The sequence below is a fragment of the Panthera uncia genome (genome assembly GCF_023721935.1).
Source record: "Panthera uncia isolate 11264 chromosome E2 unlocalized genomic scaffold, Puncia_PCG_1.0 HiC_scaffold_19, whole genome shotgun sequence".
NCBI classification, from domain to species: domain Eukaryota; kingdom Metazoa; phylum Chordata; class Mammalia; order Carnivora; family Felidae; genus Panthera; species Panthera uncia.
Window position 1 is genome coordinate 3,823,394 of NW_026057588.1, and position 72,089 is coordinate 3,895,482.

At 42.0% G+C, this 72,089-nt stretch overlaps 2 protein-coding genes across 2 annotated transcripts in view; one reads left to right on the forward strand and one right to left on the reverse strand.

Annotated features, from left to right (window-relative positions):
* The window catches only part of NLRP13 (NLR family pyrin domain containing 13), a 24,320-nt gene extending 2,600 nt beyond the window's left edge, over nt 1-21,720 (forward strand). Inside the window, exons 2-11 of the mRNA XM_049621933.1 lie at nt 2,961-3,125; nt 8,337-9,924; nt 11,333-11,497; nt 12,942-13,109; nt 13,796-13,966; nt 14,547-14,717; nt 17,307-17,477; nt 18,080-18,250; nt 20,179-20,349; nt 21,359-21,720. Of these exons, the coding sequence (XP_049477890.1) occupies nt 2,961-3,125; nt 8,337-9,924; nt 11,333-11,497; nt 12,942-13,109; nt 13,796-13,966; nt 14,547-14,717; nt 17,307-17,477; nt 18,080-18,250; nt 20,179-20,349; nt 21,359-21,482 (3,065 nt within the window). The 3' untranslated portion in view covers nt 21,483-21,720. The remainder of the gene's footprint in view (nt 1-2,960; nt 3,126-8,336; nt 9,925-11,332; nt 11,498-12,941; nt 13,110-13,795; nt 13,967-14,546; nt 14,718-17,306; nt 17,478-18,079; nt 18,251-20,178; nt 20,350-21,358) is intronic.
* A 5,078-nt stretch (nt 21,721-26,798) lies between these two features.
* Nucleotides 26,799-56,763, reverse strand: NLRP4 (NLR family pyrin domain containing 4). The gene is made up of 9 exons (XM_049621833.1): nt 56,484-56,763; nt 47,736-49,308; nt 46,526-46,687; nt 44,760-44,927; nt 39,583-39,750; nt 36,642-36,812; nt 30,773-30,943; nt 29,715-29,885; nt 26,799-26,906 (listed from the first exon to the last, which is right to left on the reverse strand). The coding sequence occupies exons 1-9, from the start codon at nt 56,761-56,763 to the stop codon at nt 26,813-26,815; spliced, it is 2,958 nt and encodes a 985-aa protein (XP_049477790.1). The 3' UTR covers nt 26,799-26,812.
* Between the last annotated feature and the right edge of the window lie 15,326 nt (nt 56,764-72,089).

Below are 72,089 nucleotides of genomic sequence, written 5' to 3' on the forward strand. Positions count from 1 at the left end.
CCTGTGGGCCAGGATAGCTTCTACTGCCCCTTGGCTCCCTCTTCTAGGAACTACAGCATAACAAGTTCTCTGTGCTTGAACGATGCTGTGGACTAGGAGTATGTGAATGCCTCTGTGTTGACGGGCACACACATGTGTCCTGTCTTTTGGGGGCTCTGGGTTTAGGAGCTCAGGTTCTAGAGTCAGATTGCCTGGGTTCAAAGACTGGTCCACGTAAGCAACTATAACCCTGGGCAAATTAGTTACCACTGGGCCCCTGTTCTCTCTTCTTGAAAACCAGACCCCACATAAGAGTGAAAACATATGGCATCTGTCTTTCTCTGTATGACTTATTTCACTTAGCATAACACTCTCCAGTTCCATCACGTTGCTACAAAGGACCATATTTCATTCTTATTGCCATGTAGTACTCCACTGTGTATATAAACCACAATTTCTTTATCCATTCATCAGTTGATGGACATTTAGGCTCTTTCCATAACTTGGCTATTGTTGAAAGTGATGCTATAAACATTGGAGTACAAGTGCCCCTATGCATCAGCACTCCTGTATCCCTTGGGTAAATTACTAGCAGTGCTATTGCTGGGTCATAGGGTAGATCTATGTGGATCCTTAACGGAAGAGCATGGGGGAGGGGAAGGGAAAAAAAAAGAGAGGGAGACAGCCAAACCATAAGAGACTGTTAAAAACTGAGAATAAACTGAGGGTTGATGGGGAGTGGGAGGGAGGGTGATGGGCATGGAGGAGGGCACCTGTTGGGAGGAGCACTGGGTGTTGTATGGAAACCAATTTGACAATAAATTTTATATTTAAAAATAAACATATATAAAGAGAAAACCAGGCCAACTGTACCCACCTCTGAGTTTCTAGGATGAAATTCTTAGAAGGCACTGGGCTCAGAGAAAGTTCTCCCACATCTATTTATCTTTGGGGTAGTTTTTTCTAGATTCCAGGTCCTAGTTTTTTTTTTTTTTTAATTTTTTTTAACGTTTATTTATTTTTGAGACAGAGACCGAGCATGAACGGGGGAGGGTCAGAGAGAGGGAGACACAGAATCCGAAACAGGCTCCAGGCTCTGAGCTGTCAGCACAGAGCCGGATGCGGGGCTCGAACTCATGGACCGTGAAATCATGACCTGAGCCCAAGTCGGCCGCTTAACAGACTGAGCCACCCAGGTGCCCCTAGGTCCTAGTTTTGAGGACGATGCTGGATGGGCAGTATCAGAACCAGGAATATCTTTGCCCTCTCCCTGAACATCCCTTCTGTCCTACCCAAGACTATCTCAACAGATTTTGGGTAGGTGAATCTGTAGTACAACAGGCTTTCCTAGAGAGACAAAAGGAAGTCAAATGGGTGTGTGTGTGTGTGTTCTTTTATACAAAGGAATTGGACTCAAATTCTAGGCTGTTTTCTTGGAACAGCCTGCCTCTTTTGACAGGTGGCCCCAGCAAGATCTAGAGCCTTGAATTTAATGTGTCAAAATATAGATTGTGGCAGCAAAGCTATAACCTACAAGGATTCCATCACTGGGTTTATGTGCAAGAGAAGAAGGGCAATAGGTCATGTAGTTGGTGTACAAATAAATGGAACCAGTGGTGAGGGATGATCTCAGACTACTGAGCTATGCTCCTTGAGACTCAAATTCAGGTTCCCGTTGCTAGGAGAGCTGGTCTAACCCTGGGCAGACCCTACAGGCAGGCTCTATGGGGCTCCACAGAACTGGGACTTTTTTGGCCAAGACCTCCTTGGTGGAGAGTGATGGGTCGTAGTTCTTCAAAGCAACATGGGAGCATGAGGAGGAAGCCAGGACACAGCTGGCTACCCAGACCAAGTCCTACAAACCTTGACAACCAATGGAATTATAAATATTAGATCCATGTTCTCTGTAGAGCCACATCCTTTTCAGGGCATTGGCTCATAACTAAGCACCGGGCAATGGAATCTGAATTACTACTGTGTGACTTAGACACAGAAGGGCCCTTTAGCTCATGAGGAATGGGGCATTCAGAGTGGTTTTGTGAAACCCATGGAGGGAGGTTTAGGTTAAAGCCCAATTCTTTGTGTCTTTTTTTCTTAACAATATTTAATCAACAGAAAGCTTTTAAGAATTTGGTATAGTTAATGATCGTACATAGAAGCAGTCAGGATACCAGTTTATATTACATTTTTTAATGTTTATTTCTGAGAGTGTGAGCAGGGGAGGGGCAGAGAGAACAGGAGACACAGAATCTGAAGCAGGATCCAGGCTCTGAGCTGTCAGCACAGAGCCCTATGTGGGGTTTGAACTCATGAACTGCAAGATCATGACCTGAGCCAAACTCAGATGTTTAACTGACTGAGCCACCAGGTGCCCCTACATTTTTAATATTTGAAAATACTAGAATTCTTTTCTTTTAAAGTAGGTTCCATGCCCAATGTGGGGCTTGAACTCACGCTACAATGTGGGGCTGAGATTAAGAGTCACATACTCTACTGACTGAGCCAGCCAGGCACCCCTTGGTACTTTTATTTCTGTAGTACTCTGGTATCCAGAAATATTGGAGTGGCTTTTCTGTGCTGGGTCTTGTTCTACATACTTGGGATAAATCGGTGAACAGAGGGTAGCCACCCATGTCCCTCCAGTGGGGGAGGTGGGGAGAGAGATTCTGAATATGAGAAATGTATACACCACATGGCATGTTAGGAGTTGACAAAGGAAATATACCACATGGCATGTTAGGAGTTGACGAAATTGGAAGAGAGAAAGGTGAATGAGGAGAGCCTCGGGTGTGGGCTGTAGAGATCAGTTGCAGTACTATTCAGGACTGTCCAGCACTGTTGAGCTAAAATTTGAGCAAAAACTCAGGTGAGGTAGTGATCCATGTGGGTGTGGGGAGGACAGCATTCCTGACAGGGGATGGCTGCGTCCAAAGTACTTGAGTGGATGGAGCTGGAGGATGAGATTCCTTTGGTCTCTTCAGTCCCAGGCTTACCAGTTGGCCCTGTGGAGAGAGCATCTGTCACTGGTCATTTACAGCCTGGGTATCTCAATATCCCACCATCGCTGTTTATTGCAGAGCTAGCACAGACACAAGGATCCCAAGATCCAAGCCAAGAAGAACCAGAGGTGCCAGAAGAAGAAAAAGGTTTGTATGCTACTTGGTGGTGATGATGGACAAATTGCTTGATGGGGCATCCATTTTACTGGGTCTATAATTGCCACCTTCTCTCAATTGTTCATCACTTTACAACATGCGAGAAATTCACCCCTCCCAACCTAGTCTTCCACTACTGCTTTTTTTCCCCCTCACGTTTGTTTACCTATTTTGAGAGAAAGAGAGTGTGCATGAGCAGGGGAGGGGCAGAGAGGGAGAGAGGAGGGAGAATCCCACGCAGGTTCTACACTGTCAGCACGGAGTCTGATGTCATGAACCATAAGATCATGACCTGAGCTGAGATCAAGGGTTGGATGCTCAACCAACTGAACCACCCAGGCGCCCCCACTGCTGTTGATTGAATGATAAGTTAGCATAAACTGGATAACTTCTCTGACTCCGCTCTCCAGTTCTTAGATACCAGTGTCTGTTTCTGGACTTTTCATTAATAGGTAACTGTGTTTCGTTTCGTTTTGTACCCATTGATTGTGGGAGACTTTGATGTTGAAAAAGTAATATACGCAGTTAAGGAACAGGCGAGGTTTTACCAAATAGATGTACCAGTATATGATCCAGAAAGAATCATGGAAACTTAAAACTTGTAATGAGAAACATCAACCTTTTGCACATTGCTTGAGTTCTATTCTGTAGAAGCCACCCTCTGCCACTCTGGGTTGCCACTTTCATTATTTCTCTGCTCAAACAGGATTAACATACACTGCAACCTCTTAGTTTTTCAATCAATTATCATGGTAGGTAAATATCTCCCTTCTCCAATTACTTATTTTTGTGGAGGAAAAGATTTTCAGTGTTGGGGATATAAACCAATGCTGAGCCACATAACCCATCAGGATCATGTGCTGTATTTGTCTTTCAGAGCTGCCGTAATAAATTTTCACAAACTGGGTGGCTTAAGTAACGGAAGTTAACTCCCTCACGGTTCTGGATTAGTCCAAAATCAAGGTGTCACCAGGGCACCTTGAGGGGACCATCCATCTTTGTTTATCCAGCTTCTGGTGGCATTCCTGGGCTTGGGGCTGCATCCCACCAATCTCTGCCTCTGTGGGCACATGGCCACCTCCTCTTTTGTGTCACAAATCTCTCTGTCTCTTGTGAGAATACATTTGATTGCATTTAGGGCCATCCAGGATAAATTCCTCCCCTCAAAGTTGTTCTTCTTTTTTTTAATATTTATTTATTTTTGAGACAGAGACAGAGCATGAACGGGGGAGGGTCAGAGAGAGAGGGAGACACAGAATGCGAAGCAGGCTCCAGGCTCCAAGCTGTCAGCACAGAGCTCGATGCGGGGCTTGAACTCATGGACCATGAGATCATGACCTGAGCCAAAGTCGGACGCTTAACAGACTGAGCCACCCAGGCGCCCCTCAAGGTTCTTAATCACATTTGCCACATAGGTTCTAGGGATTAGGATGTAGACATAGCTGTGTGTGTGTGTGTGTGTGTGTGTGTGTGTGAGAGAGAGAGAGAGAGAGAGAGAGACACGGTTCATCCCATTACACATAGCTTTTGGAGAGAACCGTTTCCTGTTTTTGTTTGAGCTAATAATTCCTTTTTAAACTTTCCATGCTGGGGCGCCTGGGTGGCGCAGTCGGTTAAGCGTCCGACTTCAGCCAGGTCACGATCTCGCGGTCCGTGAGTTCGAGCCCCGCGTCAGGCTCTGGGCTGATGGCTCAGAGCCTGGAGCCTGTTTCCGATTCTGTGTCTCCCTCTCTCTCTCTGCCCCTCCCCCGTTCATGCTCTGTCTCTCTCTGTCCCAAAAAAATAAATAAAAATCGTTGAAAAAAAAAAAACTTTCCATGCAATTATTATAATCATCCCCAAATTCTTTGGGGAGTATAATGCAATCGGATGTAACAAGGAGCCCATCAGCTCCGTCATCACCATTTCTAGACAATTCCTGAAGCCGTCCATCTTTCCCTAGTCTGTATCCACTAGCACCTACCTCCCATCCTGGGACTTCATTTAATCTCCGTTTCCATTTTCTATTCTCAAAAGGTGCCATCCCCTTTTCCCTGGGTTCCACATCTGTCTTTCTCATGGCTATTCCAGGGAACCCATTTTATAATAACTTAGAAAAGTCCGTATGAGGTAATATCTTTGAGAGTTTGCCTGATTGGAAATTTTCTCTAGTACACTACTTGATGAATTGCTTGGGTGTAATTGTCCAGTTCAAGAGCCTTTCTCTCTGTGTTTCTGGTGTTCCAATGTCCTCTAGTGTCCACTGTTGATAAATCTTGTTTGTTTTTTTTTTACATTGTTTATATATGATGTATCTCTTACACTATGAAAGCTTAGGGCGTCCTCCATCCCTGTGTTCTGAAATGTCATGGGGTAACTAGGTTTTGGGTTCTTTTTTTTTTAATATTTATTTATTTTTGAGACAGAGAGCATGAGCAGAGGAGGGTCAGAGAGAGAGGGAGACACAGAATCCGAAACAGGTTCCAGGCTCTGAGCTGTCAGCCCAGAGCCTGATGCGGGGCTCGAACTCACGGACTGCGAGATCATGACCCGAGCCGAAGTCGGACGCCCAACCGACTGAGCCATCCCTAGGTTTTGGGTTCTTATCCCCTCAATTGGATTGGATACAAAGCAGGACATGTAAATGTAAAAAAACCTGTGCTCTTCTCTCAAATATTCTTGAGTTAGCTCTTTGGCATTAGTTGTTCCTTCTCTGTTCTTTTTCTGAAACTCTAATTAGGTGTTGTGTTTCCTGGGAGTAACCTTTAGATGGTAACTTTTTAAAACAAAACTCATTTTACTGTTTTTTTACTTAAGTGTAGTTGACGCACAATGTTACATGAGTTTCAGATGTACAACATAGTGATTCGACAAGTTTATACATTATGCTGTGTTCACAAGAGCAGCTACCATCTGTCCGAATACATTGCTATTACCATTGACATTATTCCCTGTGCTCTGCCTGTTATATCCCCGACTCCTTTACCTATTTTGCCCATCCTCCAAATGTAACGTTTTAATCTCAAGCAACTATCTTTGTTCTGGTTAAACTCATCTGAAAGATTACTTCAACTTTCTATCATACCTTCCATGAAATCGATTTCATCAATAATATTTTTTTAATGTTTTATTTATTTTTGAGCACAAGCAGGGGAGGGGAAGAGAGAGGAGGACAGAGGATCTGAAGCAGGCTCTGCACTGTCAGCACAGAGCCTAATGTGGGGCTCGAGCTTATGAACCTGGAGATCATGACCTGAGCTGAAGTCAGATGCTCAACTGACTGAGCCGCCGAGGTGCTCCATCAATAATATTTTTAATGTCAAAACTCTTAACTCTATTTCCCCTTATTGGCATCTTTTTAAAATAGATGTAGTATGGGATGCTTGGGTGGCTTAGTTTGTTAAGCATCCGGCTCTTGATTTTGGCTCAGGTTGTGATCTCATGTTTTGTGAGTTCGAGCCCCACATCTGGCTCCATGCTGGTGGTGTGGAGCCTGCTTGGGATTCTCTCTCTCTCTCTCTCTCTCTCTCTCTCTCTCTCTCTCTCTCTCTCCCCTCTCTCTCAAAACAAATAAACTTAAAAAAATAAAATAGATGTAATATCTTTTAAAATATATTTTTTACAACTTTTGGGGAAGTTTTTGGTTCCTAGGTTTGTTTTCTGGTTTGAGTAAAGTGGTTATACAAACAAATATAAATGGTACAGAGTGCTTAATATTCTAAATTTTTCCCTATATAACCAATTCTACAAAGGTAACCAACTTAGAAACTATGTGTTTATGGGGCACCTGGGTGCCTCAGTCGGGTAAGCATCAGTCTCAATCTCAGCTCAGGTCATGATCTCACAGTTCATGAGTTCCAGCCCTGCATTGGGCTCTGCACTGACAGTGTGGAGCCTGCTTGGGATTCTCTCTCTCTGCCCCACCTCTGGAAGATGACCTTTCCCTTCTGATGGGTGAAAGAAAAATGTTTTTCCATTCTTTACTGCTTATTTTGAACTCCTACCAAGGGAACCGAGGTTCAAAGAAGTGGAGTGTCCACAGAGCATCGCAGTCCTAAGTATTCTAAATCTTGAAGAAAATGCGAAGGTGGGTCTTTGGTATTCCTACTCTGTGTTCTTTCCACCAGGAACATGTGTGTGCATATAGTAAATGGAATCTTCCTCCACTGAGCTAATTAAGCCACAAACATAGAATGCAGGTACAACTATTTTCCTTAGCAGTCCCCACCCCCACGTGAGAAATCCATTGGTAATGCTGTTGGCTCTACTCTCCAGATATACCCCGGATCCATTCATTTTATTTTATTAAAAAAAATTTTTTTTAATGTTTATTTTAGAGAGAGAGACATGGAGTGTGGGCAGGGGAGGGGCAGAGAGAGAGAGGGAGACACAGAATCCAAAGCAGGCTCCAGGCTCTGAGCTGTCAGCGCAGAGCCTGACACGGGACTCGAACTCACAAACTGTGAGATCATGACTTGACCTGAAGTGTGGTGCTCAACCAACTGAGCCACCCAGGTGCCCCCCACCCTGCCCCATTCATTTTATATACATATGCTTTAGTTCTTCACAGGCTGTGCCAAGTGCTTCCACAGGGAACCAGAGACCTGTTGTTGCTGTTAGGTTATCAATGGCTATGTTTGACCAAACCTGCCGACTTTCACTTAGACGATCGAAGTAGCTTCATGAGTGGGTTTCTTGCACCATAATCCCCTCTCCAAACAACAGTGACCTTTGAAAAATGTAGACAATCTCTGGGCCTTTAGAATGAAGATACTCATGACCAGCCCCTCCCAAGAGTTGAGCTCATCTATTGGGCCTCTTGCTGTGTTCTAGAATGTTCTTCCTGTCTGAAGGTGTTTGCGGTAGCTTTTCACTCTGCCTGGCAACCTCTCCTTCTACATCTTGGACTGGTGGCTTCTCACGATTATGGCACTAACTCTCATCCAGAAGCCTCTGCAGATCCCTTCCCCACCTCAGAGGGCATTCTCAGTCTCTCTTGTGTCCTCTTGTGTTTTTTTTTTTTTATTTGTGTATATCCTTAAACTATTTACTTCTACCTTGGCTCCTCTCAATCACCACATGGCCCTCCTCCAAAAGTTAGACTCTCAAAGGCAGAACTTGTTTGTCTTGTCCAAGGCTTTATATAAGGACTTAGTATTCCTGAGTCTGAACCTCCTTCTGACCATTATTGTGTTGTGTTTTGCCTCACTTCTCTGTTTTTAGACCACAGAAGAAGATACAGAGAGAGAATGAAGGCTAAAATTCTGATGATGTGGGACAACATCCCTTGGCCTGAAGACCATATATACCTGCGCAATGTGACTGAAAAGGAACATGAAGGACTGAAGAGCCTCCTGTATCCTAACAGGACTGGAGCCCAGCCACAGACGATCGTCTTAGAGGGTCTAGCCGGGGTCGGGAAGACCACCCTGGCAATGAAGGTTGTGCTGCATTGGGCAGAGGGCTTTCTCTTTCATCAGAGATTCTCCTATGTTTTCTTTATCAGCTGCCATAAAGTTAGAGACATGAAGGATACCACATTCGCTGGCCTGCTTTCCTGGGACTGGCCTGACTCCCAGGCCCCCATTGAAGCTCTCATGAGTCGCCCCGAGAGCCTCCTGTTTGTCATCGATGGCTTTGAAGAAATGGACGTGCCCTCCACTTTGGACGAGAGTCCACCATGTAAAGACTGGTACCAGCAACTCCCAGTCAACAGAATCCTGTTCTACTTGTTGAAGAAAGAGTTGGTTCCCCTGGCTACCTTACTGATCACGACCAAGGAGTATAGAACCACCGATCTTAAAAAGTTGTTACTGAATCCATGGTTTGTACAAATCGTAGGGTTCACAGAAGGAGACCGGGAGGAGTATTTCATCAGGTACTTTGGTGACCAAAACAAAGCTAAGAAAATCTTGAATTGGGTAAGAAAGAATGAATCTCTCTTTCACTTCTGCTCTGCCCCCATGGTGTGCTGGACCGTGTGTTCCTGCCTGAAGCGGCAAATGGCGAGAAATCCTCACTTCCAGCTAAGCACCCAGACCACCACCAGCCTGTACGTCTACTTTTTCTCCAGCTTGCTCGCCACAGCAGAGGTGAGTTTGTCAGACCAGAGCTGGCCAGATCAATGGAGAGCCCTGTGCTCTCTGGCTGCAGAGGGGATGTGGTTTTGGAAGTTCACATTTGGAAAGAAGGACCTCAAACACAGGCACCTGGAAGCACCTGTCATTGGTTCTCTCCTCAGGTTGAATATTCTTCGAAAGGTCAGTGAATGTGAAGATTGTGTTACTTTCACTCACCAGAGTTTCCAGGTGTTTTTGGGAGCCATGTTCTATGTGCTCAGGGGGGTGAGAGGATCCATTGGTGGTCCTCCAAAGCACCAGGAGATGAAGGTGCTTCTGAACGATGCTTTGGCTGACACAAACTTCTACTGGAACCAGATGGCTCTGTTTTTCTTTGGCCTTTTAAAAAGAAACCTCGCAGAAGAACTGGAAGATACTTTGCGTTGTAAAATGAGTCATAGGACAACGGATGAATTACTAGAATGGGCAGATGAATTAGAAAGCTATGACCTCGTCTCCAGCTGTTTTGAATTCCTACACTTCTTTGAGTGCTTATATGAGACTCGGGAGGAAAACTTTGTAAGGCAGATTTTGAGTCATCTCCTTGAAGCTGACATCGATATCTTTGGGAGTCTACAACTCCAAGTGTCTTCGTTTTGCCTAAAACACTGTCAAAGGCTAAGTAAGCTAAGGCTTTCTGTCAGCAGTGCTATCCCTCAGACGGAACTGACTTTCAACTTGGAAACTCTGGAGTGAGTAATGCAAGACTGTTTCCCCTCCCAGATTTCTTCTTTCCAGGCTCTGTCCAAGTTCTTCCATGAAAAACTGGGGATGTGTTGTTGGGTTGTCAGTGGTTATGGTTGACCAAACATATCTTCTGGTGTCAAGGTTAGTCCGTGCTTCCCTACAGCACAGCTTCTTTTTGTCTTTCCTCAGTGGTTTTTAATTGTAGATCAGAATTAACTGGGATGTTAAACACAAATACATGGGCACATGTACACATACAAATACAAATACACTAAGATTGGAACAACTACTCTAACCAACACTGTAATAATTCTGGGCTCCGCGTGTAGAACTTTATATCCTTCAGGTGCTATAATGTGTTCTTTGTTTTTACTTTCTTCATCTAAGATAAAAAGTTTAATTCATGACTTGAATGCTCTTTTACTCTTATAAACATTGAGAGCCTACTGCAGTAAGAAAATACTAAAGAGTTAGAATTCCAATTATCCTAAGTTCTAAATATCACATGAGCCTTTTTTTTTAGATTTGTTTTTAAGTTTATTTTTGAGAGAGCGGGAGAGACCATCCATCCCAAGCAGGCTCTGCACTGTCAGTGCAAAGCCCCACATGGGGCTCCAACTCACAAACTGGGAGATCATGGCCTGAGCCAAAATTAAGAGTCCTATGCTACGTGGGTGGAACTGGAGGCTATTTGCTACGCAAAATTAGAGAAAGACAAATATCATATGCCTTCAATCATAGGAATTTAAGACACAGAACAGATGAACACAAGGGAAGGGAAGTAAAAATAATATAAAAACGGGGACAAAACATAAGAGACTTAAATACAGAGAACAAACAGAGGGTTACTGGAGGGGTTGGAGGAGGAGGGATGGGCTAAATAAGAAAGGGGCATTAAGGAATCTACTCCTGAAATCATTGTTGCACTATGTGCTAACTAACTTGGATATAAATTTTAAAAAATAAATTAAAAAAGAGATTCTTAACCAACCGAGCCACCCAGGCACCACCCCCCCTTTTTTTAAATCACAAAATTCTATTAGGGTAAGTTTTATTATCTACATTGAGGGAGAGAAAATTGGAGCACAGAGATTAAATCATATCATAGGTGACACAGCTCTGAATTTATCTTAGGTCCTTTTGACTTAAAGTCTGAACTCGTAAGGAGTATCCAATGGCCACCTCACCTCACTTACATGGTTGCCTTCCTCCGAAAAGAGTGGTTGAGGATTGTTGGAATAAACCATCTGGGACTTTGAGAGCTATGCTTCCGGGGGTCACGATTTTCCTGCCCTGAACTCCAGTAAATTCCTGCACTTTGACTGGGTCTGTTTGCATCTCCAGTAGACCACACTCTGGGTGTTGGTTAAAGATCACTTACTCTAGTAACCCTTCTTTGCCTCCCTCGTAAAGGACAAGGCCACATTCCAAGATACGTCAGTGGCAGGATGTTTGCTCCGTGTTTTCCAATGGGAATCTGACTGAGCTGGACTTCAGTAACAGCAAGCTTAACGCTTTTTCAATGAAGAAACTCTGTTACGAACTGAGAAATCCAAGGTGCAAACTCCAAAAACTGACGTAAGTGTGAGACCCTCACAGTGTGAAAAATTCCATCGGAAGATAATCCAATGTCTTCCTTGGGATTATTGCATTGAGTGTCTGTTTTCCAGAAAGTAAGTTCAGGTGCTCGGGAGAATAAAACAAGTGCCCTTTATGAGCAAAACTGCTCCTTGGGCAAAGACCCAACACCCTGCCGTGTGTGGTCTTGCACAAGAGAAACGCGTAGGCCAACTAGTTTTTCCATAAGACCTCTGCATGACGCTGCTGTCTTGAGCTGGATATGAAGGAGTAGAAGACTTGTAGGATGTGGTGGAGACCAAGCGCTTGAGGAGAGCCAGAGTTCATGTAGAGTCTAGCTGAAGTGTTGTGTCTTAAGGAAAGGTGGATAGTTTACAGTGAAGCATTTGTTCATTCAGTGAATACCTAGCATCTCTTCTCTGTTCTGAGGTTATAGCAGTGAACAGAACAGATAATTCCTGCCTTCCTGGAGCTCACAGTGTTGGAGAAACAGACGTAAATGATAAGAGTAGTGTAGGAGACCGTGACCTCTCCCAAAGCGGGGGGGAAATACATTCAGGGACTCAGGAGAGGTCCTTCTTCTATCTAAAAATGCAAAGCCTCCTCTTTCACACCCTATCTAAAAGGTATTTGAGTAAAAAAAATAAAATAAAAGATACTTGAGTAAAGACCGAGTTGTGAGCTGAAGCATCATTCTGGACTGAAGCCTCTCTCACATGATGTAAGTAGAGATCACAGGGCCTTAAATCTGGCTTGAAGGTGGTGAAGAATGGAGGTGGCTCTTGAAGGGGGAGCCAGGGAAGAGCTACCTGACCAAGGACAGAGTGAGTGGCTCTTGTTGGAGAAGGCGTTGGGTTGGATGCTCTCGAGTTCAGGCCAACTGATTCTGTCCTGCTGTCCCTCTGCAATTCGGTGCTTACCTCAAGGTCTGAGGATCAGAAGCATGTGTTGACTCAGTGAGTTAAGAGGCAAGGATTTGGCAGTAATGACTCCCCTCAAACCTGAGGGCGCTGGCTCCAACACCTGGGAGGCAGCCTTAAACATCCTGCTTGATGATCTGCTTTTTCATCCTTCCCCCTTTCCCTCGCTCTTGGTCTTCTCACTTAGTACTAAAGATGAGGAGAAATAAATTTAAGAGAAAACAAGAGGAGAGACGTGTTCTCACTAGGCAGTACTGGGTAGGTGTGGGGGACACCCACCCCAAGGAAGAGTGGGGGGTTGATTTCTGATTTAATACGTCCAACTGTGCTTTGGATGTATCCAAATTTGGATGAATCCAAATCAGGTTTTGGATTCCTCTTGTATATGCATGTCCTTGAGGGAGGGTGTGCATATGCACATGTGTGTGTGTGCAAGCATGCATATGCATGGGTGTGGTAGAAAAGCGAGATGAGGAAGCACTCCCCTCCATGAGGCTACCCTCCTCCCCGCCTCTCTTCCCCAGGTGCAAATCAATAACTCCTGTGAGGATTCTGAAGGAACTTGTCCTTGTCCTGTATGGTAACCACAGGCTGACACACCTGAACTTGAGCTCGAACAACCTGGGAATTCCCGTGTCCACGATGATCTTTAAAACCTTGAGGCACTCAGCCTGCAACATCCAGTATCTGTGGTAAGTCTCTGGTTTTCTGGCTTGGTCCCCAAGGTCACCCCACAGTTCAGGGCTGCATTGGGAGGATGGGACTCAGCACGGCAGCGAAAGGCTGTAGAGAAAGATGAGCAAAGGGAACGCGCATGGGTACAGAGCAGTGCTTTGCAAAATTCTTGCCTGCCAGAGCCACCTGAGGGGGTGCGTTAAAAGGCAGGGGCCTGGAACCCACCCCCTGAGCTCCAGCAGGGCTTCTGGGTGGGTGGTGGGGGTTGGCAGCATTTCTTTTTTTTTTTTTTTTTCAACGTTTTTTATTTATTTTTGGGACAGAGAGAGACAGAGCATGAATGGGGGAGGGGCAGAGAGAGAGGGAGACACAGAATCGGAAACAGGCTCCAGGCTCCGAGCCATCAGCCCAGAGCCTGACGCGGGGCTCGAACTCACGGACCGCGAGATCGTGACCTGGCTGAAGTCGGATGCTTAACCGACGACGCCACCCAGGCGCCCCAGTTGGCAGCATTTCTAACAGGCTCCAAAGTGGCGCTGGACCTTGGACCACACTCTGAGTAGCACTGACTTGGAGACCATCCTGCCAGGAGAAAGGGTGAAGAACAAGGAGAAATTGGCTTTTGGTTGTGAAGCAAGGGGGACTCCAAATGAAGATCCCTCTTCGCCGGGAGTAACTCCCTGTGTTGGGGCCTCTCTGGTAGGTTGGAATCCTGTGGCCTCACCCCTCTAGCCTGTCGTCATCTCTTTCTGGAGCTCAGCAAGAACTCGAGTGTGCGCTTCCTCAGCCTGGGGGACAATGATCTCTCTGGTGTTGAGGTGAAAAGTCTGCAGGGGCCCTCGGAGATGCCCGAGTCTTCCCTGAAGGAGTTGTCGTAAGCCTTCCTGCCTTGTCTAAGTAGCATCTTTGGGGAGTCTTGGGGAACATCCCATTGTAGTTACCCGTCCCACGGACACATTCCCCGTCTTCACTCTTTCCACCTTCCTCCTTAGGGCTCTGTCTTGGCCAGTTTTGCCCTCACCTTGACTGTGGTGTCTCTTCTGTCAGTCTCCCCTAAACCCAGTAGTTTTAAACTGGTGGTGATCTTGTCCTCCAGGGGACAGTGTCTGGACATTGACTTGGTCCTCACAATTTGGAGGGGAAGTTGCTACTGGCATGTAGTGGGTGAAGACTAGGTGTGATCAGTATCCTTCAATGCACTCGAGAATCCCCCCACACAAGCCCCCACCTCCACACCAGCACCACAAAGAATGTTCTTGACCAAAGGTCAGTAGGGTTGAGAATGAAAAACCTTACCCTGACCCACTTTTTTCTCCTGGAAGCTTTTGTTCTTTATACAGTTTAATCTTTCACGATGTCTGGGTCCCAGATGTGTGGCCTAAGGGACTGAGAGTTTGAGAAAGAAAACATGGGCATGTCCGAGGCTCGCCCTGTACCTGTGCCTTCCTCTGCAGCCTGGAGAAATGCAACCTGTCAGCAGCCAGCTATCAGGATCTAGCTTTGTACCTCACCAGTACCCAGAGAACAAGTCGACTGTGCCTGGGATTTAATCCGCTCAGAGACGAGGGCGTGAGGCTCTTGTGTGCTTCCCTGACTCACCGCGAGTGTGCCTTAGAGAGATTGGTGTGAGTGTCTCCTGGCTCTGTTTCTAGAAATGACTCTGCTTGGGGGTGGGCATGGAGGAAAACAATGGGCCCTTCATTTGGGACCCGTTTCTTTTTTCTTTTTTTAATTTTTAAAAATGTTTTATTTATTTTTGAAGGAGAGACAGAGCATGAGCAGGGGAGGAGCAGAGAGAGAGGGAGACACCGAATCCGAAGCAGGCTCCAGGCTCTAAGCTGTCAGTGCAGAGCCTGATGCGGGGCTCGAACTCACAAACTGTGAGATCATGACCTGAGCCGAAGTTGGATACTTAACCAACTGAGCCACCCAGGCGCCCCCATTTGGGACCCATTTCTATCACTGAACACTAACACACGTCGAGCAAGTACTCCATGTGCCTGGCACCATTCTAAACACAGATTCTGAGTAGCACCCTCAATTTGTTGAATCAATCTCTGGGGGTTGTGCCAAGGAATTCAGTTTTAACAAGGATACCAGGAAATTACCATTTAGTCAACCCATATCTGAGCTCCTATATCCCAACACAGCTGGGCACCAAGGTTGGGGTGGTGGATAAGACAGACAAGCTTCCTGCCTGTGAGGAGGGTGTAGATTGATGAGTGAGATACCAAAAAAACAAAACTAGTAGTTCAGCGAGGAAGACAAAGTGGAATGAGTAGACAAGGCATGGTGTGTTGGTTTCCTGGTAAGGTCTCCCACCGACCTGAGGAGGTGACACTGAAGCAGAGACTGAAGGAACCAGACACAGAGAAGGAAGAGGAAGGAAAGGTCCCAAGACTGGAGTGTTGTAGGAACATCCAGAGGACTCGTAAGGCTAGAGTAATGTGAGCGAGGGGGATAATGGGAATATGCCCTGGCCATGTACGAATCTGTTTTGTTGGGAGCAAGGTGGAAAGTCCTCTGAGGACTGGAGGTTGTACAGGGACAGACTCTGAACGATCGCCTGGACTGCTGTTGAAGGGTAGACTATAATGGAAGCAAAAATAGGAGGCAGCAAGTGCCTGTTGATCAAGCAAAAGGATGAATATGAATCAGCCAGGTGAGGTGGTGGGACTTCAGGGCATACGTGAAGGTACAGCCAGTAGGGCTTGCTGATGGGTCAGTGGTGGTTGAAGAGGGAAAGGAACCAGGAATGCCCCACAGGTGGTGGGTTTGCCAGCTGGGTGAAAGGCGCTGCCATTTTCTGACTGGAGAAGATGGGAGGATGAGGTTTGGATGTTAAGATTGGGACATGGGAACGTGAGATGCCTATTAGCCAACCACGTAAAGCTGTTGTATGTATGTAGGACTGTAGGTCTCAAGGAGGTCGTCGGGTGGGGATGAGTCCACTGGCAATGGTAGGTGCCAAGTGTCATTTCGATGGGTTTTCCAAAAACTGGATATTGTTCAGGTGAGCATAAAAGGATAAAAAGGCCAAGGGTCTTGAGGCACATCCAAGGGGGTGTATGGTGAAAGACGACAGAATCTGAGCTAGGGACTAAGAGGTTAGCACTCTCAGCACAGAGCTTCAAAAAACCAGAATATTAGTAAGTAATTCATTCATAGGTAATATGAACTAATATAACATATGACAGTTATAGGTTACATTATATTTATCCCATTTATAATTACACCTATATAAGATACTTTAATATATACATATTAATAATACATAATATATGAAATATATAAAAATCTTATAACTGCACATTATATGTGATATATGTTACATGATAACGTGTACACCATGTATGTATCTGTTATATACCTAGATATCTAATATATGCCATATATTTCAAACATGTATACTATATATATCTAATGCATAAATAATCTGTTACATATCTCCTATATAACTATATATCATATGTAACATATATAATTCACATGACATATGCTACACAGTAGCATTATCATATGTACACCATGTATAAATGTCTGTTATACCTATATGTCTAATATATACAAATGTCTAACATGTATCTGTATTCTAGATCTCCTACAACTTGTATTGCATACTGCACTTTTTTTGACATGTGAAAAGTCGTACATATTTAATATATACAAATCGGTGGGTTAGGGGAGAAGGACACACCCATGAGACCATCATGGCCATATGGTGGCCATATGACCACCGTTAAGGACATAAACATATCCATCTCCTTCCAAAGTTTCCTTCTGTACCCTTTTTTATTAACTGTTTTTTGTGGCTAAGATTTAACATAGAAAATATAAGCACGTAAAAAATCTGAATCTTAGAGAACTTTACACAATACAGTATTGTTAGCTATAACCACAACACTCTATGGTACCTCTTCAGAACTTACTCCTTTTGCGTTACGCAAACTTGGCATGCTTTGAGCATCCCTTTGTTGTTATTATTTTTTTTAAACCAAACACTAAGGACCGGCATGTTCATGGTGTGCTCATTGCAGAAGTCTGGGGAAGGATAAGTAAGCACAGATACTCAGCATTTCCTGGGTGGGGGTTCAGGGGGACACCATGGCTGAACTCAACACCATAGTTGAGGTGGGGCTTGAGGCTTGTGTCCCCAGTGGTCTTGGTTTGGGCTGCTTTCTGGAGCATCTGTCTCCATGGCTCTTGCCCCACAGGCTCTGGTTCTGCCAGCTCGGTACATCCAGTTGCAAGTACTTGTCAGATGCTCTCCTCAAGAACAAGAGTTTGACCCATCTGAACCTGAGGAAGAATAACCTGAGAGATGAGGGAGTGAAGTTTCTGTGTAAGGCCCTGAGTCATCCGGACTGCAGCCTCCAGAACCTGGAGTAAGTTCCATTGCCTCCCTGCCCTTCGGACGATGAGAAGAGACCATGTGAATTGACCTGCAGATGCCTGCGTTCCAAATGGGGCTGAAGTCCTGGGTGTAGATGTGATGGCTCACACAGAGAAGCTTCGGGCTCTATTGGAAGGGCGTGAGGGGATGGGTTACTGGGATGATTGTTAAGGACCAACCACAATGTGTGCTGGGAGTCCCCAAGACCACCCCAGGAGCTTGATGACTCACAGAGGACTCCACTCTGTGTGCAGTCCAGATTAGTGGCTGTGGTTTATTACAATGAAGGGTGGAAAAGCAAAATTAAGGTGCATGGGGTGAAATCCAGAGGAAACCAGGTGCAAGCTCCCTATAGATGGCATGGGGAGAGGGTTATGCTGTTGTCCTGTCTACTTAATTTCCACCAAGGGTAGATAGAGTACCCGGGGTGTCTCAGACCTCCTGACCAGCACCCTTTTCTTCCCAGGGCTCTGGATGAGAAGTCTCACTTTGGCATCTCTCCTTTGCTTGGGAGACTGTGAGATGGGCTTGGTATATAGAGCAAAGTCTAAGGACTCCAGGATTGTTCTTTTTCCCTTTGTGTTTGTTTTGCAGTTTGTCAGATTGTTCTTTCACAGCGGAAGGCTGTCAGGAGCTTGCTAATGCCCTCCAGCATAATTGTAACATGAAAATTTTGGATATCGGGAGCAATGACATTCAGGATGATGGAGTGAAACACCTGTGTGAGGTCCTAAAACATCCGAAGTGTGCATTGAACACGCTTGGGTGGGTTGACCCTGTTCTCTTTGCAGGAAGCCCCCATCTCTACTTTTGGGGTAGGAAGGAATAGATGGGGTCACCTGGGGGTTCAAGAAGGTGGGGAACAAAGGACTAAATTCTCCTGTTAAAAATCTCTTCTCAACAATAAGACTCCAGTTCAGAGACAGAAGTTCATACCACTCAACCCCTCCTTGGAATATTAATACTCTTTTCAATCGGTACCTTTTGGATAGTAGGTGGGGGGCAGATACAGCCTGTTTCCTGGCCCCAGAGTCTTTTCTGTCTAAGGGGAAGTCTGATTTTAACTATAAGACAATGTGTTTGTTTAGCAAACTAAGATGGTTTAGACTCCAGGAATAGGAGTTTGGGTTAAGTGTGGCTTACATGTTATCTATTTTTCACATAGGCAGTGATTCTACTCACTCTCAAAAAATGTTAAGAGATTCTACAGTATTTCTTTCTCTGTGGAGACCCCCCCCCCACCCATGTGTGTTTAATGGATGCACCTTGAGGGCATTATGCCCATAAGTAAGTCACCAGTTGCTGCTTCTTAGTACATCCTTATCCTCCAAGGAGTATCTTCAGGTGCACAATTCTTTATCCTTCAGGTGAAGGAGAAGCCCTGGGATTTACGCAAGTAATTCAGGGTCCTCTTTGTGCCTTAAAAAAGAATGATGGTCTGGTTTTAAGCCCTCACTCTCTAGCTGCTTCTCCCTGGATGCAGAAATGAGTAAAATGTTTGCAACAGCTCTCCTGTTGTCTTTAATGATGAACGCCTACCTGATACTCAGTTCACTTCCATCTGGTTTCATTCTCCAAAGTAGTAGCCTTAAAGCAGGCACCTGCATGGCTAACTTGTGCTCACAAGGTCCCATCTTTACCATCAAACCAGGGTTTCCCAACCTCAGCACTGTGGACACCTTGGGGTGAGTAATCCTTTGCTGTGGGTGGTCCTTCATTCTGTATGATGCTGAGCAGCATCTCTGGCTCCCACCCACCAGATGAAATAGCACCTCCCTGCTCTGCAGACTTTGTTCCGTCTCCCCTGTGGGGGAGGGGAGGAATCACCTTTCATTGAGAAACACTGACCTAGATGACCATGGAAATGTTAAAGGTTCACAATCAAGGTCAACAATATACAGTATAAGGTACCGGTAAAAGCCCTGCAGGTGGCGCTAGACTGGAGACAGGGTGCACTTGTGTGATCTTGGAGTGGGTCTTTCTCCTGTCATTCTCTTCCTATCCTTAAATAGTACCTTTATCTTGAAGCATTCTCTGGATCTTACCCAACCCCTTCCACCCTAAGAAAACCTATCCTTTCTCTCCACTCTTCATGCATCGCAACTTTTTTTCGGAAGGCATTTTTTAAACTTAAGTTCAAGTTAGTCAACATACAGTGTAGTCTTGGCTTCAGGAGTAGAACCCAGTGATTCACCTCAAAATTTTCATGTATGGACACCTGCCACATATCTTTATAGACTTGGTGGAAATTTCCACTCTGTTAAACTGAGGTAACACTTTGTCACTTTCGTCTTTGAACATATGGTTGGCCAGCTACAAGGCATACAGATTTTTGTTTTGTTGAATTTAGGAACAAGATGAAAGTGTAGTGGAGAGGTTGTAATCTTATTTTAGTCCTTTCAAGGATCTTCCAAACTCACATCTACTTTTTACAAACATGGTTTCTTTCACAGTTGGGCAGACTAATGTTCTGTTGGCTCATCTGGCAAATGGAGTTTAAGACATTGGCCACCTCTTTATAGGATTGGTATATGAGTAAATGAGTTATGTGTAAGCAGTTGGAGAAGTGTCTGGTGTGTGGCAGGCTCTTCACTGCTTAACCACAGACTTTTTCCTAGATGTGTATCATTTCTGTTTCTAACTTCTCAATCCTAGTGGACCATCTTTCACACTTCCTTCTCACCCACTCCTAGGTTGGAGAAATGCAATCTGACACCTGCTTGCTGCCAGTATCTCTCCTCTGTTCTCAGAAGCAGTAAAAGCCTGTTTAACCTGAACCTTTTGGGGAATGACTTGGAGCCCAGAGGAGTCAGCACACTGTGGAAGGCCTTGAAAAAATCAACCTGCAAACTACAGAAGCTTGGGTAATCCCCACCACCTTTAATGCTGGGAGGCACCTGATAAGAGGGGATGGATGGGCCGATGTCTTATAGCAAGCATCAGATTCACCCTGCATTGGATTTCCTGGAGCAGTGCTGGCCAGCAGAGCCTTTAGTAATGATGGAAACAGTCTATATCTACTGCCCGATAGAATAGACGGTAGCAGCATGTGGTAACTGGGCACTTGAAATGTGGTTAATGCAACCAAGGAGCTGAATTACTGAAATGGCCACATGTGGATAGTGGCAACCATGCTGGGCAGCACCGTCCTGCAGACATTTGTGTAGTTGAGGAGTCCCCTCATTTTTTGCATTTTTGTACCTACTCAATAATTCAACAGCATTTCACTCAATGATACCTCTTTTTAATGCTGACTATGGGCCAAGCATGCCATAGCAGATAGCAGTAAATAAATGGTCATGAGCCTTGCCATCATGGGTCTGCATTCTCCTCAGGGAGAGGACAAATCTGAAATGTATAAAAACAGTGTTGTCAAGAATGCTGGGAAGGAAACTTGGGATTGTGGTAGAAAAACAAGGGTGATCAGAGTGGTACCAGAAGGCATGTCAGAGGTGGTGATGTTGATGCTGAATCCCAAGGAGGCTAGAAGGAGGAATCCACATATCAGGAGGGGAACATGGACAGTGACAAAGGACCAAGAGTGTTTGAAGGAAGCTGGAGTAGCATGTGCAAAGGCTGAGGTTAGACTACCAAGCTCTGTATTGCCCTTTCCAGGCAGTGAAATAAGAGTGTTTAATTAGAACACTCTCTACCTTATTCAGTATTCTGGACATGAGGTCAGAAAGGTAAGCAGAATTTTCTTTTCCCCTGGAGAAAGACCTTAAACTAGGCACATTTTTGCAGAAACCTTCTCAGATACCAAAGAATCTTGCCTATTTGAGGAAGTTGTTCAAAATCTACACATTCAGGACTTTACCAACTTCACATCTAAGTAATGCATTATTAAAAACATTCTATGTCTTTTTCTTGCAGGCTTGAAAAAGAGTTGTATAACATAGTGAAGGGGGAGCTCGAGGAATTGCAGGAGAGGGGGTCCTTTCTGAGAGTCAAGTGTAAGTGGGATTTCAATGACCTTGAGGACAAATGGTGGTGGTGATCCAATGGCTACACTATGGGATGTTCTTGGAGTAGAATCGCCAGGAGATTTATCAGGTGTTGCTGCTCTTGAGGACAAATGAGCAGTTACCTCCAGAGTGCTTTCCCACAATTTGTTGTAAGCAGCATATTTAAATACCCAATCTCCAGAATCCTAATCTAATACTACATTTGGCCCCAAGAGCCTACATTGGCTTTGCCTTAACTTTCCTTTTGTCTTTCTTGGTGTAATGTCTTTAACTCTCACATGTTAAGAGAATTCAATAAAGCAAAGGATATAAAGAAAATACCTTGAGAAAGCCTAAAGCCTCATTTCCTATGGATCGAGAGATGGGATAGATGTGACTGTAATTCCGCAGTTATTATACTGTGGATAAACCAGCCAGATGGAGATGAAGAACCATTCCTACAATGCAGATAGACCCAATTTTGGCTTTTGCGTGTACCTTTGAATGATCCATGGCTGTGTTATGTCTAAAATGTATTTAACTCACCTGAAAATGCTGGGGAACATGGATCCTACCCAAGGATGTAATGTGAAATTGATGTTGTACATGGGAAATACATATGAAGATAGGATCTGATCACAATTTTATCTCCTTTGCCCTATTATTTAATAGGCAAAAGCTATCAGAAGTAGTCCGAGGGAACAGTGGGACATTCATTGCATTTTGCATTTCGTAGCTTATAAAACCCATCATAGTGTGTCTAAATCCACATCAGAGCCCTGTAGGTAGGGACATCCCTACTTGACTGATTTTGAAAACAAAGATTATAGGGTAAATAAATGTTCTACAACAAATTACAGAAATAGTAAGTCAAATAATGGAACTTAGAATCCGAGTCTTCTATTTTAAGAGCCAACATGCCTTATTAGACCCAGTGGGGTCTTGGAGTAAGTCCATGATCCTTCTATCCATCATGTTCCCTCACCATTAAATATAAGGGAAACCCAGAGTCCTTGAAATAAATCCTTCCTTCTCTTTCTTGTGCATTTTGGTCATTCATCATAGATAAAAGCTGGGATAGTGGGGGGGGGGGAGGTTTATGAACTAAGAAAATCTTGTCAAGGAAGAGAGATTTTAAAATCAAAGGTTTAGATACACCTCAGTCTCCATGTCTTTAGTTACTGTAGGTTAAAATAGCATTGTGTTAGTTCTGATAATCTGACAAACTGTTAACCCCAAATCCAAGAGGATCCCAAAATTTCTTCATTGTGTCTTTGGAAACAAAACATGGGCATATTCTTCTGTGAACATTAGATCTACAAATTCTCTATCAATATTTTCATAATATTTTAGGATTTATTCTAGAATTTCTGGATGTGCCATGGAATTATTTCAATTACAGCAAAGGTTCTTCAGCTTTGGGTCTTCTAACAATGTTGTTTTATTTCAAAGCCACATAACGCCAAAGTGGCTTTCTAGGGAAATCAAGGATAGGTCTACCCCCATCCCCAGAAGGGAAATGGGATGGGACTGAATGGATTTGGATGAGGTGACAGCTGAGCTACTTCCCCAGGCTCACTGCAGTTTAGGAAGCCCACCACCCAACAAACACTGATTAGCTTGTGACCAATTGTACTCTAACTTCAAGTCCGTGATTATGTGGAAGACCACCTACCCACCCCCCCTCCTTTTTCACACCTGATACTTGGCCATCTTAAAAGTGTGGGTAGATGTGGCCAGGACTATGGTATGGCCAGGGGGTAGGGTTAGGCAGGGGTAGTGTAGAGTTATCTAGAAGAAGCAGAGAGAATCCCTCTTGTGATGTAATGGAGGGGATGTGGTTGAATAAAGGATCCCCTGTGTTGAATCTGGCAAGACAAACAGGTTCTATGGAATGGAAACATTCACAGTGGCTTTTGATGATAAAACCACTGCTTCTCAGCTAATGATTTTATACCCTTTAAGCCAATTTTCTCATTACAACTTGGGTCTGATAGCATCAATCTCAGGTTTTGCAAAAATTACACAGAATGATGTGTGAAATGGTCAGTTGTGATAAGCACCTGTAAATGATGCTCTTAGGTTAATAATCTCCTTTAATCCTATCATCTCAAGATCCTCTCTTGTTAACTAGATGCTTCATGGCTCAGTTTTTTTGTCTTATTTTTTTATCACCTCTGTTGCAGAAACCCTGGCAGGATGCCTTCCCTCTTCTCCACAGATGAGAGATGAAGTGACTTTCTCAGTCTCTTTCTCTTGTGATTTTTATTGTATGGTAAGATGGGCATAACAAAAATTCACTGCTTAGCCATTTTATTTTTTTATTTAAAAAAAAATTTGTTTTAACATTTATTTTTGAGACAGGGAGAGACAGCATGAACAGGGGAGGGTCAGAGAGAGAGGGAGACACATAGAATGTGAAACAGGCTCCAGGCTCTGAGCTGTCAGCCCAGAGCCTGACGCAGGGCTTGAACTCATGGACCGCAAGATCATGACCTGAGCCGAAGTCGGACGCTTAACCGACTGAGCCACCCAGGCACCCCACTTAGCCATTTTAAAGTGAACAGTTCATTGACATTAAGTAGCTTCACACTGTTGTGTAACCATCACCACCATCCATCCCTGGAACTTTATGTCCCCAAACTGAAACTCTGTCCCCATTAAACACTAATTCCCCATTTCTCCCTCCCTCAGCCCCTGGCAACCACTATTCTTTATGTCTCTATGAATTTGACCACCCGAGGAACCTCAAAAAACTGGGATCATACAGTATTTCTTTTTGTTGGCTGACTTACCTCACTTAGCATAATGCCTTCAAGGTTCATCCATGTTGCAGTAGGTGTCAGAACTTCCTTGCTCTTTAGGAATCCTATTTCACTATGGGTATGGACCACATTGTGTTCATTCCTTTGTCAACAGACATTTGAGTTGCTGACTTTACAAAATCTAACTCCTAAGTTGATGGCAGGGGAGTCCAGAAGTGAAATACTTGTATCCTTAAGCTTTCCTTCCAGTTACCACCCCCTCTCTTCAGTTGGAGGGTTGGAGGTCCTCAGTTGGAAGAGGGGAAAAGAAGAGAGTCTTGAAAGCCATAAGGTTCAGCAGGAAGAGGAGGATGGGAGATGCAATGAGTCATGCAGGGAAATGAGATGAGCAAGGACAGAGAGATGACCCAAAACTTAGAAGGAGGCAGAAGAGAATGACTTTGGTATCGTTTTGGGGACCCTGCTGGGCTTGCAGCTTTGGTTGATGGAGTGACTTTACAACTCTGCAGAGGCTGACTTGTGGTGTCTTCTCTGGTGTTTCTGTACTCGTTAATGTTTTGCTTCGACTTTGTCAATTTATTCCACTGAACAAGCACGACTCAAGAGACCGAATCACAAAGCATTCTTTTTGCCTGACTGTTGAAATTTACTCTCAGATGTGAACTCTTCTCCTGTACCTGGTTAAATACTTGTCCTGGGCCATTTCTTTTTCTTTTTTTAATCATTTAATAGTCTCAATAGCGATAACTTAACGTAGTCCCATGCCACAAAATTCAATTTAAACTTTAGGCTCTCCTGAACCGTGATATGGAAGCCCTGTGTCCCAAGAATGGATGCACTCAGAAAGGTGGAAGGCAAGGGAGCAGGGAACATAGTTACTTGATTGACATGGTGACAGATTCAGCATCTGACTACCGAAGCTGGGTCTTTAAAGCCAGCATTCTTGGAATCAGCAGAACCTTCCCATCAATGGAGAAATACCCATTGGAGCATCTACTGGTGAAGACAGATACATGCTTAGCTCATCTGGTGGCTTATTCCTCCCTGAACCCCTACACATCCCATGAGACCAGTAGCTTATGTTGCTTATATTTGTTATATTGGTTTCACACATTATCTACTGTGTAAAATGCCTTACCGTCCTTGGATTGAGCTCATTTCTTCATCCACAATCTACCTACCTCCCTTGTTATAATTATCATCCTTCTCTTGGTGTCTTATAACCATACGCACTACACGTACATCTCTAGGTGGCTGCCTTAAATATTCCTGTACAAGAGGAGATTTTTAAGGTCATAGGTTGTAGTGATACATGATGTCAAATATTAGGATTTTAGGTGGTTTCTATCAATAGATCATTCAAATGACATACATATACACAAGACAATTCTATCCCGCTAAAGAAACCACTTTTAGATATATAGAGACCTATGGTTTACAAACCTATATCTCAACCTTTTGGCATGTGTGTACATACGTATACATGCATACGCCTTTTTAAACCTGACACAGAAGGCATTGTATATATGCACTCCATTGTGTTTATACGGTGTTAATCTATCCGTGTTGAACTATACACACATTTCTGTGTATACGTATATATCACGAGTGATCTGTTTTCAGTCTATCCACGTTAGTTTACACACACCTATCAATATGGATAGCCTAACAATGAAAAAACAATGCATTTGGCATGGGATCTTCATGTAATTTAAAAAATCAAGGCTATTTTGTTAATGGATGCATTTGCATATATGGAAGTATAGAAAGGCTATGGTACTTAGTTTCCTGCCAGATTGCCTGTGGGGTGTCGGAAGAAGGGAATGAGACAGGTTGGTGGTCAAAAGGATCTTCACTTTTAGCCGTACATGTAGGTGGAAGGCTATGGATGACTTATAGCACTTTTCTGGGTGCCTGGGGGGTACAGTCTGTTAAACATCGAACTCTTCATTTCAGCTCAGGTCATGATCTCCTGGTTCATGGGTTCGAGCTCCACGTCAGGCTCTGTGTTGACAGCACAGAGCCTGCTTGAGATTCTCTCTCTCCCCCTCTTTCTGCCCCTTCCCTGCTCATTCCTGAGTGCATGCTCTCTCCCTGAAACATTTAATAAAATAGTACTTTTCAAATCCCATCATGAGGCAAGAGAAGAGAAAGAGCCTGAGTTGGGACACCAGCAGCACAAGCAGAAAAGGGGGACCAGGTTATACCTCAGGTCCAATGCTCACAGTATGGGCAGCACCTGTCCAAGCCATGTAGGGAAAAGACCACAATTTCTACAACCCGCATGCTTGCTCTGGGCATGCACTGGGAACACAATCTTTTTGGAGATTTGACAAACTGTTTTAAGATCTAAGATTTTATTGAGTGTCTAAAATGTCCTTGTGAGACAGGATAAGAACTTGACCTTGACAGCCTTTCAGGGCTTGCCCAAGGCCACAAAGCAAATAAAAACCATATACACACTCAGTATATGAAGTATCCAAAGTGGGGGGAGGGGGAGGCCATGCAAAAAGATCAGGGTTTACATCTGTGTCTGGAACTGTAATTCCTGGGGACAGAGTAGGCATGAGTAAGGGCTCCAATAACTTTTCTTTGCAGGTCACTTGGGTCAGGAGGAGTCACCAGTCACCTATAACTGTCAAGGAAGGATTTTCTTCTTCTGCAACTGTCAGAAGTCTCTGGGTTTCCTCATCAAATTCAGTTTTTTGCAGCCTGGTAAGATATAAAAAGGGCTCTGTTGAATTGCTACCTCTTTTGTTTCTTCTCTGCAGCTCTTCTCTAACATTTCTTCCCTGGTCAAGCCTAGGAGAACCTGGTGATGCCTCCCTCCCCACCCCCATGGGACAGACATACCTGTCAGGCAGTGGTGCAATGATAAATGTTTAACACCTGGCTCTTGGCAGGGGGCGGGGGCCTGGAGGGGTTGGGGGGGGAGAAAAGCCCCGATTTATAGCACTGCACGTTTCTGAGGTGTAAATTCTCCTACCATGGCCAATACCATTTTTTTTTTCAATTTTTTAATATTTGTTTTTGAGAGACAGAGGGTGAGTGGGGGAGGAGCAGAGAGAGGGAAACACAGAATCTGAAGCAGGCTCCAGGCTCTGAGCCATCAGCACGGAACCCAATGCAGGGCTCGAACTCATGAACCGTGAGATCACGACCTGAGCTGAAGTCGGACGCCTAACTGACTGAGCCACCCAGGTTCTCCTATCATGGCCAATTTAAAGCTGCCAACTTGATGTCGCTAAACACAAGAGTAGGAAGAACTGTACACACAGGGTTATCACCATCTGGTGGCAGCGGTCTCCAGCACATCGCTGGACAGAACAGATGTCCTATCTGATAGAAAGCCCTGATTCCACCTGAACATTGGGGTTTGAAGATGGGAATTCAGGAAGCTAAGGAGCAAGACCAACTACTTTTATTGTTAAAAAGATAAAACAGTAATAGCTTCCGTTATCTGAGTGCCTGGTCCTAGCCTTCTGCTGAGGGCTTTAGGTGCAGCTTTCATTAAAATTTCTCAACCGTGGGAGATAGCATTATTGACCCGATTTGTGATGAAGACAAGCAGGCAAAGCAAATTGGCTCAAGGTCACACAGCCATCGAGTGGTAGAGTCAGGATACAGATGCCAGTACTGTGGCCCTGGAGCCCCTGCACTTAACACGAGGCAGTCCATTGTGGTTCTGAACTAAATGGGAGGGTTAAGGATCACTGTGTGTGTGTTCCTCTGTGGGTACAAATATCTGTGGTGTCTGCTGGTATCTGTTGGCAACCGTCCTGAGCACCTTCACCTCCCTGTTGGAGTGAAGGACATTCTTTCAGGCATCTGTTCGTCTTGACACACAGATCTGTGGGACTGTCCACGGTTGGGGAGGGTGCACGGGATGTGGAAACTCACTTATGTGTTTCCAGCATTTTTATTACATCTGTATTTTCACAGCACCTGTGTCAAATCATTTCCCTCGTTTGGCAGAGAACAGACAGTCAGGAGAAATGCCTTGCCTGGGGCCACAAGACTCAGCGTGGAAAAGCTGGCATAACATGATTTGGAAAAACTATGGAAAATCCAAGTCTTCCCCCTGCCTCAAGCACCACCTTCGGAACCTCTCACAAAAGGTAAGAGGAGGATGAACTTTCTAGATGGCAGGCACCTGAAGTTTCTAGACATAGGTTTACAAGGATGGACTTTGAGGAAATGGACTCATAGCTTCACAAGTTGGAAAAGACAGTAATGGTCTTAGTGTTGGAGTTATACCAGTGTTAACCCAACATCTCCTAGTCCTTTCTAGAAATGAGTGGCCATGTAAATTCCTATGACTGCCCTGGATTTCAGATACGTTTGAAGAGAGCAGGAGAAATAAATGAGAAAGCGATGCTTAAGGTTCATTATATTGTAACCTAATAGAACAATCTTTGATAAAAAAACCTAATACATACATTTTGTATTATATGTATAATTATAGTTTTATAAATATAATTATATGAATAATATATATTACATATGTATAATTTAAATATTTAAATCTATAATTATAAATGTGTGGGTGCCTGGGTGGCTCCATCAGTTAAGCATCCGACTTTAGCTCAGGTCATGATCTCATGGTTTGTGGGTTTGAGCCCCATGTCAGCCTCTGTGGTGACAGTTCAGAGCCTGAAGCCTGCTTCGGATTCTTTGTCTCCCCCTCTCTTTGCCCCTCCCCTGCCCACACTGTTTTTCTCTCTCTCAAAAACAAATATACATTAAAAAATGAAAATACATAATTATATACATGTATAATTATACATATAAATTATAACTATGAAATCTAATATATGAAATAATACACAACTAGATACTTAAATTTTAATATAAGTCTATAACCTATAACATGTAGAAGTCTACTTTATACTTTAATTTTATAGCTATAAATATGTTTATGTCTATACAAATATACAAATTATATGTGTTTTACATTAGATTTTAGTTATAATTTATAAATGTATATTATGTAAGTCATAGGGGTCTATATAAGTATAAATGTAAGTCTGATATATCAATAATTATAAATGTAAAATTTTTATATAAGCTTTAATTTTTTTTAATGTCTGTTTATTTTTGAGAGAGTGTGTATGAGCAGGGGAGGGGCAGAGAGAGAGGGAGACACAGAATCCAAAGCAGGCTCCAGGCTCTGAGCTGTCAGCACAGAGCCTGATGTGGGGCTCGAACCCATGAACCGCGAAATCATGACCTGAGCCAAAGTTGGATGCTCAACTGACTGAGACACTCAGGCGCCTGGTAGATAAGCTTTAATATAGTAAGCTATACTTTATAATTGTACTGGAACAATAGCAAGTGCCCCTGTTCATAGGGTATTACCACCCACCAGGTACTGTGCTGAGTTGACGTATCTTTCACTCCCACAATCCCAAGGCAAGGAGCACCATTTGCATTTTGACTGTGGCAGCACCACACCTCGGGTTCCAGTGAATCCCCCCTCACCCGGGCATGTCCTCACCAGGAGAGCAAACCCCAGCTCACCCTAGAATCTGCAGGGTGCAGGCTGGGTGTCTCAGGGCTTCACATAGCACCGCCACTCCAGTGTGGTCCAGGGCGTTTCCTTGCAGGTTCAGACTCTGCAGGGTTTTACTGCTGGTGAGGGCACTAGAGAGGTCCTCACAGCAGGCACTTGTTAACTTGCATGTAGCCAGCCTACAACCAAGCACACAGGGTGAGAGGTGGTTCATCCAAGTGAGTGGGATGGTAGTGTCACATTTAGCCAAGGTCACCCCTAGCCTCTGAGTACAGTGTGTGACATCTGGTCCCTGACTGGGGGGAGATCATAGAGGGCCACACTGTGTGTTCCTCTTTGATCCCATGCCTGTACAGGGCTTGTGTCTTGGCAGCTCCTTCCAGTCATGGAAGGACCTGTTTCCCTACCCCTGAAAGAGGCTGGCCTCCTGCATGGTGTTGGCTCGTAGGACCCCATGGAAGCAAGGTTACGGGAGTTCTGAGCCACCACGTTGTGCATTTCTTGCTGTCTAGAACCCGAGATGCTGATTGTGTCCCTCCAAAAACTCATGTTGAAGTCCCAACCCTCAGAACCCCCAAATGTGGCTACAGTTGGAGACAGAGTCTCCACAGAGGCCAAGAGGTCCAAATGAAGTTATTAGTTACTCCTAATCCACTATGCCTAGTGTCCTTATAAGATGACAAAATTAGGACCACACACAGGGAGAAGACAGCTGTCTACAAGCTAGGGAGAAAGACCTTAGGAGAAACCAGCCCTGCCCAATCCTGGATCTGGGACTTCTGGTCTCCAGATCCATAAGGTGACACATCTCTGTGAAGTGGCCCAGTCCATGGGGCTGTGTTATGGCAGCCCCAGCACACTGTCAAAATGATTGAGAGGACCACCTACATGAGCCAGTCCCCAGGGAACCTTGGACCCCTGAGCCATCGCCAGTGCTCCTTACTTTACGTCTCTAAGTTAGGAGTCATTACTCCAGGACAGCTCATGACTCCGTGTCCCAGTCTGGTTTCCACTTTCCTCCACCTTCCACCCACCGAGACCCAGCCTTGACATTGGGGTCACCCACCCAAGAATCTCTAAGTGACAGCTGGGATGTGCTAGACCTTGACACAGCAGCTTCACACCAGCATCTTCTATGTCATTGTAGCTGATTTGTAGACTTCTCAAGTTCTGATTGCCAGTGAGGACTGAGGCGAGGTCTCGACAGCCATCAGCGGTGATGGAACATTTCACCAAACTGCAAGAGAACAGTGCTGATGTCACTCTTAAGGGTTACTGCATCCACACTTGAGATCAGAAAAAAGACACCAAAGCATTACATGTTCATCCATGCACAAAGGGCATAATGCAGCAGCTCTGCTAAGGCGGTGTCCACTCCCTGTCCCCCCCCCCCCACTGCCCCCATGACGTACTTGTCCTCAGGCAATATCTGAACACACGTGGATGGGTCTTTTGGGGCTCCCTATGCTGGTTGTTCATACCTCTGGATTCTGCTAGGCTTTTAATTTCTAAGACCTTATAACAAGTTATCTTTTTAAAGGTTTAATGTTTATTTTTGAGAGAGAGAGACACACACAAAGCACAAGCGGGGCAGGGGCAGAGAGAGAAGGCGACACAGAATCCAAAGCAGGCTCCAGGCTCTAGTCTCTGAGCTGTGTGCACAGAGCCTGATGTGGGGCTCAAACTCACGAGCTGTGAGATCATGACCTGAGTGGAAGTTGGACACTTAACCAACTGAGCCACCCAGGCGCCCCTATAACACCTTATCTTTAGAGCAAGACCTTCCCACTTCTTATTCATTAGGTGTTTCTGAGGTATCTTTGGCCCCTTGCAAATTCCACATACATTTGGAAATTGGCTTTTCAAGTTCACCACCACCACCACCACCACAAGTATTGCACTTTGGGATTTCATTAAAACTAAAAATCATTCTGTGTAGAATTGACTTTGGATAGTGAGTATTTCAATCCTTGAACATGGACTCTATCTCACATTTCCTGAATTATACTAGCATCTCATGATATTCACTGCAAAGCTTTCACACATACTATATTAGCTTAATTCCCAGATGATTCCTTTTTGATGCTACTGTAAATGGTACTTCTATTTAATTCCATTGGTGTATTGCTTCTTGTTGGCCTATAAGAAATCTTTTTTTGGTAGATTATTTAAACGAAGCTTGTTAGACTCAATTCTGATTATTTAGTTACAGATTTTTAAAAGATCTATAATATTCTGTCTGCATAGAATTAGGGGCTTGGGGGCACCTGGGTAGCTCAGTTGGCTAAACGTCCAACTTCAGGTCACAATCTTGCAGTTTGTGGGTTTGAGCCCCACCTCAGGCTCTGTGCTGACAGCTCGGAGCCTGGAGCCTGCTTCAGATTCTGTGTCTCCCTCTCTCTCTGCCCCTCCCCCACTTGCACTCTGTCTCTCTCATTCAAAAATAAACATTAAAGAAAATGGAATCAGGTGTTTTTTCCCTTCTAACATTTTTAAGGATTTACAGTTTTATATTTTTTACCTTATTGCTTTTGCTGACATTTATAGGACAACGTAGATTAGAAGTGATTATAGCCAGCCTTCTTACCTTTTTCTTGATACTAAAGAGAAAGATTTTGTGTCTCCATCGCTAAGCGGATGTTTGCTTCAGATTTCTTGAATGTTTTATCAAGGAAAGTCCCAATTATTAATTTTCCAAGAGTTATAATAGGTGGATATTGTTTTAACTCAAAGCTTTTTCTGTAGTTTAGAGGATAGTGATTTATTTTTAATCAGTTAGTATGGTAAGTTACACTGATCTTTTTAATGTTTACCTTCTCTGGATAAACCCAAACTTAGTCCTTATATTTATTCTTTTATTTTTTAATTTTTAAAAAAATTTTTTTGGAGAGAGAGCATGTGAGCAGGGGAGGAGCAGAGAGAGGGGGAGACACAGAATCCGAAGCAGGCTCTGAGCTGTCAGGACAGAGCCTGACGCGGGGCTCGAACCCACAAACCGCGAGATCATGACCTGAGCCGAAGTCGGACGCTCAACCGACTGAGCCACCCAGGCGCCCCTATATTTATTCTTTTAATACATTTCTGGAATCTGTTTGCTCATGTACCTTTTAGTGCTTTTGCATTTCATGAATAACATTGGTATATACTTTGAGTTTGACGTTATTCTAGCCTTGAAAAATAGTAGGAAGTATTTCTTCTTTTTCCAGTCTTGAAAGAATTTGTGTTAAGACTGGAATTATTTCTCCCTTGAATATCTGGCAGCAGCCATTGATGAAAACTTTCAAGCCTGATTTAATTTCTTCAGTGGTTTAAAACTATTCATTTTTCGGGGAGCCTGAGTGGCTCAGTTGGTTAAGCAGTAGACTCTTGATTTCAGCTCAGGTCATGATCTCACAGTTCATTGAGATTGAGCCCTGCTTAGGGCTCTGCATTAATGGCACAGTGCCTACTTGGGATTCTCGCTCTCTTCCTTGCTTGCTCTCTGCCCCTCCCCCACTTTCATGCATGCTCTTTCTCTCTCAAAATAACATTAAAATTTTTTCATTTTTCTAAGTTTGGTCATCCTTAGTATTTTTACTGATATTTGAAAAAATCTAAATTTTCAAGTTTATTGTATACAGTGGCTCATAATAATCTGATATCTGTATCATCTGTAGTAATGTCTTTTCCCATTCTTGATACAGAGCAGTGCTGTTCAATATGGTAGCCACCAGGGATGTGTTTTTTATTCAGGGTGTATCCTAATTTCTACTCTGATCTCTTCTTTGTTTTATGGATGATGAATGTGAAGTAATTACATTCACCTCCTAAGAATTTGAGTTCAGTGGAATAGGACATTAGTTAAAAAAAAAACCAGCAGGATGCAAATAATGGATTGATGCTTTCTTTTTCAAATTCTGTTTTGTCTGTTGGATACAGCTACAACATGTTCATGGCATATTGTTTGTCTTTTCTGTCTTCCAAATTTTTCTCATTAAACTTGAGATGAAATTTCCATAACAGAAAATCATCTTAAAGTGAACATTTAGTGGCATTTTCAGTGTAATGTGCCATCACAGCTTCCTTGTATTTTAATAGGTCACTTAAAAACATCACTTTTTTAAAAAATCCAGTATGACAAGGGTACCTGGGTGGCTCAGGTGGTTAAGTGTCTGACTTCAGCTCAGGTCATGATCCCACGGTTTGTGAGTTCCTGTGAGTTTGAGCCCTGGGTTGGGCTCTGTGCTGACAGCTCAGAGTCTGGAGCCTGCTTCAGATTCTGTGGCTCCCTCTCTCCCTGTGCCTCTCCCACTAGTGCTCTGTCACTCTCTGTCTCAAAAATAGACATTAAAAAAAACTTTTTAAAATAAAAATCCTGTATGACAACCTTTCTTGTGGCCAAAATACTTAATTTTTTATATTTACTTATATTTTATTTAAAAATTTTTTTAAATGTTTATTTATTTTTGAGAGAGAGAGCGCGAGCTCAAGCGTGAGCGGGGGAGGGGCAGGGAGACAGGGAGACACAGAATCCGAAGCAGGCTCCAGGCTCCGAGCTGTCAGCACAGAGCCTGACGTGGGGCTCAAACTCACGAACTGTGAGATCATGACCTGAGCTGAAATCGGACACTCAACCGACTGAGCCACCCAGGCGCCCCTATTTACTTAGATTTTAGATCTACATCTTACATTTTATATTAGTCTCTTGATTAGGTATTTTTTTTTTTTATCATTCCATCTTCTCTGCTTATTTGGGAGTCAGCAATACTTTGTTTTTTTTCTAACATTCTATAGAAATTTCTGTGTCCACATTTAACCCATCAACATATTAAGTTAATCAACACCTTTACCCTCTTTGTGGACTTTAGGACATTAACTTACATTTTATATTACTGCTGTTATACACTTAAATTGTTCTCCTTTAGGATTTAATAATTGTATCTCTTTTGTTAGTCCATATTTTGCTTGGATTGATCTACAGATTCACCACTTTTTCTCTCCATTTTTCTATCTGGAATATTTTACCTTCTCTTTGAGGGATGTTCTTTACAATTGCCTTGAATGAGACTTAGGTTTTATAACAAACGAAAATCATTAGGAAAGAGAACAAAAACCTAAGGTTGACAATTTCTCCCCAGCATGGCAAAGATTCCCCCTGCACTGCCTTTTTCCATGGTTAGTCTTCATCTACTCTTTGTGGTTCCTTTAGATATGATGGCTTCCCCCAGCCCCAAGCATTGAGGTTTTAAGACTACTACCTGCATATTTGGTGTTCTGCAGATTCTCCAGTATTTATCCTACTAGAGGCTGATGTGGATGATTGGATCTGTAGATCAGAACCTTTCATCAATTTCTTTTCCATCGGGAAAACTGTGAGCCATTACTTCATAAAATAGGTTGTCTGTCTGGGATTCCCATTACTTGGGCTAGAACATCTTGTTCTTCTAGGCCCCCAGTCTCTCCTATTTTACATCTTTTTCTCCTCTTCACACAGTCTTAATTATGACCTGGCTTCTGTTTTACTAATTCTCTTCAATTATGTCTAACCTATTAAATGTCTTAAGCTTTTGGTATTTACGATTTCTAGATGTTTATGGCTTTCCCCCCTCTAAGATATTGCAACTTTTTAAAAAGTTGGTTATTTTGAGAGAGAGAGAGAGAGAGCATATGTGAATGGGGGCAAGGGAGAGAGAGAATCCCAAGCAGGCTCCTTGCTGTTGGCACATAGCCTGATGCAAGTCTTGTTCTCACAAACCGTGAGATCATGACCTGAGCCGAAATCAAGAGTCGGATGCTTAATGGACTGAGTCACCCAGGTTCCCCCCTTGTTCTTTTTCTCAAAACATAGTAAATGCAGTTATTTTATATGTAAGTCTGATTTGAAGGGGTATATGCACCCTAATGTTTATGGCAGCATTGTCAACAAACTGTGGATAGAGTTCAAGTATCCATCAAGTAATGAATAGATAAAGAACACACACACACACACACACACAGGAATATTGCTTAGGCATCAAAAAGAATGAAATCTTGTCATTTGCAATGACTTGGATGGAGTTAGAAGGTATTATGTTAAATGAGATAAGGCAGGCAGAGAATGACAAATAACATGTGATTTCACTCACATGTGGAATTTAAGAAAACAGATGAACATATGGAAGGCAGGCAGAAGAGAGGGGAACAAACCATAAGAGACTCTTAACAATAGAGAACATACTGAGGGTTGATGGAGGGAGGTGGTAGGGGATGGGCTAGATGGGCGATGGGTATTTATGAAGGCAGGTGTTGTGATAAGCATTGGGTGTTATAGGACTCCTTTCTCCCATTAACCATCTGAACAATTAACAAAATTCTGAACTGAGATATCTTGATGTATTAGGTAAAAAGAATTGTGTCTAATCCACATCTCTTGATTTCTCAGGGAAAGAGACATTTGATGAGGTAATGCTGTCCCTCTTGGTAACTCCACCACCACAAGGTTACCCAAATATTTCTCCATTTTATAACATCAAATTACATCTTTTCATTATTTCCTTTACTATTAAATTTACTGCCATGATTCCTTCCTCAGGTGTTCCTTGTGTTATCCATGTGTGTCCCACTCCTGTTATCAGGCCTCCTATTGCCATGTTAGATATACCTACCTGTGATTTCCACCCCAAGACCCCTATTCATCTGGTGGAACTCATGTCAAACATCCAACCCAAGACCATCCCTCAGCCCCCAGTCATAATTAGGTTCTTTCCCTCAGCCTATATGTCTACCCTGCTGAATGACTAGCTACAACACCCTAAATCTGTGACACAAGAAGGAGGTAAGGTTTGCTCACCTCAACATTTCCACAAGAGTCTGAGTCAGGTCATTTCTAACCTTTACATTCTGAGGAACAGACCCTATGGCTCTCCTCAATTCCAGATAGATTCTGAGCAATCCAAGCCTTCCTCAAGAACACCTACCACAGTGACCACAGGTGGCAGCCTGGCTGCTTCAAGGCCTCACAGAGAAGTTTCAAGTTTTCATATTTCAGGACGTTGGCGCTGAGGTCTAGATGGGTCAAGCTTTTGTTATACAGAAGAACGTTGTAGAGGTATTTCCAGGAGTGTTCAGTGAGGTAACAGTAACCTAATCTGTGGAGACAAACATGGGAGAAAAGGAGGGAAGGACTGACACCTCACAGAACTTTAACTCCACGTTAAAAGTAGGAGTCCTGTAATTTTCCATATACAGTCCTTAATGAAGCAATGAACCTGTGACTTATCTGAAAATACCTCTCTTTGAGTTTTCTTCCTCACATGATACACGAATTAGAAAATAAAACTGATAAAGTAATGCTGAGGGAAAACTATGGCACAATGAATACTCGAGAAGAATGTAGATAATGTTGGTTTTAACTCTACATCTGATATTGTCCTTGGACAAGGCATTTACCTTATGACACTGTTCTCTCATGGACTGAGGAAGTGCATTGAATTACCTTATGTATAAAATCCTCTTTCTTTTTCAATTCTGTTACTCTTTAAAATCCTAAATTCATGGCTTTCAACAAGATGCATGTTAACTTGGGAAATATTCTAAGGTACCGCAAAGTAAAGCAGGGGTTGCAAACTCGTGTCGACTGAACCACACATAGCCAATAGACTTAAATTTTCTGGCACTTTTATATTTAAATTTTAGTTGCTAACCTTTAAACATGAGCAAAATTTTATGTAAAAAATCCAGGTTTTCAACTTATGAATATTTTTTTCAATTAAAAAGTGAATTTTAGTTTTAAACTTTCACAATTTAGTGGCTGTACAATATTGTTACTATGGTAAAAATATTCTTTGATGAAGATTACTCTAACATTTCATAGGATTTAAATATTTTGCTATGTTTAAGTGTCTTATTTTCAACCCTGGCAAACATTGACAACTAAAAATTTTCTACTTAGAGAAGTTGTCATGTTCTTTATTTACCAGGAATCAAAAAAAAAATGCAAGTTAATATGCTGATGCTGAATATACTTGTACTTTAGATACTTAACCCTATAAGTAAAATAACTCATTTTAAATCCAACAAATTCAGGAAAAATATGTAGCTTGTTTGTAAGATCTCACTCAATATTAATGTTGTATCAACTACTTCTAAGTTTTTTATATCCGTATATTTATTTCAATATAAGCAATCATTTCCATGTGGTCTTCTTCCCAAATGTTTCTATTTATATTTCATCCTGATTTCTTTTATTGAGGCATAATTCAAATACAGCCTAGTGTATTTTTACAGTATTATATATTTAAGGTGTATAGTTTAGGTACACCCATCGCCATTGGATGATGGAACATATCCATCAACTCCAAAACTTTCCTCATGCCCCTCTGTCATCTGTCCCTCTTCATAACCCATCTGCCCCACACTTAGGCAGTCACTGATCTGCTTTGTGTCTCTATAGATTAGTTTGCATTTTTTAGTTTTATCGTATAATGTGTATTCTTCCTTTCTAGATTCCCCTGGATTTTCTACACCAATGTTCATGTTGCTTAAGAATAAAGACAGTTTTACTTTACTTTTTCCAGTCTGGATTCTTTAGCTATGTTCTGGGAGATTGTGAAACTACCCGAGAACAATTTTTCTAAGCATTTTCACCAAGACTAGGGTTTAGTTTACAGGTAATCATATCCCCCTCCCAAGGGGAGACTATTCTGAACACTCTACCTGATGCCTTGTGAATGAGAACTATGCCCTAGTCTGTGTGAGGACCAGGCCCAGCACCCTCACATCCTCTCAGGGTGGCCCTTCCCTGAGAAAGGGAAAGGTAGTTTTCTCTCATGCTTATGTGAGCCAGAACCCTGCTGGGTGCTTGAGGGGTGTCTTTCGGATTTTGACATTTTCTAGATGCTTTGGTGTGCTGTCCTATGACCTCCCACAAACTTCCTAGACTCTCAGCCAACATCTCCCCAAACCCTGTAGTCTGCCATGCTCCATGTGAGTTCTCTCTTCCTGAACAGTATCCTGGAAACTTTCTGCATAGTCAGCTGGGACAATTATAAGACTCCCCCTGTTTTTCTCCTGTCTCTCAGGAATCCATGTCCTTCATTGCCTGATGTCTAGAAAATGTTGTTTTACTTACTTGGTTATTTTTGGTTGTTTTCAGGGGGAGATTAAATCCAGTCCCTGTTTTTCCATTTTGACTAGAAGTGATGGCCTCTAACTGGCTTGATTTATTCTCAGAGTACTCTTATTCTCACATAGGTCACATTTTTACAAACCCAGAAGTGTAAACAGAGAAACGTTTCTCTCCCACCTTCCAGTTCTGTTCCCCACAGACAATCTATATCATATATCATATCACTAAGGATATTTGCATATAAAAAAACAGACCCAAATGCATATGTATTTTCCCACCTCCCCTTTCTTACCAGTATTATCATAAACTGAAGATAGATGTGGAACTTTATTCAATGAAGCCAATGCCCCCAAGGTCATCTTGCTCCGCTGTGGCCCTTAGCAAGGACCATAGGTGAGAGCTCACTGTACATACTAGTAACAGGTAAACAGTAGGGAGTAAGGAAGTATCCGAGTGTTGTAGTTACTTTCACCCAGTCTAATATTGTGTATGCTCTGTAGTGCTCTGCATAACCTCAACTTTCCTAATACTTCTAGGACAGCATTTTTCCCTCCTCCTGTTTACAGAGGAGCAATTTGAACCCAAGAGAAGTTAGGTAACTTGGCTCAAGATGACAAGGGCTAAGTGGTAAACCCAGGGGTAGAGCTCGAGTTCTCCTGAATCCTCAGCTTAGGCTTTCAAATCTCTGCCATGGTACCTCCATCACTGGGTAGGATTTTAGACAACCGGCCCAAGTTCAAACTAACCGCTGCCATGGTTCTCCACAGTGGACCCTCCCAATGTGCACTTACATCAAGCCCTCTAGACCACAGTCAGGGCGCTGCAAGGCCTCACACAGCAGGGGTACCCCTTGGTCCAGGTAGTTGTAGGATACATTAAGAAGCTTCAGCTTCTTGCTGCTGTTTAGGACGCAGGTAAAGGCTTCACAATCATCTGTTGAAAGGTGACAATTTGCCAGCCTGTAGGAAAAAGAAGAGGTCACATTTTGTTGGTTTCTTTCTCTGATCCATTCCCCTTGTTAATCCCGTACAAGCCAGGAAGAACATATTTGCTCTGCTTTGGCACCTCATGGACCCCATTCTTGATCCTGGTAACTCTCGGGACTTGAGGAGTCACTAGAGACACAGGCTTATTATCCATGTACGACCTAGGGAACTGCTACAAACACATCACATGATCTATGAGGCCCCATCCTATTCCTATATCCTTGTGTCCAGCCATGTTGGCCATTTTCAGTTGCCTTACCCACATTAGGAGCTACTCAAGGTAGTCATTCATGTTTGCTGCTCTCCACATGTCCCCCCAAATCTTCTGACCCACTTAGGGTTTTTGCACTTGTGCACCTTGTTGGAATGCTCTTTGCCTGGTCTTTAGTTTGATCTTCATCTTTCAGGTGTCTGCTCGAGCAACACCTCTTCAGAGGTTATCCTGTTGAAGATGCCTTCAACTGGAATTCTATAGCACTCATCAATTGGTAGCTTGAGTAGGTGGAGGCTGCCAGTAATTATGGTTTTCTATTACCTCAGCCACTCTCCCTCTGGCTGCCACAGAAAAGGTATAAACTAGGTCCAGAGGTGATAGAATAAAGATGTAAACAATTAGTTGTTAAGAAATGAAAATGTAATTGGCAAGTTACCAAGTCTGTGGCTCCTAAAATTTTTCTAAGATGATTCTGTGTCAAAGCTTGGTTTAAAAAAGTTGTTTCTAGCATTAGGGTATTATTTTCAAGGATTAAAAAAAAAGGGGGGGTTGACTTACTGTACACTACCTACAAACAATAACTCAAAATGGATCATAGACTTAAATATAAGAGTTGAAACTCTTAGAAGAAAACATGGCAGTAAATTTTCATCGCCTTGGGTTAGACAATGGTTTCTTAGATAGGACACCAAAAGCACAAGAGGCAGAAGAAAACTACCTTTCAACATAAAAAAAAAATGGAACAGAATAAAAAGCCCAGAAGTAAACCAACACTTATATAGTCAATTAGTCTATGACAGAGGAGGCAAGAATACATAATGGGGATAATACAGTCTCTTCAACAAACAGAAAGTGGTCCAGTTTTTCCAGCATTAATACCATACACAAAACCAAAATGAATTAAATGCCTGATGTGAAACCATAAAACTCCTAGAAGAAAACATAGGCAGTAATCTCTTTGACATTGGCCTTAATGACATTTTTCTAGGTAGGTCTTCCCAGGCAAGAGAAACAAAAGGAAAATTAAACTATTGAGACTACATCAAACCAAAAAGCTTTTGCATAGCAAGAAAACCAACAAAATGACAAGGCGACCTACTGAATGGGAGATATTTGCAAATGGCAACCCCTTATGGGATATAACATCCAAAATCTGTAAAAAACTCACACAACTCAACACCAAAGAAATGCTCCTCCAAAGAAGACATCCAGATGGCCAACAGACACATGAAAAGATGCTCATCACTCATCATCAGAGAAATACAAATGAAACCACAATGAGGTACCACCCCTTACCTGTCAGAATGGCTAGTATCAAAACAACAAAAAATAAGTGTTGGTGAGGCTGTGGAGAAAAGGGAACATTTATCCACTATTAGTGGGAATGTAAACTGGTGCAGCCACTATGGAAAACAGTTTGGAGTTTCCTCAAAATATTAAAAATAGAATTTCCATACCACCCAGTAATTTCACTACTAGGTATTCAAATTAGAAACAAAAACACTAATTTAAAAGATATGCAGCACCCCTAAAACATTATTTACAACAGCCAAGATATGGAAGCAACCCAATTATCCATACATAGATGAATGGATAAACAAGAGTGGTACACACACACACACACACACTAGAATATTACTTGGCCATAAAAAAGAAATCTTGCCATTTGCAACAACATGGATGGATCTGGAGGGTATAGTACTATGTGAAATAAGTCAGAGAAAGACAAATACCATATGATTTCACTAATATGTGGGACTTAAGAAACAAATGGACAAAGAAAAAGACACCACCACCAACACCAGACCTAAATACAGAGAACAGACTGGTGGTTGCCAGAGGGTAAGTGGGGATAGAGGGATGAACAAAATAGATAAAGGGTCTTAAGAGGTATAAACTTCCAGTTATAAAATAAAGTCATGGAAATGTAAGTACAGCATAGGGAATATAGTCAATAATATTGTTGTAGCCTTGTAGTGTGACAGAGGGTAACTATACTTGTCATGGTGAGCATTTTGTAATGTATGTAATTGTTGAATCATTATGTTGTTCACCTGAAATTAAATATGTGAACTATATATACTTCAATTAAATATAAAGACATATAGAAAAACTAAAAAATTTTAAAAAATTGTGTTTCAAAGGACACCATTAAAAAAGTGAAAAGAGGGGTGCCTGGGTGGCTCAGTTGGTTAAGCATCTGACTCTTGATCTCAGCTCAGGTCATGATCTCATGGTTGGTGGGATCAAACCCCTCATTGGGCTCTGAGCTGCCAGTGCAGAGCCTGCTTGGGATTCTCTCTCCCCTTCTCTCTCTGCTCCTCCCTTGCTTGTGCTGGCATGCTCTCTCTTTCAAAATAAATAAACGTAGTTTTAAAATTCAAGTGAAAAGATAAATGAAATTAAGAGTACATTTATCTTAAGCACTGAGAAATGGATAGAATTGTTGAATCATTATATTGTACATATGAAGCTAATATAACACTGATTATAAAAAATTGAAAAGACAATTCATAGAATGGGAGAAAAAATTTGTGAATTATGTATCTTGCACATAACTTGTATTACAACTTATCACATAAAAAGACCAACAAACCAATTAAAAATGTGCAAAGGACTTGAATAGACACGTCTCCCAAAACATACAATTGCCAACAATCACATGAAAAGATTTAACATTAGTCATTCAGAAAATTCAAACCAAAACCAGAATAAGATGCCACATCAAACCTGCTGGATGGCTACAATAAAAATAATGGAAAGTAAGTATTGGTAAGGATATGGAGAAATTAGAACCCTCATACATTTCTGGTAGGAATGTAAAATTGTCCAGCCACTGTAGAAAACACTGTGGTGGTTGCCCCAAAATGTTAACATGAAATTATGACTCATTTCCACTCCTAATTATATACCCAAGAAATTGAAAACAGGTGTTTAAACACTAATATTCATAGCAACACTATTCACAACAGCCAAAAGGTGTCAATAACCTAAACACACATCAACAGAAGGGTAAACAAAATGTAGTATATCCACACAATGGGATATCATTCAGCCATAAAAAGGAAAGAAATACTGGTACAGAACATGATTTAGATGAACTTGACAACATTTTACTAAGTAAAGGAAGCCACTCACAGAAGACCACATATTGTATGATTTAATTTAAATGAGAAGTCCAGAATAGGCAAATTCATTGAGACTGAAAAGTTAGTGGTTGCCAGGGCAACAAGGCAATGGGGAGTGAGTGCTAATAGGTGTGGAGTTTGTTTTCAAGGTTCTAAAATCAGATCGTTGTGATGGTTGCATACTCTTGTCAGTATAGACTAAGACCACTTGGAATATTCTTAATATGGAAGGGGTGAGTTTTATGGTTATGTGGATTGTATCTTGATAAAGCTGTTATTAACAAATGGGTTTGGGTCTTTGTGTATTTGGTTGATGGGCAACTAGAGAAAGCATTTGAAAATGTGGGTACTATTTGTAGCAACATGGATGGAACTGGAGAGTGTGATGCTAAGTGAAATAAGCCATACAGAGAAAGACAGATACCATATAGTTTCACTCTTATGTGGATCCTGAGAAACTTAACAGAAACCCATGGGGGAGGGGAAGGAAAAAAAAAGAGGTTAGAGTGGAAGAGAGCCAAAGCATAAGAGACTCTTAAAAACTGAGAACAAACTCAGGGTTGATGGGGAATGGGAGGGAGGGGAGGGTGGGTGATGGGTATTGAGGAGGGCACCTTTTGGGATGAGCACTGGGTGTTGTATGGAAACCAATTTGACAATAAACTTCATATATTGAAAAAAAATAAATAAATAGAAACACTAAAAAAATGTGGGTACTACAGAAGGTCAATAGAGGTTAAGTATTGGAATCATTACTTGATTGAAAACAATCCCTGAAGTGTCATATACACACAGAAAAGTACATAAGTGCTAAGTGTTGGCCAATGAATGGTCACGAACTGAACACACTTGTGTTACTAGTATCCAGGTCAAGAAACTGCATATCTATCACCACCTGTCACTATCCTAACCTCTCATACCATGTCTTGCCCATCTTCTAACTTTGTATAAAATCATATAATCTACTCTCAAGTTTGGCTTGAGATTCATCCAAACTGTTGCTTATAGTTGTAGATTCATTCTCAGGGAATGAGAATTCTCTTATTTAACTTACTGTTAGTAGATATTTCCATTTTTCAGGTATTATGGATACTTGCCATGTATGTTTTTTAGTAGCTCTTTTTCAGCAAACTTATACATCAACTCTGTTGAATGTACACCTAGAAGTGGGATTTTAGTTATACAGAATGCCAGAACCTATGAAAGCCAAATACAGGCAAATGTTTTGCAAAGTGGTTGTACCATATTCTAACCTCCATATTCTTTTTTTTTTTTTTACTTTTTTTTTCAACGTTTATTTATTTTTTGAGACAGAGAGAGACAGAGCATGAACAGGGGAGGGGCAGAGACAGAGGGAGACACAGAATCTGAAACAGCCTCCAGGCTCTGAGCCATCAGCACAGAGCCCGACACGGGGCTCGAACTCACGGGCCGTGAGATCATGACCTGAGCCGAAGTCCGACGCTTAACCGACCAAGCCACCCAGGCGCCCCTCTAACCTCCATATTCTATCCTCAAATGCACAGGAGAGTACGTTTGCGTATGAATAATAGAAAAGGGGATGAAAGTAGACAGGTAAAAAAAAGTATATAATCCCCTCTGGAATCACATCAGTGATCCTGGGGAGCATAAAAACTTACAGTAGTTCTTCTACATTGCACATTGGATTGTTCAGGGCATTACAGAGCAACTTCACATCATTGCGCGAGAGTGTTGTACCACTGAGGTTCAGGTATTTCAAATCTGGACTATGAGTGAGCACCTCAAAGAAAAGCCACCTGTCACCAGCGAAGGTAACATTATTCATCCTGCAAAAGTAAAGAAAAATTTGGGGACGTTTCATCCAACAAAACCGGAGAACACAGCCTGAGCACCTGTCTTTGAACTATGGCCTCTAATTAGCTCTCAGATCTCTAATTTCACAACTGAGTCATGTAGCTTAGTGGTTCTCAATCTGGCAACCAGCCTCCGTGAGGGCAAAATGGCCCAATGTCTGGAGACATCTCTGTTTTGCTGGGGTATGTGAATGTGTGCTGCTAGCAGCTAGTGAGTAGAAGTCAGGGATGTTACTAAACATCCTACGGTGTACAGGACAGTGCTCCACCACCAAGAATGAGACACCCTGATGAAATACCATCCATGTTAAAAACTCCCAAATTTAAATGGGTTAGCACAATGTTTATTTTTCCCTCGTGTAATGTTTCAACACAGGTATTACTGATGTTTGGAGGGGAGGGGTTTCTTTTAAGCTAATAGTTTTCTACCTTGGATGTACATTGAAATCCCATGGGAGATATTTTGATAAATTGGTTTTGAGGCTTGACTTGGGCACGAGGAACTTTTTAAAACATCCTTGGATCGTTTTAACATGCAGAAAATATTACAAAGTCACTGCTCTACATCCTTCTCAAAGCATGGTTCCTGGACAAGCCACATCTCAGCATCATCTGGGGACTTGTTAGAAATGCAGTCTTATGCCCAACTCCAGACTTACTGAAGCAGGTGTTTCCATTTTGATGAAGTTCAATTTTAATGACCTGACACTCCACTGTGTAAGTACAGACCCGGCTGGTTTCCCTCTGTCTTGTGACTTCAACATTCCACTAGCAAATGGGGAATGCACGTATAGAAACTCTGGTCTCTTAAAGGCTTTTGTATAAAAGTCATACTTCTGCTCACATTTTATTGACAAGAAAGAGTCACATACTCCTATTTAGATGCCAGAGATCCACAGACATGGACAAGACAACATCATACTACGGCAAGGGGAGCACACCTAGACACCTGTGCCAGACCAATTCTCAGACAATACCACTCTTGCATATCCTTCCTGTTCTCTGGAATCCATAAGTTCCATGTCCTCTCAGAAGGTAGTCTAAACTCCTAGACTAGGAGGACTTTCCAGACAACCAGAATCTCGGATTGTCTCTCATCCTTTCATGTGCACCTCTCACTCAGAAATGTCTATACATTTCATGGCGAGGAAACAAGCCAAGTCACACCTGACCATAGTGTTCCTTGAGGTCAAGACCATAATTCTTACCCCTACTTTATCCTTGGGATTTAGTAAAAGTCTCACACCCAGCTGGATCCCAAATTTTGGTTGACATAATGCTCCTTAAGCATTTTTAGAAGGAGCAAGTGTGGTGGCCACCAGAAGAGGCTCTGCAGTTGACCAGCTCTGAAGTTAAGAACCCAGATTTTCCCTTTCATAGCTTTGTGACCTTGAGAAACACATTTTAATGTGATGAGTGCAGTAAAAGGTGACACGGCAAGAGAAATAGGCATGTGGAAATCTGCTCTGATTATAATTCTTTGATTATGCAGTTGGCCTCACCTAAAAGTGAGGTGGGACCAATTTGGTATCTACACGAGAGACTCAAGTCTAGGAGTATCCCCAACTTACTGAAGCTTTTGAAGGTGACAGCTGGGATGCCTCAGCTGATGACACAAAGTTGCATAGGTTGACTCACTGAGGATACTGTGACTCATTTGGAGTTCTCTGAGGTGCTCATTTGTAGTGAGCACAGAGCAGATATCATGCCAACAGAGGATATTGTAACTTGACCTGTAAGAAAGGAGAAAGGATGTGTTTTCCAGGATATTGTCAACCCAAGCAATTCATAACATAAGAAAAAATTATCTTCCTGGACATAAAAACTCTGACATAGCCCAACCTTTAACTAGACAGAATAACATCCATCAGGTAAGTTTTATATTCATTATTCTCAACCGAGGGGACTGTTGTCCCCTCTGCCCAGGCAACATTAGGCAATATCTGGAGACATTTTTTTGTTGCTACAACTTATGGGAGGGGTACTTCTGGCATCTAGTGGTAGAAACCAGGGATGCTGCTAAACAGGCTACAATGCACAGGAAAGCTTCCCCTCACCCCCTGCCAACACAGAATTATCCCTCCCAAAATATCAATAGTGCCAAGGTTGAGGAACCTTGCCCTATATATGGACAGTTTTATACTTAAGACTGGGGCAGGACATCCCAGCTGTGAGTCTTGAGTAATATAGCCTAGGCTCAAACCTAGCCTTCACAACTTCCTAACTTGGCCAGCCTACAGGATCTTTTTGCTCCAGTTTCCCCATCTGTAACATGATAAGAATCTACCTCATATGATTTTCAGGAGCACTTAGTTAAAATTTATAAGATTTCTAGAATAAATTTTAAAAGGTAATTTTTTTTTCAATATATGAAATTTATTGTCAAATTGGTTTCCATACAACACCCTAAAAGGTAATTTTTAACTGGGAATTCAAGAAAGGATGTGAGTGTGGTCCTTTGAGAATGATGCTAATTATAAGTACATACCAACCATATTGAAAAGTATAAGAAACACACATGGATTCTCATTCAATCTCCACAATACCTCACAACATAGTTAACATTATTGCCCTACATTTAGTGAGGCAACTTCAACAAAGAAGGGAAATCCCATGGGCAAGGTCATGTAGTTCATAAACAGTCACACCTGGACCTGAGCTAAGGTCTGTTTGACAGAAACAATGACTATCCTATAATAAAAATGTCATCAGCCAAGCCCACTTGGAAATGTGGACAAATGCTGAAAAGATAACAGAAAGAAAGCAATTAGATGGACTCACACAGAGCTGTCTGCATTTCCCACTTGAAAGACATTCTGGATGGAGAAGCAAAGCTTCTGCAAATTGGAACAGTATTTTAAGCAGTAGGCAGAAACCCGCAAGTCCATGTGGTCCGTGATGGTAAAGTGAACATCTTGGAAGAAGTCCATTGCCCACTGCACAAAAACTTCATTCTGCATCTCAAACAGACAGTAACACAATGCCAAGAAATCTATCTGTTTCTGAAGATGCTTGTTCTCACCTATGCGCTGCAAGCACTGGTGACATTCCTGCTGTATCTCCTGGGACAGGTGAAAGCCAAAAACTGTATCCAGCTTTTCTTGTTCCTTTTCATTTAAAAGGCCAAATATGAAACACCCCAAAGAAATCCAATGTACCTTTTCTTTCTTCAAATAGGTAAATAGCACAGCCTTTCTACATCCAATAGCTGGGTTAGGATGGTCCATGTGGCTCTTTAGAAAATAGAACATGGCAGCACAGAACTCCTGGATGCTCACATGGAGAAACATGTAGGAGTTCTCCTCCTCCTTGCACTTCTGAAGAGCCTTTATGTCCAGCAACGTAGAGATGTCAGAATCAACTAACCCATTTCTCCTGAGGTCCCCTTCACTGAACAAAAACATGTTGGTCCACATACCCTCTGCAGCCAGGGAACACAAGCCCTTCAACTGGCCTTGGCTTTGCTCATCTGGACAGCTAGCCCCCTTGGGCGTGAACAAGTTAAAGATGAAAGAGCTATAAAGAGAGGTGGTACATCGGCAGGTCAGCGCCAGGTCTTTCCCCTTTTCCATTTCCTGCTTCAGACAAGTGCTCACAATCCAGCAAAGGATGGGGATTTGGCACTTGATAAACAAATGCCCATTTTCTCTCATGAAACTGAAGGCTTCCATGGCTCTATTCCGGTCTTGAAACATAGAGCAGAAATAGATCTTCTTATCACTGTCACTGAATCCCAGGAGTGTTCTAATTTCTGGGCGCTCCAACCTATCCTCAACTTCCTGGGGGTATACAGGTGCAGCAGTGATGAGCAGCGAGGACTCGGGGAGCAATTTCTTCCTCAGCAAGCTGCTCAGGAGCACCTGTACTGGCACCTGCTCCATACAGTCGCTGCACAGATCCGACTCAGGTTCACTCAGGCTACATTTCAGTTCTTCGAAGCTGTCTATGAGAAACAAGAGTCTCTCTGGTTGGGACAGGATCTCCACAAAAGGAGTGGAGGAGTCAGACCAGCCTCTAGAGAGGAGTGCAGCCAAACTGGTCTCTGTCAACTGCTTCATTTCCCGGCAGCAGAGGTAGAAAACATAGGAGAATCTCTCCTGGTAGAGGTTGCCCTCCACCCAGGCCAACATTAGCCTGATCAGGAATGTTGTCTTCCCAATCCCTTGTACTCCTTTGAGGAGCACCGTCCGTGTCTGTTTCCCAGTTTCCTTAGGAGCAAAAAACAGTTCCAAGCATTCACGTTCTCTCTGGGTGAGTTCAGGATGTAAGTGATCTTGAATCCTGGGGATAGATTCTCTGAGCCACATGTTGTTGAATTTCTCCTTCACGTGCATTTGGTACAACTTTGTGTGTCCTGAGTGAGAACAAGAGGAAAAAAGAAACATACAACATCTCCAAGTTAAACTCAATGCTCATCATATATTATATATCCTTTTTGACCCTGCAATTTTTCTTCTAAAAATGCATCTTCTCGGGATCTGCAGGCTGCAGTCTTTGGGCCAAAGCTGGACAACAGCCTGTTTTATAAATACAATTTCAGTCGAACACCACCATGCTCTTTGTTTACATGTTGTCTATAGCTACCTTCCCACTACAAATGGCAGAGAGGGGTAGTTGTGGCAGAGACAGTGTGAAAAAAACAACAGTGACAAAGCTCTGCATATTGGGACACTTGAGAGATTTTGTATAGAAAGAACCCTGAACTGGGGCACCTGGGTGGCTCAGTTGGTTAAGTGTGTGACTCTTGGTTTTGACTCAGGTCATGATCTCACTGTTCAAGAATTTGAGTCCCGAGTCAGGCTCTGCGCTGATAGCTTGAAGCCTGCTTAGGATTCTCTCTCCCTCTTTCTGCTCCTCCTCTGCTTGTGCTCTCTCACTCTCGCTCTCAAAATAAGTACACATTAAAAATAAGAACTCTGAACTCAGAAGTTCAGTGGCCTGTGTGGAGGTCTGGCATCTGCTGCTTATAGGTATGTGATCTGGGGAAGGAAGGAATCTCCCCAAGCTTCAGGTTTCTCAGTTGTAAATGAAAGTAAGGCTGAGCTACCTCATATAGGGAGATTGTGAAGATCACAAGCTATAAGAGACCATGCATGTGGGAGCATAACACATAGTATGAAGGGATTTGGAATAGGAGGGATTTGTCAGATTTGCACTTCAATTTGGAAAGGGATGATGATATCTCCTGTGGTTGAGAACGAAGACACCAACAAGTCATTCCCACCTACATATAAGCACCATCATGTCTTATAAACCTAATTCTCTATCAGGTTCTGAGCATGATAGTATTTGCATAGCACTCCTCATGCCCACAATGGTGCACTAAGGTAGAGAATTTGCCCTTCCCTCTCCCTCCTCCCTTTTTTTTTAAACAGAGTTGTGAGAGGCTCACTGATTTCAACAGGCCCGTGTGAGTAAGTGTCATTAAGATTGCAACCATTATCTGCCATGCCCTGGCAGGTCCAATCTGAAGGCCAATTCTGTCTTCTGTTCCAAAAAATATATTAGAGTGACTCTTTCAACATGTCTATGTCCAACAGCATGTTTAATGACCTGGATTAGGGAAGATCATGTTTCTGGTAAGGTTTGACATTCAACCCTCACTCTAGAAAAAAAAAATTACAAAGAAGGAAACTGAGGAGAAACACACAAAGGGGAAATTCAGAAACTCCTAAAACACTTCCAAGATGACAAGAAAAAAACAGAAATTGTTAAAACACAGAAACTATTAATAATTTCATTCACCACTACCAACCAAAAGCAGCACCAAAAATTTGGTTTTAGTGCCTATGATTCATGCCACAAGACATTTGTTTTGCCATATTTTTTTTTTTTTGATAAGAAACCGAATCCTGTTGAATGTGTATTTTTAGTACTTTTTTGTTCCCTACTGAAAAATTTAGGTCTTCCACTAGCTACATGTACATATTCAGCAACTTCAATGGGACTGGTGTAACTGAGGGATGAAATTTCTTATTCAATTTAAATTAATTCAAATATATGCCAACTGGTGCAGCCACTCTGGAAAACAGTGTAGAGGTTCCTCAAAAAATTAAAAATAAATCTACCCTATGACCCAGCAATAGCACCGCTAGGAATTTACCCAAGGGATACAGGAGTGCTGATGCATAGGGGCACTTGTACCCCAATGTTTATATCAGCGCTTCCAACAATAGCCAAATTATGGAAAGAGCCTAAATTTCCATCAACTGATGAACGGATAAAGAAATTGTGGTTTATATACACACTGGAGTACTATGTGGCAATGAGAAAGAATGAAATATGGCCTTTGATAGCAACGTGGATGGAACTCAAGAGTGTTACGCTAAGTGAAATAAGTCATACAGAGAAAGACAGATACCATATGTTTTCACTCTTATGTGGATCCTGAGAAACTTAACAGAAGACCATGGGGGAGGGGAAGGAAAAAAAAAAAAAGGTTAGAGAGGGAGGGAGCCAGAACATAAGAGACTCTTAAAAACTGAGAACAAACTGAGGGTTGATGGGGGGTGGGAGGGAGGGGAGGGTTAGTGATGGGTATTGAGGAGGTCATCTGTTGGGATGAGCACTGGGTGTTGTATGGAAACCAACTTGACAATAAATTTCATATATTAAAAATAATAATAAAAAACTTATGTGAAGTCGGAGTGCGTGGGTGGCTTAATCAGTTGAGCATCTTACTCTTGATTTTGACTCAGATCATGATCCCAGGGTTGTGGGATAAAGCCCTGTGTTGAGCTCTACACTGAATATGGAGCCTGCTTAAGATTCTCTTTCCCTCTGCCCCTCCCACCCCCCACTCATGCACTTGCTCGCTCTTTCAAAAAAATTAAATGGTGCCTGTGTGGCTCAGTCGGTTAAGTGTCCAACTTTGGCTCAGGTCTCACAGTTCATGAGTTCAAGCCCCACACAGGGCTTTCTGCTGTCAGCACATAACCCACTTCAGATCCTCTCTCTCTGCCTCTCTTCCACCCTTGCTCATGCTGGCTGTCTCTCCAAAGTAAACATTTAAAAAGATTAAAAAAGGAAAAATTATGTGAGGTCACTAAAGAGCTATGAAAACAGAAAGTTCTTGAGAAGCCAAGATACAGGAGACAGAGGGAAAGGCCAAGAAGGAGAGCTTAACACTTGTCTGTTTTCCTTGGGGCATTTTCCTCTAAAGAGGCTGTGAGCCTGAATAGACATTAAGGGCTAAGAGGCTAATAAGCCAAGTCAAACTCCTGCCAAGTTCAAGGGTTTGGGGGACAAATGATGGGTTCAGAAGTTCAGCACACCTCAGGCATGAGGGGATACTGGATGGACCATCTGGGAAGAAGGGGAAACTAGCAACAAAATATTCCTCACAAAACACAGCCTGGCTTTGAATTATTTCAATCTGCACTATTAAGGACATATTCGTCTGTTACCAGAAGCAATTCCACTTGATCTGGAAGAACATAATCTTGCAGACCCTCAGTAGCCTCTGCAATGTATTGTATCAAAAGCCCAGTGCTCAAAATTTCCAGGCATGCTGGGAGACAAATACCACAGGACCAAAACAAGGAGAGGTGGGAAACACATTAGAAAAATATTTACTTTAATATCTGTCTCAAAATGAACCTAACTTAAAGTGTTCAATAAAAAAGAAGATAGGAAGGAATGGAAAAACAAAGGGAAATTATATCCATAAAATAGCTGAGTTTATGAGATCAATAGATGAGTTTGTTAGCAGATTGGAAATAGCTGAAAAGGGGATTAAGGACTAAGAAAATTAGAAATAAACACACAGACTAAAACACAGAGAAGTGACTGAGGAGACACAGTGTAAAGGTCTAATATGTGTCAGCAGAGTCCCAGAAGGGAGCAAAGAATGGGACAGAAGCAGTATTTTCATACGATGGCTGAGACTGAGAAATGAGGAATGCTACCAAGACACAGGTGCAAGCTTAGCAGCTCTAACAGGTGAAAGCATCTCAACAGCACCTCAGACAGGTGCAAGTACTCCCAACAGGTGCAAGCACCCCAAAAAGGGAGAACACAAAGCCTTATCTATCCACATCTTGGTGAGGAGTTGAACGTTGAAGATGAAAACATGATGGTAAGTCAATGGCTATCTCCTCCCACTGATACCTTAAATATGCAAAACAAAGGTAATGTCTGCTACCAGGATAAATGTACAAGTGACCCTTAAGGTGTGACGTACATTCAGCTGGCATTACAGAAGGGGAGAAGAGTCAGAAGAGACTCAAATGTAATGGGGCAGACTTTTCCGGAACTGGAGGAAGATAGGAGTGTCCAGATCAAAAGCATCTTTCAAGAGTGGAGCAGCAGGAATTACATTCACATCCACACAACAAAATACGAGGCTCTGGTTACAAGTCCATGGCATGGATTAGAAGCAGACCAGAAACTGACGAATGTTACAGGTTGTATTGCCAGGATGGTTCAACATTACCCAATGGAGTGAGTGCTTATTCTTCAAAGCAACCCTCAGTCTCTCTTACACCAACAGGAGCAGAGGAGCAGAAGCATGGTGACAGGGATGACTGGTCTCCTGTTGTGATGAGGCCCTGGAGGTATCGAGAGGACAGTGCGTGAGGCTCAAACCTCTACACAGCCCTGAGGAGAAAGACCAGGGGTCTTTCTGGTCTACGACACAGCATGAAGGTGGGTAGTGGTGCAAAGGTGTGCGTGGGAAGGCACATATTCCCACCTGGAAGATCCAGGGGAGGCTGACCTCATGCAACCCACTCTCTATGACCACAGCCTCTGGTGCCATGGCCATGGGCAAGAGGTCACCCACCCGTTTAACCCTTAGAGGGAGCACCTGCCTGGCATTTGCCATTACTTGACAATTTTGTGCAAGGAGCTCAGGTGCCAGACCTTAAATTAAGATGCAGTATTATGTCTTGCCTTGATATGTGGTCAAGTTGTGGAGGAAGAGCCTGGAATGTCCTAAACTTAAGTCCCCCTCCCTACTTTGTGCCCACAGATATGGTCCTCTAGCTAAATAATCTGCTTATTAAGGAATCAGGCATAATTCATGTTTATCCCTGAGTAGTGGGTTTCAGTTCCTGTCGCGACTGGCGCGACAATCACCGAGGTCAGGGTCCTGAGGGTAGGGGAACGCAAGAAAAAAAGAGAAGAGAGAAAGTTTGGGAACAGGAGGGTCCCCTGGGCTGATGGCCCAAGTGACGGCTTTATTGTTGCTGTACACAATCTTTTATAATATAAGACTCTTATGGATCAGGTCATTCTAAGAATAAACAGGTTTCACATGATCACTGCCAGCCAAAACATTTAGTTCTGTATATCTTGTGAACTTTCTGAATGGGTCACAAGACCTTGTTGATAGATTGCTAGCAAAACACAGTTCCCATGTTTGTTTCTATCTGACTCGGGGTAGAAAAAGGGAGGTAGCATTACTGCCAACACCTGCAGACCACAGGCTTCAGGAATTAACTTTCTCAGCCTTGACAAGGCTTTCGTATGCCCTTGAGAGTGGGGGAATGGGAGGGGGAACCACCGGGTTGGCTAAGTCAACGGGGAACGTTGCTCGACCTGGTCTCAGCCTGGCACCGGGGCCGGCCTCCCACATGAATGGGAGGGGGAACCACCGGGTTGGCTTGAGTCAACAGGTAACATTGCTCGACCCGGTCTCAGCCTGACACCGGGGCCCGGCCCCCCACAGTTCCCTGAGAGTCATAGAATTATTCACATTCACATCCTCCAGGGATTCAGGGCACACCCACTCTTTCAATACCACAAACTGCCTGCCACACCCCTGGTTGTTCACTCTGTTTCTAAGTGCAGTCATCATGGGGCCCCATGTGGTGTGTTTTGACTATATGTGGCTGTGAGTCTATGTGCTGAAACACTGCTGTTGACTTCACCTGTACAGTGTTGGGGATTACGGGTTTAGTCATCTTCATAACCTAAAGGTGGGAATCCTTCCCCCGCCAGCAGGGTATAAAAAGGAGGCAATTAAAACAGGAGTCCACAGGATCTCCAGAAGTATTTTGCTTTATTCTACCCCCTCTGGTCTGGGTCCTGGGAGTGCGTGGGATTGGCGGGCAGAAGATCTCAGGTGTGAACCTCTGTTGGTTCATGGACTCTGCTGTAGCTCCTCTCTCTGATATGGTTTGAGAATGGGTGTAGGATCGCCACATGGAGCCAAGTCAAGACTGTACCATCAGTGTCCCACTAGAGATTAAGTTGTTCTCCATCTTATTAGACCAAATGCCCTCCCTTTTGAGTAATCTTGTGTCTTATCTTTTCTAATCTGAATGGACATGGTGCGCCTGATTGGCTTGGTTGGTTCAGTGTCTAACTCTTGATTTCGGCTCAGGTCATGATCCCAAGGTTGTGGGATCAAGCCTCACATTGAGCTCCATGCTGAGTGCGGAGCCTGCTTAAGATTCTCATTTTCAAAAAAAAAAAAAAAAAAGAGGTTAGAGTGGGAGAGAGCCAAAGCATAAGAGGGAGGTGGGAGGGAGGTGGGAGGGTGGGTGATGGGTATTGAGGAGGGCACCCTTTGGGATGAGCACTGGGTGTTGTATGGAAACCAATTTGACAATAAATTTCATATAGTGAAAAAAAAAAGATTCTCATTTTCTCTCTCTCCCCCTCTCTCTCACAGCACACAGTGTGTGCTGTGTTCTGTCTCTCTAAAAACAAAACAAAACAAAACAAAACTAATCTGAAAGGACATTTGTGCCTCATTTAACTTTCCCACAAGTGTAATTAAACAGTCAACATGATATCCTAACTGTAATTATAAAAATGAAGTAAAACTTACAGTAAAATGGAATGTATTGCAATATCTAAATGCTCCAATGGGGCTACTATAAAGATGTAATGAAGTTGCCAAGAGCCCACATCATATGTGAATAGGATACACACAAATACAGACGGTGGTAGTGGAAACTCAGAGGTCACAAGAAGGGCTGATATTTGGGCAGATGAGGGTGTAAAATGGTCCACAATTCAATAAAGTTCTGAACAAAAGACACGCTTCCTCAAAAAAAAATATTGGCCCTTAAGATGATACTGCTTATAGGTCACAGATTTTCCGACATGAACTATTGCTTGCTAAATATTAAAACACACACGTATGTGGCAATGATTTCAAAATCTCACTGAACACTGGCACTCTATGCAGTCTTGAATAAACACACTACCACACCAGTTACCGTCAGCTCAGTGGACCACCCACAGCAGATGGTGTCATTGCTAATGGGTCAAAGCTATAGTTCCTACAGTACAGTATCACCTTGGAGTTTCTGCTTGGACACAAGTTCTCTGCTGAGGACAAAATTACAGGTAATCCAGACAAGAGCAGTACAGGTTAGGACAGAATATCCACCCACATTTTACCACGTCTAACCATGAGGTCCTAATTAAGTTACTTTCTATCTACAAGGGTAACACTGTCCCATCATAGATTCTGGCTCTGCTGTAGGTAGACATGTAGAGAACGTTTATCAGCATCATGGCATAATCTTCATTATGAAGAACCTGTCCCCATCCCACAGCCCCAGACCCTCTCACCTGTGATCTCTTTCTTTGCCTTCTCACAGAGATCTTTTCTATTGATCTTGTTAAAGACACTGAAAGTCACATTCCATGCTTGCTGTTCCTTGTAATGCCTCATCAGCAGGTTTGCAAGATCTTCCCGTGTTGCCTTCTTTACTTCAGTCCAGGGAATTATCTTGAGTCCAAGCTTCAGAGGCTCCTGTTTTAGGAGCTCCTTAAATTTTCTGAACTCATCCTTTTTGAGCTCCTTCAGGTACCACATCAGGCCAAAATCAGAAAAGAAAGATGACGCCATCTTGACCAGGACAGAGATGTCAATCTTCAAAGAGAGAATTACCAGTAACAAGAAATATATGGAACCTGTGAAAAATTCAGGGCAGTACCAAGCTATAAGAAAAAAAAAATCAATTGTAACTAAGTTTTTGTATAGTACCTTGCTAGTTTTGGGGGGAATGGGGATGAGGGCAGGAAGTTCTTTAGACCAGACTCATCTCTTCTCACCTTTTTATTGAAACGAGCATGAGAAGGATGACAATAAAATTCAGCATGAGTAAGAAATAATCCTTGGAAGAATTTTTTCTAACCCTAATTCTGACAATGCCTGGTGGAGATACATAATAAAACATATCCAATATTAGTATCCAGGAAAGGACTCCTGATGAAGATATAGATACCTGGTATAAACCAGTTGAAAAAAATTAAATAAGCCAAATATGTCCCAATTAAGGCTTACATAGTTACAGTACCTGATGAGTTCAACTTTAAGGCAAAAATCAAGATGACAGATAGTGATATCTTTACCTAATAAAAAATTGAACAATTATTTCATAAGATATGACAATCTTAACCTATATTCACCTGATATATCCTGAATTTCAATGCAAATAAAGACTTACAAGCAGTGAGAAATTACGTATCTCTCAGTAGATAGTAGAGAAGGCATGCCCACACAAAAACAGTCAGTTGATTTTTTGACAAAGGCACAGTGCAGAAAGGACTTTTTTTTTCAACAACTGGTGCTGGGACAACTGGAAGTCTATATGGAAAAAAAAAAACAAAATGTAGATTCAGATCTCAGATCTTATACAGAAATCAAGTCCAAATGAATTACAGACCTAAATGTAAAATTCAAAACTATAAAATCCTGGAAGAAAAGATAGAAGAAAATCTATAGGACATTGCGTTTGATCAAGAGTTTTTCCAATACAGTATAAAAAGCCTGATCCACAAAAGAAAAATGATAAGCTGGACTTTCCTTTGTTCTGAGAAAATCTTGTTAAGGTAAGGAAAAGACAAGCTACAGACTGGGGAAAAATTATTAATATTACGTACCTGATAAAATATTTCTATCAAGAATATACAAAGGGCTCTTAAAATTCAACAAGAAATTAAACTCAATTAAAAAAAGGTAGAAGATCTGAACAGATACTTCACCAAGGAGGATACACAAATGGCAGAGAAGATCAATGAAGCCAGGAGAAGGTACTTTGAAAAAACAAAATTGACAGACCTGTAGCCAGACTCATCAAGGAAAAAGAGGATCCAAATAAAATCAGAAATCAAAGAAGGGGCACCTGGGTGACTCAGTCAGTTGAGTGTCTGACCTCAGCTCAGGTCATGATCTCATGATTTGTGGGTTTGATACCCATGTTGGGCTCTGTGCTGACAGCTCAGAGCCTGGAGCCTGCTTCAGATTCTGTGTCTCCCTCTCTCCCTGCCCCTCCCCTGTTCACACTTTGTCTCTGTCTCTCAAAAATAAACGTAAAAAAAAAGACGTGAAAGAAGTAACAACTAACACCACATTATATGCCAACAAAGTTGGCAACATGGAAGAAATGGATAAATTCCTAGATACATACTATCCTCCAAACCTGAATCAGGAATAGAAAATCTGAAGAGCTCAATGACTAGTAATGAAACTGAATCAGCAATAAAAAACTTCCAATGAACAAAAGTCCAGGACCAGATGGATTCGCAAGTGAATTCTACCAAACAATTAAGGAAAAGTTAACACCTATTCTCCTCAGACTATTCTAAAAAACAAAAGAGGAAGGAAAGCTTCCAAATACATTCAACAAGACCAGCATTACCCTGATGCCAAAAATCAAAGTGCCATACACACACACAAAAGAACTATAATATAATATCCCTGATGAACATAGATGCAAAAATTCCCAAGAAAATAATAGCAAACTGCATTCAACACTACATTAAAAAGGCTCGCTCAGTACAACCAAGTGGGATTTATTCCAGGGATACAGGATGTTTCAATATTAGCAAATCAATGTGATACACCACACTAATAAAACAAAGGATAAAAATTATGATGATCTCAATAGATGTAGAAAAAGCATCTGACAATCGAGCTCTGCGCTGACAGCTCAGAGCCTGGAACCTGCTTCAGATTCTGTCTCCCTCTGTCTGCCCCTCCCCCACTCACACTCTGTCTCTCTCAAAAATAAATAAACATGGGGCGCCTGGGTGGCGCAGTCGGTTAAGCGTCCGGCTTCAGCCAGGTCACGATCTCGCGGTCCGTGAGTTCGAGCCCCGCGTCGGGCTCTGGGCTGATGGCTCGGAGCCTGGAGCCTGTTTCCGATTCTGTGTCTCCCTCTCTCTCTGCCCCTCCCCCGTTCATGCTCTGTCTCTCTCTGTCCCAAAAATAAATAAAAAACGTTGAAAAAATAAATAAATAAATAAAATAAATAAACATTAAAAAAAAAAAAAGAGGGGCGCCTGGGTGGCTCAGTTGAGCGTCTGACTTCGGCTCAGGTCATGATCTCATGGTTGGTGGGTTTGAGCCCCGCACCGGGCTCTGTGCTGACAGCTCAGAGGCTGGAGCCTGCTTCAGATTCTGTGTCTTCCTCTCTTTCTCTGCCCCTCCTCTGCTCACACTCTGTCAATCTCTCTCGCAAAAAATAAATAAACATTTAAAAAAATTAAAAGAAAAAAAAAGAAAAATCATCTGACAAAATTCAACATCCATTTATGATAAAAACTCTCAACAAAGTGAGTTTAGAGGGGACATACCTCAACACAATAAAAACCATATATAAAAAACCCATAGCTAACACCACACTCAATAGTGAAAAACAGAGTTTTCCCTCTAAGATCGGGAACAAGACAAGGATGTCCACTCTCACCACTTTTATTCAACATAGTACTGGAAGTCCTAGCCATAGTAATCAGACATGAAATACAAGGCATTCAAATTGGTAGGGAAGAACTTAAACTGTCACTATTTGCAGAGGACATGATACTATGTATAGACAATTCTAAAGACTCCACAAAGAAAAAAAAAGCCCTATTAGAATAAATGAATGCAGTAAAGTTGCAAGATACAAAATTAATGTACAGAAATCTGTTGCATTTCTGTATACTGCTAATGAAGTAGCAGAAAGAGAAATTAAGAAAACAATCCCATTTACAATTGCCCCAAAAAGAATAAAATACCTAGAAATCAACTTAACCCAAGAAGTGAAAGACCTGTACTCTGAAAACTAAAACATTGATGAAATAAATTGAAGATGACAAAAACAAATGGAAAGATATTCTATTCTCATTGATTGGAAGAATTATTATTAAAAATGTCTATACCACCCAAAGCAATCTACAGATTCAATGCAATCCCTATTAAAATACCAACATTTTTCATGGGACTAGATTAATCCTAAAATTTGTATGGAATCACAAAAGACCCCCAATAACCAAAGCAATCTTAAGAAAGAAGAACAGGGGCGCCTGGGTGGCTCAGTCGGTTGCGCGTCCGGCTTCGGCTCAGGTCATGATCTCACGGTTCATGGGTTTCAGTCCCGAGTTGGGCTCTGTGCTGACAGCTCGGAGCCTGGAGCCTGCTTCGGATTCTGTGTCTCCCTCTCTCACTGCCCCTCCCCTGCTCATGCTCTGTCTCTCTCTGTCTCAAGAATAAATAAAAAACATTAAAAAAAAAAAAAGAAAGAAGAACAAATCTGGAGGTATCACAATCCCAGATTTCAAGGTATATACTACAAAGCTGCAGTAATCAAAATTGTATGGTACTGGCACAAAAATAGATCAATAGAACAGAATAGACAGCCCAGAAATAAACCCACTTATATGGTCAATTGATCTATTCAATGGGGAAAAGACAGTTTCTTCCACAAATGGTGCTGGCAAAACTTGACAGCTACATGCAAAAGAATGAAACTGGACCACTTACTTGCACCATATACAAAAATAAACTCAAAATGGATTAAAGACTTAAATGTAAGACTTTATACCATAAAACTCCTAGAAGAGCGTAGGCAATAATTTCTTTGATGTGGCCATAACAATATTTTTCTAGATAGGTCTCCTCAGGCATGGTAAACAAAGAGCAAAATTAAACTACTGGGACTACATCAAAATAAAAACCTTTTGCACAGTGAAGGAAACCATCAGCAAAACAAAAAGACAACCTACCGAATGGGAGAAGATATTTGCAAACAGTATATCCAATAAAGGGTTGATATCTAAAATATATAAAAAAACATAGACAACTTAACACCAAAAACAATACAATTTAAAAAGTGAGCAGAGGAACTGGATAGACATTTTCCCCAAACATACAGATGGTCAACAGATTCATAAAAATATACTCAAAATCCCTAATCATGAGAGAAATGTAAATCAAAACTACAATATCACGGGGCGCCTGGGTGGCTCAGTTGGTTAAGCGTCCAACTTCGGCTCAGGTCATGATCTCGCGGTCTGTGGGTTCGAGCCCCGCGTCGGGCTCTGTGCTGACAGCTCAGAGCCTGGAGCCTGTTTCAGATTCTATGCCTCCCTCTTCCTCTGACCCTCCTCTGTTCATGCTCTCTCTCTCTGTCTCAAAAATAAATAAATGTTAAAAAAAAATTAAAAAAAAACAAACTACAATATCACCTTACAACAGTCAGAATGGCTAGAATCAAAAAGACAAGAAATAATAAGGGTTGGCGAGGATGTGGAGGAAAAGGAACCCTTTGCGCATCGTTGGTGGGAATGTAAACTGGTGCAACCACTGTGGAAAAGAGTATGGAGGTTCCTCAAAAAATTTTTTAAAAAATACCATATATTAGCACTTTTTAAAGATTCTACATAAATGATATCAGAGTATTTGTCTCTTTCTGATATATTTCACTTATAATGTACAGCATGGGGGCTATTGTTAACAAATATGGATTGTATATTTGAAAGGTGCTAAGAGAGTAAGTCTTAAAAATTCTTATCACAAGAAAAAAGTTGTAACTATGTTAGGTAAATGATGTTAACTAAACTTATTGTAGTAATCATTTCATAATGTATACATATATCAAATTATTATGTTTTATATCTAAACATGTATGTTTTATATCTAAAACAACATTGTATGTCAATTATATCTCAATTTCTGGATATCTAAATTATAAAAAAAAAATCTAGCATATGATCCAGCAATTCTACTACTGGGTATTTACTCAAAGAAAACAAAAACAGGGGCGCCTGGGTGGCTCAGTCGGTTAAGCGTCCGACTTCGGCTCAGGTCATGATCTCGCGGTCCGTGAGTTTGAGCCCCGCGTCGGGCTCTGTGCTGACAGCTCAGAGCCTGGAGCCTGTTTCAGATTCTGTATCTCCCTCTCTCTGACCCTCCCCCATTCATGCTCTGTCTCTCTCTGTTCAAAAATAAACAAAGGTTAAAAAAAAATTAAAAGAAAAAAACACTAATTTGAAAAGATATATACACCTTTATGTTTATTGCAGCATTATTTACAATAGCCAAGATATGGAAGCAACCCAAGTATCCATCGATAGATGAATAAAGATGTTGTATGTATGTGTATACACACACACATACATACATACAGTGTAATATATCAGCCATAAAAAAAAAAATGAGATCTTGCCCTTTGCAAGGACATGGATAGACCCAGAGGGTATTATGCTAAGTGAAGTAAGTCTGACAGAGAAAGACACACCATAGGATTTTACTCATAGGTGGAGTCTACAGAGACCCATAAACACAGAACAAACTGATAGCTGCTGGAGGGGAGGGTACGGGAGATTGGTGAAATGGGTGAAGAGGAGTGGTAGGAACAAGATTCCAGTTATGGAATGAGTAAGGCAGGGGAACGAAAGGTATAGCATAGGGAATTTAGTCAACGGGATTATAGTAGCATTGTCTGGTGACAGATGGTAGCCACACTTGGGGTGAGCATAGCATCACATGAGCTAATGTAACATGAGCTAGTTCACATGAAACTAATTTAACAGTGTGGGTCAACTACATGCCAACTTAAAAAAAAAAACAATATGAAGAGATGCTTAACATCATTTGTCATTAGGAAAATGAAATCAAAACACTGATGAGATGCCATTAGGCACTATTAAAATGGCTAAAATTAAAAAGACTGACCACATCAATTGATGTTGAGAATATGAAGTAATAGGGCCTCTCCTTTGTTGCTGGTATTGTGGACACTTTGGAAGATAGTTTGGCTAATACTCTTACCATACAGTTGAGCAACATATTTCTAGATATTTACGCAAGTGATTTGAAAAACTTTTTCCACACCAAAACTATATGCGAATACTTATACAGCTTTATTCATAATCACCCCAAACTGGAAGGAACCAAAATGTCCTTCAATAGACAAAGGGGTAAATAAACTGTGGTACGCCCATACAATAACACGCTATTCAGCAATAAGAATAAACTATAATTCTATGCAAAAACATGGATAAGTCTTAGATGCATGTTGCTAAGTGAAATAAACTAGTCTGAGAAGGATATACATGTGTGATTCCATTTATAGGACATCCTGGAAAAGGCTAAATTAGAGAGATGGTAAGTAGATCAGTGGTTGCCACAGATTCAGAGATGGGATTGAGGGTGAATACGTGCAGCACAGGACGTAGGGCTGGTTTTTTAGGGTTGGTTTAGGGTTGGTTTTTTAGGGCAGTGAAACTATTCTGTATAACACTATGATTGTGGATACATAACACTGTGCATCTGTAAAAATCTATAGAATCTGGGATGCTTAGGTGGCTTGGTTGGTTGAACATCCAACTTGATTCCAGCTCAGGTCATGATATCGAGCCCTGTGTCAGGTTCTGCACTGAGCACAGAGCCTGCTTAAGATTCTCTCTCCCTCTGCTCCTACATGCTCTTTCTCTCTCTCTCGCTCTCAAAAAAAAAAAACAAAAACAAAAAACAAACAACCCTATGGAATCCAACAGCATAAAGTGACCCTTAATGTGTTCAAACAAAAAAAAATTAGTATATCTACAGACCCAGGAGGGAAAGCCAACTGTTACAAACATTTTGTTGTATTACCAATGTATGATATAACTTCACTGAAAGAGATGGGAGCACAGAGTGTTGATCTAAGTAACTTAGGAAATGAGACGGAATTGACAAAAGGAAGTGTACATAAGCACTGCTCTTGAGTTGTTCAGGTTGTCTGCCATGAGGGCACAGGTTAACAACCCAAAACTGCCACCATGAATCACAGGACTGCACAAATAAGCAAACAGAGGGCTGGATTCCTCCAAGCTAGAGGAGAATGATAGAGATAAGCCAAGGAGAGCTTATAATGATCCACGGGATACTGGATTCGAGCAGGAGACATCAGTGTGCACTTAAAGTTTAGCTTCTATAATGCAGATCAATATTTATAGAAAATTCTATACACACACAGACTCTTATACACCCATACATTCACTTGCTCTGTCCACTGAGAGGACTGTTATGGACTGAATGTTTGTATCCCCCCCAAATTCATATGTTGAAGCCCAACCCCCCACCACTGTGACTATATTTAGACATAGGATCTTTATGGAGGTAATTTTGGTTAAACGAGGTCATAAGGATGGGGACCTCATGCCATACAATTAGTGGCCATACTAGAAGGGATACCAGAGAGCCCCCCTCCCCTGAATATGTGAGGACACAGAGTGAAGATGGCCATCCACAAGCCAAGAACAGAGAGCTCACTAGAAACCACCCCTGCTGGACCTTGATCTGGACATTTTGGCATCCAGACTGTGAGAAAATAATTTATGTTGTTTAAGCTACCCGGTCTGTGGCACTTTGTGGCAGATACCCCAGCAGCAGTGAGCATACTCAGTGTCCAGAGTTTGGTTTCTAAGATCATTTTCTAATAAAAAGAACCAGGGCTCCTTGGGGGAAGTGATTGATGCTGGGGCAGGGAATATAAAAGATGAGCTTGGGGCATTTGTAGCATCTAAACCTAAGGAATGCCAGAAATAAAAACAAAAATTATAGTGTAGGTCAAAGGACATGGAAGCCAACTTTAAGAGCTCTTAATATCTAAAGCTCGAACAGTTTCAGCAAAAAAAGTAGATAATGTTACTGGATTATAACCAACACATAAATAAGTGTTCATGAGTCCATACCAATAATTGAATAAATGGGAAGAAAAGACAAACATCCCATATAGAAGAATTTCAAATAATTTATATGAATCCTCCTTTAAGGAGATAGGAGGTAAAGCTCTACTTTTTTAAGTAGGCCTCATGCCCAGCACAGAGCCCAATATAGGGCTTGAACCCATCAATATTGGGTTATTAGTTGTGAGAAGTGTACCATATTAATGGAAGATGTTAACAAGAGGGAAACCGGGACACAGGATACATAGAAACTCTCTGTACTGTATTTACCATTTTCTTTTAAGTGTGAAACTATTCTAAAACGAAAAAAAAAAAAGTAGTCAAGGTGGACCAGTAGTTATTGTTGATATAAATATATAAAAATTCGCACAAAAAATTCATGACTCCAAGATCAAGACCTGAGCTGAGATCAAGAGTTGGAGACTATCCAGGTACCCCCAAACCTGACTTTTTAAGTGCAGGATGTATGTAGTGACTTTTTTAAATTTAAATTTAAGTTAGTTAACATACAGTGTTGTCATGGCTTCAGAATTAGAACCCAGTGATTCATCTCTTATATATGACACACAGTGCTCATCCCAAAAAGTGCCCTCCTTAGTGCCCATTACCCATTTAACCCATCCCTCCACCCACCTCTCTTTCAGCAACCCTGAGTTTGTTCTCTTTATTTAAGAGTCTCCTGGGGCTCCTGGGTGGCTCAGTCAGTTAAACGTCCAACTTCAGCTCAGGTCATGACCCTGTGATCCTATGCTGACAGCTCAGAGCCTGGAGCCTGCTTCAGATTCTCTGTCTCCCCCTCTCTCTTTCTCTGCCCCTCCCTGCCTCACACTCTGTCTCTCTTTCAAAAATAAATAAAAACATTAAATTTAAAAAAAAGTATCTTATGGTTTGTCTCCCTCTGTGTTTTTATCTGATTTTCCCTTACCTTCCCCTATGTTCATCTGTTGTGTTTCTCAAATTCTACATAGGAGTGAAATCATATAATACCTGTCTTTCTCTGACTGACTTATTTCACTTAGCATAATACCCTCTAGTTCTAGCCATGATGTTGCAAATGGCAAGAGTTCATTTTTTTGATCACTGAGTAGTACTCCATTGTGTGTGTGTGTGTATCACATTTCTGACTTTTTAAAATCACTCATTGAAGGGTGCCTGGGTGACTCAGTTGGTTGAGCATCAGACTTTGGCTCAGGTCATGATCTTGCAGTTCATGAGTTCAAGCCCCCCATCAGGCTCTGTGCTGACAGTGTGGAGCCTGGAGCCTGCTTCAGATTCTGTCTCCCTCTCTCTCTGTCCCTCCCCTGCTCAGACTCTGTCTCTCTCTCTCAAAAATAAATAAACATTAAAAATAAATTTTAAAATCTCTCATTGTGATGAGCACCAGGTGTTATATGGAAGTTTTGAATCACTGTATTGTACACCTGAAAATAATATTACATCGTATGTTAACTAACTGGAATTTAAATAACAACTTTTAAAAGTTCAATATAGAAAAGGCAGAGGGAGGTAATTTTACAGTGGAGAAAACTAACACACCTAAGGTAGGTGATCAAGGTTAACATCAGTGTAGATTATGCTGATAGCATAGGATACGAGCATGGCACTACCTCTTGATTCTTCCTCAAACCCCAGTTTAATCGTGAGATACACATCATGCAAACCCAATGGGAATGACATTCTACAACATATGTGACCTTATCAAAACTGTCAACATTATCAAAAACAAGGAGACTTTAAGAGAGTGTCATAGTTTAGAGGCACCTAAGGAGACATAACAGCTAAGCATCATGTAGTATCCTAGATGAGATCCTGGCACAGAAGAAGAAATTAGATAAAAACAAAGGAAATCCAAAGGAAGTATGGTCTTTAGTTAATGTTAATCCATCAATATTGGGTTATTAGTTATGAGAAATGTACCATATTAATGGAAGATGTTAACAAGAGGGAAACCGGGACACAGGATCCATAGACACTCTCTGTACTGTATTTACAATTTTCTTGTAAGTGTGAAACTATTCTTTTTTTATATTAATTTTTTTAACGTTTATTTATTTTTAAGAGAGAGACAGAGCATGAACGGGGGAGGGTCAGAGAGAGAGGGAGACACAGAATCGGAAGCAGGCTCCAGGCTCTGAGCCATCAGCCCAGAGCCCGACACGGGGCTCGAACTCACAGACCAAGAGATCGTGACCTGAGCTGAAGTCGGACGCTTAACCGACTGAGCCACCCAGGCGCCCCTGTGTGAAACTATTCTAAAATGGAAAAAAAAAAGTAGCCAAGGTGGACCAATAGTTAATGTTGATATAAATAGATAAAAATTAGCACATCATCTAATGGGTATTTATAGAGTCCTCTACACAATGAGGAAACTTTTTTTTTTTTGAGGAAACATTCTCTTTAAGCACACACAGAATACTCACAATTGTTTATGCCCTGGGCTGTAAATCAAGTCTTAATATAAAAAGAAAAAAAAAAAAACAATAGCAGAGAGACCATCTACTCCATTCCTAGGACAACAAAATTGGATCTCATTAATAAAAAAATCAGCAAAAATCTCAAACTATACAATGGAAACTTAACAAAAAATAAAACCACTTTACTCATGAGTGGCCCTAAGATAGGATTTACCACCAAAAATCCTAGCTCAGGTGATTTGGATAAAAACTTAAATCTTAATAGCATTAAATATCTAAAAATTAGGATAAACTGTTTAGTACACAGAATGAGAATATAAGAACAAAAAGATGGCTTTCAAGGAGATTCAATGGCTTCTTCCTGGGGAGATTTTGCCCAATGGTGTTTTTAAAAGCCTGCTTTTGGTCAAATCTTGTTTTCCTTTCTTTTTTTTTTTTAAGTTTATTTATTTATTTATTTTGAGGGGAAGAGGGGCAGAAAAAAATCCTAAGCAGGCCCCACACTGACAGTGTAGAACGAGACTCGGGGCTCAAACCCACAAACCATGAGATCATGACCCGAGCCGAAACCAAGAGTCGGATACTTGACTGAGCCACTTAGGTATTCCAACTTTTGGTCAAATCTCGAGTCACAGGCACATCTGAGTCCTGAAACCCACAGAGGAACAGACTCTAAAGCAGTGGTTCTCTAAATGACATCACCACCACCAGGCAATTTGTAGAAATGTAAATCCACAATGCCATCCCTACACCTAATAAATTGAGTGAAGTACAGACACCTGTTAAAGCCTCTAGTTGATTCTGATGCACCCAAATTTGAGAACCACTGACCTAAAGAGTGGCTTTGACTGGGCAAGAAACTTGCTGGCACTTGGCTCTGAGCCCTTCTACAGGAAGCAAGAAACTAGCTGGAATTTTCATGCCTGGAAGACAGAGCTTGTAAGATCAGAGGTCAGCCTCTTACCAAAGGCTGAAATCTTAACATGGGCAGAGACCATGAAAGTGAGGGGATTGATTGCATTCAAATTTGGTACAAGTCAGATTTTAAATGTCCACCCAGGGGGTGTCTGGGTGGCTCAGTCGGTTGGTGTTGGACTTTGGCTCAGGTCATGATCTCACAACTTAGTGAGTTCGAGCCCCATGTCAAGCTCTGTACTGACAGCCCACTTTGGATCTTCTGTCTCTCCCCTGCTCAAACGCATGCGTGTGCTTTCTCTCTAAAATAAACATTAAAAAAATTAAGTATCCACCCAAATGCATGCACATGCACACACTTCTTTACCCCCAACATTAAGCCAACAGAGATAACTTTTCTGTCTCCAATGCAATAATACTAGATGCATTAGGAGTTAAATTGTATCCCCCTCACAGGTCATACGTTGAAGCCCCTGACCCCCAGCACCCCCAGAAAATAGGGTCATTGCAGATGCAATTAGTTAAAAAGAGGTCATACTGGAGTGGAATGAGCTGTTAATCCAGTGGGTCTGGTGTCCTTACTAACAGGGGAAATTTGAACAGAGACATACATGGAGGGAGGATGACAGGGAACACAGGGGGAACACCGTCTCGATGCCTGGCTCTGTTGTGCATCAAGAGCCAGCAAGTGTTGGACACCTGGCACTTGAATAGAGCATGCTTAAAAACAGACACGTCGAACATCATCACCACAACAGTCTTTTAACTGACCTTAAAGAGTCAAAATCCAGGACCATAGAGTAAAGACACTAGGAATCCTTTCTGGTTCGTCAAGAAAAGAAACAGGACAAAGAGGAGAAAATGAAGACACTGTAACGCAAGAAATAAATGTTTAAAGAAGAGACACAGCAAGGCGTGCTAACTCACCCCTCCAGGCCTTCCTGGTTGGTCCTAATGCATAGCACCTGAAACTGGCAGGAAAAAGGGTCTGGAGCCATTTGATTGGCCAGTGAATCACTCCCTTCCCATTGGCTCAAGAGGGCTTTCGATGACCAGGCCAGAAAATAGGTAAAACGAAATTCTTCAAAAAAAATTTTTCCCACCTTGGGTGCTGGTCTAGTTCTTTGCCGCTGGCGTCCTACAGAATGGTTCTGATTTAGGATTCATGAGGAAGCTCCTCCAGTCTCTCCAAACTGGGTAACCTAGGGAATGAGGATTACTCTCTTTGCAATGCAAATGACTATGAAATTTAACAATCACTTCCTTCCTCCATTCTAAGGTCCTTGAGGAACGTCAGTGCGTCCTGATCACTTTTCTGTCACCACTATGTCTAACACCCAAAAGAAACCCAATGACCAGTGGCTAATGTAGTTTTGAGGATGTGGAACAGGTGTTAAGGTTTTCAGGTGTGAGGTCAGTATTTCATCATTGAGCATGATTTTCACTCTGCCCTGGGATTCCTTGTATTCATCACAACCATCTTTGAAGTTCACTGGAAACTTCAATATGCCAAAGCCTATCCTTTTTCTAATTGTAATTTGGGTTTCTCCTTTTAAGAACCCTATAAATTAAGTACTATTATTGAGGGTGTGTGAAATACATTATGCATATAAAGAAGTGTAGACAGTATAATGGAAAACTTGAGGAATAACCATAAACAGAACACAAATATCTGTGGTCTAGAACCTTGATTAAGAAATAGACATTATGGGAGCCCTGGGTGGCTGAGTCGGTTAAGCACCCAATTTCGGCTCAGTTCATGATCTCGCAGGTTCATGAGTTCAAGCCCTGCTTCAGGCTCTGTGCCGACAGCTCAGAGCTTGGAGCCTGCTTTGGATTCTGTATCTCCCTCTCTCTGCCCCTCCCCCACTCACTGTCTGTCTCTCTTGGTCCCTCAAAAATGAATAAATGTTAAAAAAAATTGTTTTTAATTAAAAAAAAAAAAGAAAGACATAGGGGCACCTGGGTGGCTCAGTCAGTTGAGTGTCCGACTTTGGCTCAGGTCATGATCTCACGGTTCATGATTTGGAGCCCCACATTGGGCTCTCTGCTGTCAGTGCAGAGCCCCTTCGGATCTTGTGTCTTCCTCTCTCTGCCCCCTCCCCTGCTTGCGCGCTCTCTCTCTCTCTCTCTCAAAAATAAACATTAAAAAAAGAAATAGACATTATAAGGACCTTTGCAGGTTCTGTCTACCCAGCCAACTGCATGCCCTTTCCACCCTCAATAGTTGCCAAATGAAGTAATTTTGGTATCAATTACTCCCCTCAACCTTCTTTTTATTTTTCCCTCTGGTAGATGCTCCCCTAAGAGATATGTTTAGTTTTCCCTGATTTTGAATTAGGGAGCATTTGTCCTTCTATGACTTGTTTCTTTCACTTACCATTACGTTCTTGAAATTTACCAACATTAAATTCGTTTTAGCTGTGGTTTATTTATTTTTTTACTGCCTTAAAGTATCTATGTGTATGAATATGTCACAGCTTATCCATTCTGTCGGTGATAGTTTTTGTTTCTCAATTGTTGCTGAGATGAATAACGCTGTGCTGAACATCCTTGAACGTATCCCCTGGTCCACATGTGTCAGAATGTAGAATTATTGAAGAGTGAAATTGCCAGGTTAATGTAAGATGCCCAGACCACTCCTGCCTATGCCTATTTCCAAGTGTTTTAACCAAGTTACATTACCATCCGACATAGATGAATGTCCCCATGGCTGCACATCTCTGCTCACTCCTGATGATGTCAAACTTTAAAAATACTTGCTAAATATTGGGTGTTTCGTTGTTGCTTCCCTTTGCCTTTGCATGATTACTAATAAAGGTCAGAAGTTTTCTCATGTCCAGGGGACATTTCTTGCCTTTTGTGTTGTGTGTGTGTGTGTGTGTGTGTGTGTGTGCGTGTGTGTGCGTGCGTGCGTGAGAGAGAGAGAGAGAGAGAGAGAGAGAGAGAGAAATGCCTTTTTGTCACTTTGTTTCTACTTTCTTTGGTTATTTCCTGCTTTTGTTTGCACGCAAAAGTGCCTATGTTTTCTGATAATGGTGCTTGGCCAGTAACGTAGGATAATCTCCCAGTTTGTGGTTTGTACTTTTCTTTCTTTCTCATAGGATGATTTGCTGAACAGTTTTTACTTTTAATGAAATCAAACTTATCCAGGTTTATTTTACAAGCCTTGTTTAAGAATAAATCATTCCATTTCCCCAAAATAAACATCCCCTAACCCAAATCAAATGGGTATCTTATATTGTCTTTGAAGATGATAGTTTCGCTTTCACACAGAAGTATTCATCCACACGAATCCCATTCATCTAGGATAGGGAGACGGGATCTTTTTTTTTTTTCCAATTAACATCAAAAAAAAAAAATACTAGCTCCATTTATTTTATTTTATTTTATTTTTTAAATTTTTTTGCCTTTAATTTTTTTTAATTTTAATTTTAATTTTTTAAAATTTACATCCAAATTGGTTACCATATACTGAAACAATGATTTCAGGAGTAGATTCCTTAATGCCCCTTACCCATTTAGCCCATCCCCCCCCACAACCCCTCCAGCAGCCCTCAATTTGTTCTCCATATTTATGAGTCTCTTCTGTTCCCCCCCCATTTTTATATTATTTTTGTTTCCCTTCCCTTATGTTCATCTGTTTTGTCTCATAAAATACCCATACGAGTGAAGTCATATGATATTTGTGTTTCTCTGACTAATTTCGCTTAGCATAATACCCTCCAGTTCCATCCATGTAGTTGCAAATGGCAAGATTTCATTCTTTTTGATTGCTGCGTGATACTCCATTGTATATATAAACCACATCTTCTTTATCCATTCATCCATTGATGGACATTTGGGCTCTTTCCATACTTTGGCTATTGTTGATAGTGCTGCTATAAATATGGGGGTGCATGTGTCC

Coding starts and splice junctions, on each gene's coding strand:
- NLRP4 (XM_049621833.1), bottom strand. CDS start 56,763: ATGGCGTCATCTTTCTTTTCTGATTTTGGCCTGATGTGGTACCTGAAG. Junction 46,688..47,735: donor GGAAATGCAGACAGCTCTGT/GTGAGTCCATCT, acceptor CCTTTCTTACAG/GTCAAGTTACAATATCCTCT. Junction 39,751..44,759: donor TGCAATGTAGAAGAACTACT/GTAAGTTTTTAT, acceptor TTTTTCCTACAG/GCTGGCAAATTGTCACCTTT.